The 71,841-nt window shown below is 35.9% G+C and overlaps 1 protein-coding gene and 2 pseudogenes across 1 annotated transcript; 2 read left to right on the top strand and 1 right to left on the bottom strand.

The window, feature by feature from the left end:
* Positions 1 to 17,351: 17,351 nt before the first annotated feature.
* On the bottom strand, positions 17,352 to 65,956 carry LOC146164294 (epidermal growth factor receptor kinase substrate 8-like). Its single transcript, XM_083381063.1, has 15 exons — positions 65,740 to 65,956; positions 53,201 to 53,362; positions 47,363 to 47,512; positions 43,038 to 43,227; positions 42,375 to 42,469; positions 41,554 to 41,775; positions 39,197 to 39,417; positions 38,887 to 39,064; positions 38,642 to 38,766; positions 38,357 to 38,553; positions 38,147 to 38,265; positions 30,269 to 30,350; positions 25,643 to 25,795; positions 21,377 to 21,531; positions 17,352 to 18,496 (listed from the first exon to the last, which is right to left on the bottom strand). The coding sequence occupies exons 1-15, from the start codon at positions 65,899 to 65,901 to the stop codon at positions 18,359 to 18,361; spliced, it is 2,349 nt and encodes a 782-aa protein (XP_083237189.1). The 5' UTR covers positions 65,902 to 65,956; the 3' UTR covers positions 17,352 to 18,358.
* LOC146164296 (uncharacterized) lies at positions 57,643 to 58,159 on the top strand (annotated as a pseudogene).
* On the top strand, positions 59,945 to 60,461 carry LOC146164295 (uncharacterized; annotated as a pseudogene).
* Positions 65,957 to 71,841: the final 5,885 nt, after the last annotated feature.

Below are 71,841 nucleotides of genomic sequence, written 5' to 3'. Positions count from 1 at the left end.
CATTATATATCTCATAACTTGCTCTGTTTTTGTTTGACAAGTGTCGAATTTAGTACTTTGTGTTTCAACAAATCGATTGTAAGATGGGTCACTGTTCAGTTGTTCATAAATGTTAAAAAAATTAATATCTTTCACTTTATTAGCTATTTCTCGATTGTGCAAGTAGTAGACTCTCAAAAGTAGTCCTAACATTCTGGTAGAAGGGTAGAGTAACGTACATCCAGGTTTTTGCATTGACATGGAAAACTCTCCCTGAGGTGCATCTTGGCAAAATCCATTCAGAAGATCAGAAACTGTTTTTCCATATTTAACCAAAGCTTTTCGCATTAAGTATCCACCAACATACTCCAAAATTTCTGGAATAAATTTGTACAATTTTAGCATCTACAGATAATAACACATGTGCAAAAAAACATACAACTTTACCTGTTTCACGTGTAGTAACACCTGCCACCGCGTGCTTTGCCTTTTCTTCTTGATTTACAATAATGGCATCAAAGATTTTGATTAAAACCTGAGCTGCAACAACTTGTTGCATTCCTAAAAAGCTATATTTTTTGTACAGCAATTCTGGTTTATGGTTAAGTATAAATTCCTCTATAGTTGATAGGATATACAGTCTGCAGACATCAGTACATACGTCTGATACATCTATCTTTACATTTTTAGCCATTTCTGCAGCTATAGAATAATTTTTTTCCACTTCTTGGGGTGATACATCGGTTGTGGTAGCACTAGGGTGACCTGAACATTTTGCACTGGTAGCCCCAGTCTCTTGATCAATTCAACGACATATAAAGAGTTGATCAAATTTCTATGTCGTTGATCAATTTCGATGACAATCAGGTCAATTTCCTTCTCTAGGCATGTTACTTCTTCTGTATTCATCTTAAGGTATGTTTTGTATCAAAAAAAATAATTACCGGGGTTTTTCTTTTTATTTATTAGAGCAAACTTTAAAAAAAGTTTAAAACATCCTATGCAATTACCAGTTCGTTGGTAGGATTCTAATCTAGCCCAAAATGCTGTAATATACCCTAACCCTGCTGGAAAAAAACGAACTGTCACGAATACAATACTGTGCTCGCTATTTGGGAATATACTTCGACGCTTTTTAGCCGATACCTAGAAGTGTTAACTATCAGTTTCGCTTTTAGATTGGTTTCTCAGTCGACCCAAAACACACGTGCTTACTTTCATTGTACACGTGCTTACTTCAATGTCCCTACTTTAACCACTGATCAGTGGCTTTAACGCAGTAAACATCACACCACTTTTAAGGCATTGTGACGTAATACGAACGGTTAGTCGTAAACAACAAGTTTAACGCCCACCAAAAATAATGTTAAATACAACAGTTAAACACACTAATTTGTGACACGAACACTGCTGATCGAATGGGAAATGTGTGAAACCATTTAGTTAGCGCTAGTGTTAGTGATGTAATATTATGTTAATGATGTGGATGTAACGGTAAGGTGATATAACCTGCGCGTTAAATCATTTGGCGTGCCCTGAAAAAGCATTCGCCCCCCCCCCCCCCAAATACAGCCAATTGTTAAAAAAGCTAAATTTGTTATACAGCCAATTGTCATGGTTTAGTCACAATACAAAACAATCCCAGCAATTACGACAACAAACCATTATTCTGATATTATAACATAACATTGCACTGTTTTTATTTTTTTATTTTGCTAAACTTTGGCACGGGAAGATGTTATCAGATAAAAAATGGCACATCTGCATGTTTGAGTTGGACACCCCTGATTGGCACGCGTGCCAGGGGTTGCCGATCCCTGGTTTAGATCATGTTTTGCAGGAAGGCCAAACAATCATAAATTTAACAAGATCTGTTGTAAGTAAGGTCAATTGATATTTGTTTTCGTTTAATACGAGATGGTATAGCATAAGGGAAATATAAGGCAGTTTATGTACGGCCTATTTATAACCATCATGTAACTTAGGCTATATATTGATGTAATGCTACTTACGCCTAATGCTTTTAACTTTCAGTAAGACCTTCCAACAGGACAGTCGGACTCGGGACACGAGTATTCGGTTTGTTTTGCTGTAGTCGGACGTGGGACTCGGGACTCGAGTAAGACCACGATAAACTATCCGAGTCCCGATTGCGACATGCGCATGCGCAGTACCAAATTTAAAAACTGATTTTGCCGTCAACTGGAAATTGTAAAGGTGGAATATTTTCCAACCAAGTATTGTGAGTGAATGAATTATACGACACCCCTATAAGTGGATTGCTGAATATCCACGTTATTTTAGTTACGTAAATTGGCGGAATACAAGCTGTAGAGTGAGAGCCGGACTCGGGACTCGACGAAATCGTACATTTGACCGGAGTCGGACTCGGGACTCGGAGGCACTTTTCCGCGGTGCATTATACTCGTCGTCAAAAAGTTTTGATATCCATTTAATATTTAGCGACATAATATATGCGTCAACGTCCAACATATTTGCTCCCCCGTGTTCAGTATTTGCGCTTATTTTCGTTCGCTTAACTCTCTCCCATCTAGATCCCCATATGAACTGAAATAATTTCGTTTTAAGTTTACGCACCCATGATTTGGGCAAGTTGACCGAAAGAACACTAATTTTGTAAATTAGTGTGGAAATCGCTAAACTTTTTTGGACACAGATCCGTCCCAGAAGATTAGCCCCCGAGAGGACCAAATATTTAAAACTGCACTAATTTAATTTATAACTTCACCAAAGTTACAGAGTTCCTTTGTTTTTTTCAGTGGAATCTTTATACTTAAGTACTTAAATTAGTGTTCTGGCCACTCGACTCGAGACCTTTGTTCGCGTAAGGTTTTTCTGTCAAGGAACGATTTGATCCTACATGGAATGAGGGTCGTTTGCCTTTTCTCTGGGGGTCGCGAAGACGACAATGAAATACCAATCACTATTACGAGAATGCCAGACTCAATAAATACCGAAATCACAAGCTAAACAATTGTTTACTGTACTGCAAAAAAATGAACCGTTGTGACAAAGAACTAGTTATTTCATCACAATAACGATTATTATCACAAGGAATATTTCGGTATGATGCAGTGCTCTAACTTTTAGGGATTTAGTTCCAAATTGGAACTTTTAGCCCCTTTTAGGGACAAATCTGGGGATTTTGATGAACTAGGGATTTTTCGCCCTTTTTTGCAAATCGTATTGTAGCCTATGATTTGTTAACTAGTAAATGTTAACCGAACTGCAATTAAAAAAAAACAGGTTCAGAATATGCTACTTGTTTCTGTTCATTTGGAAGTTTATTTAAAATTTTAAAGGGTGACTGAAACTGCTTAGCCTATTTAAAACCTGGCTTGAATTTGTTGATTTTTGCGTTATTGTACATCAGTGGTTCTCAACCTTTTTGTTTCCGTGGCCCCTTTTTAATGCCGTCAAATAGTCGCGGACGCCTTACATGTTTTTGTGTAATATGTGCGTTTAGTTTCTTTTTAATAAGTCAGTATATCTGCGTAGGGCACCATATGTTAAGTAAAGTAACAGAAAACACCAAATTGCTTTATTATGACATGTTTATTAATGTGATTTCTGCTGCTGCTTCTACGAAGCAAGTCTTGTAATGCGTGGTTGTGTTTTTGACACTGCTAGACGCATGTCGTCTTTGCGAACGATAGCATAAAGTTAAACCAAAATCCAGTGTATGTGAACTGTTGTAATGCTACCCCTTTCATATGACAATCTACATCACAATCGAAGTGTTACGTCATACTCAATACGATTTACAGCATGTTACAATGTGATTTTATCACTTGCCAAGAATGTGATTAAGCACATATCCAGCTTTAATTAATTTAATATAGTTATATTTTAAGGTTTTTGCGGACCCCCTGAAAACATTTTTCGGACCCCCAGGGGTCCGTGGACCCCCGGTTGAGAACCACTGTTGTACATTATGCATACATTTGTATGTGTTAGACCGGTTTGAGAGAAGCCGCAGTGCGTCTTATATGAAACTTTCTAAAATGACTGTTTTGCGAACTTATAAGTTATAACCGTCAGAAATGGCTGAGAGCTTGGGAGCAGGGCGGATATTCCGAGTGCTGTTATATATAGACAAGATAGTTTTATCATATCATGAGACAAGGGTGAATAAAATCTGGAGATAGATGCTAGGGGTGAACAAAATTAAGTATTAAAGCAAACAAAATTAAGTATTAAAGCCCAGTTTTATAACACGTCGATCCTCTTCTGGTACGCATGTAGTCTACGTTATGTGGCCCGTAAAATATATGCAAGGAATATTGTGGCCCGCGATGCTGTCAACCTTGGACCACCCTGAGCTACACAATGCAGTTACCGGTATTGCACACTTAAATAGATGTTGTGCAGTGTATTGTACGCTCCAGACAGTCTGGTCATAAACCTGGTTATTTATTGTGATACCGGATCATAGGCTCATTGTATTGCGGTATCTTGTACAAATGTACACCCAAGTCCCCCGGCTCACCGTACGTATTACGTCACAATGCCCTAAAATTGGCGTGGTGTTTACTGCGTTAAAGCAGGGCATTCTACATTAGAAGTAAACACGTGTGTTTTTTGTGAAACTGAGAAACCAAGCTAAAAGCGAAACTGATAGTTAAGTTAACACTTCTAGGTATCGGCTGAAAAGCCCTCCTTATGTTGTTATGAAATAACAACATTTTATTATCTTACGCCATACAGAATCATGTTTACCGAGGGCTAACAAATAGAATTTTTTGCTTGGTTTTCATCAAAATTTTTGAAAGAGGGTCGTTAGTTACGTTGGTTTGTTAAAATGGGTCGCGGTTTAAAAAAGGTTGAAAACCACTGGTTTATAGGTTGAATGATTAGCAAGTGTGTATTCGACAATTGACAATGCTAATCAAATCTTCTTTCTTCTTTTCTCGCTAAAAAACGTCGAGTTAGGCGCAGTTAATGTTCCTCGCTATACTATGTCATTTAGTCACTATTATATGACGTCATTTGTCGATAACGTCAGACGGAAAATAGGGGAATTCCCTAAGTTGAAAATTAAGGACCCTTTTTTTATTTTCCGGATACGCCCCTGATTCCCCCCCTAAACAATTTTCTGCGGGCGCCTCTGATTTAGCATATCAATAATAAACGCATGCCAGCAAGGGCACGGCCGCCAAAACATGCTCAATGAAGTACGTATTAACGGCCGCAGGTTGAGCACTGTTGCCTTAATTTAAGGGGTCCGTTTTTCTCCGTCTTCCCCTATATTAGCGTTACCTGTACGTTAAGATAAGTTTTATTACAGTCAACTCAAAAAAAAATTCAAATGTTGCTATGTTGCTCGTTTTTCCTCAAAATATAAGAGGCCGACCACACATTGGACTTCATCTAACATTTTATTTTGATCTTACACAATTATTCGTCTGCAACTTATCCTAATACAGTTTATAATTGTGACATAACAAATAACTTTATTTTGCTAAAGAATAGATGCTGATTTTCATAATTATGGCAAAACTAATGTTTGGCTGAAGAAGGCCACAGCTACCAAACTTATTTTGCATAATTTCACAATTTAACATTTTTTCACCGAGCGATGTATATATTGAAATGTGCAATGTGCTATGAAGATCATTCTACATTGAAAGTTGTATAAGTACATGGACTTTGTGACTCCGAAACATAATATTCGGAAAGGAGGGCGCAAGTTTAGCTCAAGCTTTAAAAATTTAACATCCCCTGTTTTAGTTTGCATTAATTACTTGTATCATTGGTCGACTGATGCGGTTAGTCTATCGAAGGCTTCCAGTGTATGCTACTACGCCCGTAATCCCTTTTTACCAATAATTTGCCACGTTTGCTTTTGAAGCAATTTATTAAAAATCAGGAACCGACCGTGGATTTGAATGCCACTGAAAACCTCTTATTATATTAAAAAAGAAGACGGCAAAGAATAAACTGCTTTTGTTTGGATTTAATTGGCAGTAGCTATGTTTCAGATTTTGAAGGAGACGTCGTCACGCATTGGGTACACAAAAAGATGCCCACATGCTCGATAACGTGCCATATATTAAGTCAATGTTGGCAAAGAAAAAATTTGTGGGCGACCGCAATGGTAAACGTAATATAGTATTTATTAAACTTATTAAAGCGACCAGCACCTAAATACTAAGCGTACAATAACAACGCGTCAATAACAACACAAGCCAATTGTAAAAATTTCTGATCGATATCTTGTTTACTTCCGGAGATATAACGCAAATAATTTCGAGCTGTGTATATCCCTTTGGTGCCCACACATGGGTTGAGAAATACTGGTTTAAAAGTCAATAAGCGCAAATGTTCTATTGACCTAATTTTAGACAAAACAATAGTTTCACACTTCCGCAGCCGCAATTGTAAATATTTGTGAGTCGGTCGGTACAAACCTATATCGTCACTTATCAATTGCGTTTTTTCCTTGCGTGTTCTTTCCCTATTTTAAGTTTAAGTCTAAGCCGAAGTCACGTCGTTGACATAATAAATAACATGATAAATTAAACTATTAAAAACTTGAAGCCAGCATATATTTTAATGTATTATTATTTTAATTATTCTAGATTTTCTGAAAACAATTTGTACAGGAATACTCTAGTCTAAAACATCCGAATGTTGCTAAATAAAAACTAGGCGTTATTGAATGAAACAATTTTAGATATTACGATGTCATGGGACGCATTTCGCCCGAGGTCGAAAGTATCTAAACCACTTTTTTAGAAAATTTGACTAAGTCAAGTTGATAAGGTCCGTTTAAATCACAAAAAAAAACATATCAGCAAAACAATATAAATAAGTTAACGTTTTATGAAATAACAAACATATTAGACTTAGAGTATTAGATACACTTGTAAGTTGTAATTATGTTAGGTAATTTATTTCATAGCATCTTGACAAGAAATCAATCCACCATTTTAAGTGCTATGGGATTATTTAAGATTGAACGCATTGCATTATTTTACCATCAGCTTAATTATTGGCCGTTTGGTCTTTTAAGCAAATATTGTGTTTGAAATAAACCCTTGGGGATATGGCGAAGACCCAATTTTGTAATATCGATCATATGCACGCTTGCAATTTAAATACAAAGAGAAGTGACCAATTTTTTGCGATTGGCGACGGTTTTAATTGGCACAGCGGTTGCATTGCTTGTCGTATCCACGCTCTTCTCATAACCACTTTGACGACTTGGAGAGAGTGTACACATAGAATTTAGTCCCACAGGAAAATATTTCATCAGGATACACTGTCATGGAAAATGAGAAGAAAAAATAGATTCGCTTTCTTCACCGCGTTAAGAAGCACCGCCAGTTCAAAATTTTAGTCAAATTACCAAGAATGAGATAACAGATAGATAAAAATTTAAATCGTAGAACTTTTAAAGAAAGAAAAATCATATTGTTATTGCTTGCTTTATAAATTTTTATGGTAAATCCTAATATTTTATGATTAATTAATTTAATCATGAAAGAAATATCTAAGAAATTTGATAGTGCAGTTGTTTTTTAAATAACAAATCACTGATATTTTTTTTTTCTAAAATGTTTCGAAAGGTTATAGAACAACAACTCGGTAGTTAAAGCATGAACAGTTTTAGAGGTAGTGCAGCCACCTAAATCCCAGTTTTAGTCCAAATATTGTGCCTTATGTATTATCACAGGCCTTTGTTTTCTCGACTATCTACATCCAAACATCGCGTTTCCCCCAGTGATATTCGCATAGTTTCTCGTTGCGATTTCGTGACAAAATCCAGTGATGTAATGTTGTCCTCACCTAACAAAATACAGTCGCCAAAAATCAACATTACTGGAAGTTTAAGTGAACCGGTAATAAAATAGCAAATATATAGTTTACTTTGATATATTCGTAAACTGTTAAAGCATATTTTAAATGTTGTATTTTGTAGAGCATGTCAGCCAGAGTTGTTAAATGTGACTCCAGGTTGACGGAACCCAGTCACATTTGGAAGGCCAACGAGAATTCTTTAACCGCTGCACTGATTGCCATATCACATAATGGAAGCGGTAAGAAACATTTGCTATTTAGGATGATTAGTGAGTAATTTCACCCGATCTGTCAGAAATGTGTGCAGTCGTAGGCAAAAAGGTCTACGACAATTAGTGCATCCAAAGGACCAAAAAGTCAAACTTTGAGAGGTCTTGGACAATACACTAATTTGACTTAACAAATCTGCAAAAGAAGATTAAATTTAATAATACTTGACCCACCCAAACGCTAACCAGCACGCTAACCCAAATAACGTGCGTTCATTTAATAATTACATAAATAAGCGCTTTAGGTCTGAACACCTCAATTTGTGACATGGACAAGAAACTATCTTATGCCCACCCGAGTTTGGGCTATTTTTCCAGCCTTCAAATAATTATTAATTTAACGCACATTATTTTATCTCACATTTGTTGTTATCTTTTGTGAATTTTCAGCGAATATTTTCAATCTATCTACGCCAGGAGTTTACATGAAGGTCCAAATTAGTGCATTGTCACGATCTCAAGGTCTAAAAGTAAGACTTTTGTGCACTTGGATGCCCTAATTGTCGTAGACCTTTTTGCTTGGAAATGCACTAATTTCTAAAGGACCGGTGGCAATTAGGTGATTTTTTTAATTTTTTTGTATACAGATATTTTGCATGAAGGTGTACAAGGTAAGAGAAGAAGGACTCGGACCAACTTTAGTAACTGGCAGTTGGATGAACTGGAAAAAGCATTTAGCGAATCGCATTACCCTGACGTGTATATGAGGGAAACACTTGCAGTTAGACTTAACCTTGTAGAATCAAGAGTACAGGTGATTTAAATAATGTTATACATGTTTTATCAGCCCTAACTTATCTGCGAGATGATGTACCAAATGTTTTTGAGACAACCGGGGTTACCAATGAAGTTTCACATAATTAAACACGAACAACGAAATCTCTCGCGTTGCTAAGGAGTTTATCCGAAGATTTGTTACGCCTTTATCGCTTGGAAGAGCGCTACAATCCCGTACAAGCTAAGATGAATAGGCCCAGGGACTCATTATTTACGCCTGCTCACTCGGGCTGAATATTTGAAACCTGGCACTTTTCAAAACTGCCCATTAAGGTAAATCCAACTTCTATCAAGATACGTAAGAATAGAAAGAAAACTAGGTGTAGATGATTTGTACCGGGCGCGGTTTTTGGCGTCAAAGATTATATTAGACAGCCAAATTGTTAGCTTTGCGAAAATATGCCCTATGGTTTTGTTTCCGTGTGGTAGATATGACAGGTGAACTCTTGTGAACAAATCTCTCAAATTGAGGGCTTCCGCAAACATAAGATTCTTTACATTTAAAAAATAAAATTTCATTTTACGAATTGCAGTTATTTACAGTTTGTGAAAAACTGCAACTGCGTGTACTGTAAAGCAATAGTTCAATATAATTCTCATAGCAGACAATCGTTAATAGATTGTTGCTGTTTGCGTACTGATGCATTTAATTTGCTTGTTTTCTTAAGCCATATCACATATTTCAACGTTTATTTTAGGTTGGCAAAAAGTGTAATTTAAATAAAGTTGTCATCCTCTAGTTCGGTGGTTTCCCAAACTTTTTTGTTCTCAGTGTTCTAACTAGTCAAATGTTTTAAATGCCTTGACTTAAGTCGTTTTGGTAAAATGTCTGGGACTTGGGTTGAAATTAAGTGTTTTTATTTATGTTATTTTTTATAATGACTATACTGGGACTTAACGTGGGCCACAGATGACACTGGGACTTGACTTGGTATGTTGTGAAAAAACTTGACCTGGACGTAAGTTATTTTACAAATGACTTGACTGGGACTAGTCTAATTAAAATGTTTTGTTTGCAACACTGACTATACTGAACCCTTGGACCGACAGCACGGGCGGATCCAGGGGTAGGGGCGCAAAAAATCCAAAAATGTTTTAGTTCATTAGGAATTCATTCCAGCCCAAAGGCGCTGTGCGTCTCATCGCATCTTCGAAAGTTTGAGAAACTAAAACGATATAGGTTAAGGGATGTTTTTTGCTATGCGCCAATCGATAAAAGCTTTGTAGTGTGGCTTTTCTATGGTAAGTAACACCTTTTTTTTTAAGAAAAACACGTGGTATTCTTAAGGTTACTACTTCTTTATGAGGTCGCATTTCGATTTAACTTTGCGACATCATCCCTTAAAAAAATCGTCCACGTGTTACAACACAGGATATTAGAATGGGAGAAATAAGAAAAGTGTTAGGTACGGCGTAAAAAATCGCGTCATAAATTAACGTCACAAAATAGACCCAAGAAAAAAAAAAGAGTTAATCCAGTTAAAAAAAGACAAAACTTTTAACTTGGAAGTAGGGATATCCAAAGTTTGATGTTTTATTCCAATACCGGATATTCTGAACGAAAAGTACCGTGATCCGGTCCAAAAAAATGACGTAATTTTCATTCGTGAATATGGTCCCTACAGATAAGAACACTGTATGCCTTTTTTCCCTCACAACAAGTTTGCCCAAATCAGCTTGATTTAAGCTAATATATATCGAGTATACGTAACAATTTTTTTGTCGTTAATGCGCCACGTCCCCTAAATTAAAGTTTAACCAACTTGAAACAAATAAAAGATTGTTTTCCGCACTTCGCGCGATATAGGTAAACTCTAAAGCACGAACTTAACTCCCCTATTAATGTCATTTAGGTCTTATTCCGATTAATTTAGGCTCTATTCCGATGAATTTAGGCTATATTCCAAAAGATTTCGGTCTTATTCTGATTTTTCTGCTTTAGGTAATGTTGCTTTTTAGGTCATATTGTGTGTTTCCAGATTTACGTCCAACGTTTTATCTTGAACAACAACACTAATATTTTCCGCCTGAAACAGTGTACGGCAAATTATACTTTCTACACATACATTTTACAGTTTGCTGTGTAGTTACATCGTATAACCGCAAGGAGGCTTAATGTTGATGCTCTTCTACCATAACAGGCTTTAATGTTCGACGGTTTTTTTCACAGCGTTTCAATGCCGTGTTCCAAACGGTTGCTATCGCGTTTTGATAGAAGACTTTTGAAACCATATTCTTGACTGGTCTGTAATTGTAAATCGGTGTTGTGTCTTTCCAACCTGACGTTCCTAATTAGTGTTTTGTAATAGGCTACCTTAAATAACGTTTCACGGTATATTCCCGGTGTTGTTTCTGTAAAAATAATTGTCTTTTAATGTATGCTCCGTGACTATCCAGTGTTCCAATGTTGAGGTCAACATCACCTGCGATTTTTTTGCAAAACTATCTAGGCTAGGTTTCCTAAAGGGGTCCGTCGGCCCCTTGGAGTGCCGTTGACTAGTTTTAGGTCCAAATGAAAATCTTGGTGTATACTGGAATTTCACGGAAGCATGGGTTTATCTTAAGGCTAAATCACAAAGCATCCTATGGGGTTACTTATCGCATTGCAAAGCAAACCAATTACATACTATTGGAGATACCATGTGCCCTAGCAATGGTGGAACTAGATCAGGGGGGTACATGTTTTTAACGCAAACCTCTGCAAATTTTTGGTTTACGTGAACCATAATTTGACGTCATAAAAATAAGAATAATCTGCTAATTTTAGTCCATCAAACAAAAAACAGAAAAGAGTCCAAATACATTTAAAGAGAAGGCACTAAAAGTTTTTTTAAATTAAATCCGTTCTTTTAAAAATCCATTTAGTTTTTTGAATTATACATCAAGATTTAAATTAGGCCTTCGTAAATTTAGTCCACAATGAGTCTATACGGGAAGTTTAGAAACCCTGAACTAGATTGTGGTGTAAAAGAAAGTAAGAAACTTGAACCAGGGTCTTTTTTAAATAAATGACATAGTCCACTCTAGGATCAATGACATTTGTGATAAAAATTTGAAATCAGTATTATGGGCCACAAAGAAGTGAACCCTTGATCTAGACGGAATTCTACAATGTGATCAAGTACAATTTTTCTCTAAACCTAAAATTTATTATTACAAACAATCAAATTTTTAGTTACTTCATTGGGTCTATCACAAACAAAGGCCTAAATTTATGGTAAAAATAAATTTCGAGTAAAACGCATTTTATATAACTTTCATATCGACTAACCTCATTTTGTACAGCTTATTATTTCAGACAACATATTTTTCAGGGTGAATAAGTCAGTTCGATAGTATCAATTAATTTGATAACATAACCATGTTTTTTAAGGCGCACGTGTTAAGCTATGCACGTCTAAGTTATTTAAATTAGAAATTAAATGGTAAACTATATTTTCAGGTTTGGTTTCAAAATCGTAGAGCAAAGTGGCGCAAACGGGAAAATACCAAAAAAGCCCCGGGGCGCCCTCCACACAACGCACAGCTTACTCTCTGTTCAGGTGATGCATCTTGTAAGGTTAGGTTGATTGGTCAAACAACGTATTATGGAGCACACAGTTACCAAGCCATACAAAAATTTTGCATGACTCGAATATGCGAATCAAACCCATATACATAAACACACGAATTGCGTGGACATCGATTATTGTGAGTTTGTTCGGGGCAAGTTTTATTTACTCACCGGTACTGTTAAGTAGGTTAAGCGCGAATTACCTACTTGGTACTTGGTTTAGTGGAAAATCACTTACGTAATCTATTCACCGTAATGGGTTAACTAAAAAGTGTGTTTAAATGCAATGTTTTGCTATAAAACAGATAAGCTAAAAAGTAAACACCTATTACGCTTTTGTCACTTTCACAGGTGAACCGATAGACCCTGAGGAAGTTGTAAGGCGAGAGAAACTGAAAGAAGAAAGAAAACAACGCAAGCTTATTCTACAGGCAATCGCGAAAGGTTCAAAAAACATGTCAGTTTTTAAAAACCATAGAGACACATCAATTAGCAATCTAAAGTATCACTTTGGAAATCAAAAGCTTTCACATGGCCGATGCACTACCATGTATTCTAATCTTGGTGACGATAAGAATAAAATAAACACGAAAGAAGCCTCTGCAAAACTTAAGCTTTCAAATTGCTCGTCGCTGAACATTGTAAACGAAGATGTATGTAACCACTTATCAAGTAAAAATTCTCAAGTAGCTTTGCCACAACGCCTTTCGGCAACCAAACCAAGACTAACCGCACGGATACACTTCAACTCAAATTCTCCAGAAACGTGTAACGCCAGTACAATGCAAACGTCATCGAACCTGAGCCATTCTTCTTATAGTATGGAGAATATCCTTAGAAACTCTTCAAAATTTGACAATTCGTCATCTGAAGATACAGATGTAAGTAGGTTACCATGCGGATTAGTTTCCTATGCATCATTCACCAATCTATTCTATCGTTCTTCATTTTTCTCTACATCGCTGACCAGACAAAATGTTCCCTTCTATCTGCCATTTCATAGGGAAAGTACATTAAAAAATTTTGCTACTGTATGTCAACATTATCAATATCGACGTTTTTCGGACTTCCTACAGAAATACGAAGGTAAACGATAAGCTGATTAACAAATAATTAAACACAACATGTACGTTCTATTCTAAAATTTTTGTGGGTTCGCTATAACTCGACATATCCCTGCTGTTTTAGTACGATTTATGTATTTCGTTTTCTTTATGACGTCACACAAGTAAACGTGACTGAGTGCATCTTCTTCTGCGCAATGAGCATATTAAAAACGATACATCGTTAAGGCATGGTATGCGGTTAAAGTGGAGCCGCGTTTGGAAAAACTAGTGGACACTTTGCAGGCGCAACCATCGCACTCGACGCACTGAATGTAATTTATTTTTGAAACAAATTGAAATTTTTGTGTTCTTTCGTCTGTTAAAGTTAAATTCATATGTTGACTAAAACTTCCTAAAGGCAGTGATTTTGGTGCCCATGAGGAGCTACAATTCTCTGAAATTGTGTTTAACATTGGTTCTCAACATTTTAGCCTACGGACCGGTAAAGTTTCAAAACCAAGTTTGCCGTCCGGTGAACCTACAAAAACTAAAATCAACCTAAAATGTAATTACGACAAAACTATGCAACTTAAAAGCAAAGAATGGAAACTTCATTTTATGAGTAATTTACTGCTGTCTTTTTGATAGCATATGTGGTATACCTGGTTCAATTGATCGTTTTTTTAACTCGTCTTATTAAAGTTGTAGACTTACACAGTGGGGCATAACACTTGCAGCCTTGTGATGTAGTATACACCAGTACTTTCTAACCGGGTGTTTTGTACACCCCAGGGTGTACCATAATTTTTAAAGGGTGTACCACTTTGATAGGGTGTACAGGGGTCTACCAGATAACGCATGACAATAGGCCGATGACTAGCTATCTGATAGCAGTTGCGTAACTTATATTATATTTTCGTGCGATAACTTTGACCTGTTGTTTTGACGTGACCTGCATTGTTTGCTGTACACGTTTAAGGTTTGTCAGCACAAAAAAGGATATCTGAATTAAAAGTTTGTGAAACGCTAGTTAGAGCAATATAAGGTTACAACGATGCCCTGAAGCAATTTCAAAAGCCTGCAACTGAATGTTAGTGGTTCGGGTGAAAAACCAAAGCACACTGCTGGCCACATATTTTGGTTCCGCGGGGCGCATTTGGAAGAGTAACTTGGGCAACTTAACCAGTAAACTTATTGAACTACGATCATATTTGGTTCAAAAGGCAGAGTTAAAAGTTTAAACAGTTAAAAACTATACTGAATTTTCATCCAAACCATTAGAAATTAGTGCACCTCTTGCCACTTTAAAAATTTCGATTAGAGGCAAATACTATTAAATTAAATGGGTGACGTCATAAGTTACGTCATAAAACAACTTTACTTATAAATACCTGCTCTTTAAGAGTGAGCTCTTGCGCAAATATCCAAGTAAATATCGGTCTTATCGCGCGTAGCGCGAAAAATTTAGTTAACATGCCGTATCATGTCATGGTAAGACACCTTTGGGCTGATATATTTCCTTAAAAAGGCCGCAAAAACACACATTTAGAAAAACACCAATCTTGCTTGGCAAAAATGGTGCACTAAAGTGTTCGACGGAAGTTGAAATGCGTCATTAGACTCGATTATATTCTTAACAAATATAGGATTAGGCCTACTTTAAACACTGCGAGTTCTACACGTTTTGATGATAGTGAAAACAATTGTTTTCAATAGAGGCTACTGAAAGTGATAATAAGTGGTGGGCCGCACGCAATGCGGCCCGCGGGTTGGACATCCCTGTCCTAAACAATGCACTAATTTGACTTGACAAATCTGCATGAGAAGATTAAGTTTCATAATACTTGACTCACCCGAACCCCAACGCTAACCAGCACCCTAACTCAAATATTGTGCGTTGATTTAATAATTACATAAACGCTTTAGGTCGCAATTAACATCAATGTTTGACGTAACAATCCTATATACACTGGACGAGAAATTATCTTATGTCCACAAGAGTTTGGGCTATTTCCCCCTTAAAATGCCTTCAAAATGTGCGCATATTTTTAAGTTAGAGTTTAGAGTTAGGGTTAAAATTGAGTGAGAGTAAGTGTTTAGGTTTAAGTTCGAGTTGTGCCTAAATTACCTATCTCAAAATGTGCGCACATTCTGAAAAACTCCTAATTCTAACTCTAACTCTTACTCAACTTAACTCTTACTCTAACTGTAAAAACTTTTACTCTAACTTAAAAATGTGCGCACATTTTTTAAGTTAGTTCAAAATGTGCTCACATTGTTACAAAAAGTGCGCACATTTTTGAAGGCAGTTGAAAATGTGCGCACATTGTTAAAAAAAGTGCCCACATTTTTGAAGGCAGTTTAAAATGTGTTCACATTTTTGAAGGCATTTTAAAATGTGCGCACATTTTTTGCACATTTTGGCGTGCACAGTTTTGCGCACATTGTGCAAAAAATTTTCTCATCCCCGTCTGTGGGGAATGTTCTTGTGTGTATATTAATCATACAAGGCGTTCGTTCAATAATAGAAAGAAAGAACACCGACGGGATGTCCGTCAACGAGATGCATCAAATAAGCATAAGCCAGTTATGCGTCGAAGCAAAATCATAACATCAATTTTAAATGTCGTGTATTGTGACTCGAGAGGCCTTGCCATCTCCGTGTTTTTTAGAATCGAAACGCTACTATGTCAACGCATTGCCTATGCACCTATAAGGGTAACAAATAAATAAATGAAATGATTGTGTGATTCAGCACACAGCTACGAGCTCAAACACAAGTGTGGAAATAATAGTGAAAAAAGTAGTAGTGACGTGCATTACGGACCATACGGCCATCGTTACGTCGGCGTTGTTGATGTGTTCCTATTTACTAGGTTTGATGAGAAAAAATAAAACCACTAAATAAAACAAAATGCTAGTTTTTACTGCGGATTCTTTAGTATCATTTTACGATGCATATATGAAAACGAAATATCACGATTTATAATGGCAGTTTGAAGATAGAAACCCGCAGGTGTTTTGTGTTTAAGTGCAAGCATCTATCTACACTAAAATGGGGCAAGTTATAGAGGCAGTTGGAAACAATTAAAATGTGAAACGGCTTTTAAAAGGAAGGATGCTAAAAAACGGATTACCTGATCAAAGTTAACGTCGTGTCTACAAAAATTCGTTTCTCAGTTAGCGATTTTCCTAAATTATTGCTTTCAAACACCTTTTTGTTCTGTTGATTGTTCTTCATTTTGTATTGGACAGTGGCTTTGGACAGCCACGTAATTTTTTTTAGAAAAGGTTGAGGACTACTGCAAATCGGGATGTCCAGCGAGCATCTGTATTTTAGATTTTAACTCGTTTGTTTAGCGTGTCGAGAAGAAATCTGTTTAAAATCAATATCGCTACACTTCCATATTTTCTTTTCTTCCGTATGCGTCCAGCTTGCCGTAATGCATCTAATCCCCAACTCAGACAACTAGTTAACACAACTTTAAAATTTGGTCTTAGATAAACACAAGAGTATATTAGCGGTAAAGGTGCTCGATCTAGGTCAGTGGTTCTCAACCTTCATACGGACCGGTAAAATTTTTAAACAAGTTTTGCGGACCGGTGGATTTTCAAAAATCAAAATAAACCCAAAATTTAATAACGCAGCAGTATGCAACTAAAACACTTCTTAGCTTTCACATACAACTGGTCTTAAAGTTTAACACTTAAACGAGTTGTAGCCTACTTTCAAACAGTTTGCCAAAGCTGGCGAAGTTCTAAATTTGATGGATAAGCCTTCAACATCTTGAATTTTGCATTGAGAAATAAAATTGCAATATATTTGGCGGACCGGCGGTTGAGAACCACTGATCTAGCTGATGGAATTTTATTTTAATGGAGCACACACCGACAAAATGCAGCAATCAACGGGACTATAATTGTTTTCCTACTCACTTGTACTATGTTTAGTACAGGTACAAAACCTACAAACACAACATCCGTGAAACCACTTATCGATCATTGTAAGAATTTTATGTACAAAACAATTACGAAGTCACAGGCATACAAACAAGAATATTGGTTATTGATTAACAAAAGCACCACGTAGCACAGACACGTACGGGGGACTGCAGCTATCACAAAGGCAAAAACATTGGTTGGGTAGCATCGTAGCATAAAAAAATCTTCTTCATTTTGATGGATTCAATTTTATTATCATATATATATATATATATAAACAAACATTACGCAACGCCTGTTTAATAAAAGTTATTTGTTCAAATAAAAGTCCAAAATACTAAAAATACAGTCCTACCCCAAAAAAATTGAGAAAAATTATAAAAGCTAGAATTTTTGGTAGAACCTTATAATTTTTTCTATAAATCGTTTTGCGTACCCGTGCCACCAACACCGAATCAATGTAACCATTATTTTATTTGAAAAAACAAAATTAAAGCAGGACATTTTAGAATAACAGACAGATGGCGCTAGTTTATATATCACGTAATAAAACAGGTCTCTGTTTGATATATGACATACGATATGATAATGTTTCACGATAAAATGAAAATGTACAGTGTTGCGAGATTGAAAATAACAGCACAGTAGAAAAATTGAAGAGATAAAGGAATTACACAAAGCACACAGGGCAATCTGAATTTTAACCGAATATTAAAATAGGACAAGGTATACAATGTACTGAAATAATATATGAGTTGCATTGAAATTATTCAAATACTTGATTTTTTTACTGTGGAAACACAGTGCGTTTATTGTTAAAAACAAGACATAAGAGAGACAATTAGGGCTAAACGACAGTCATTTGCAACATGATTATCAATAAATTGATTTAAAGCGTATTTGAAGGACGGGGCCCAACAGAAAATTATGTTTCTACTGTCGCTAATGTTATCAAAATATATATACTATCACCATTCGTCGTCTAAGTCTTCTTGGCGCCTTTTTTTCATAATCTTATCGAGTTCTGATTCTCTGGTGTTTGAACTTTGCATTCCCTTCTGCACCAATAGTTGGCTATACACCCTTGACGATTCTTCCTCACAAACCTAAACGGAAACGGTAAATATGTCAAGAACAAAATTGCAACAGATGTACAGACATGTGCAATACCAACAACAAGCATCAAAAATGTTATGTCAAACCGTGTGACGACAAAAAATGTTTACCTTTTAGAAACGCAATGTGTAGCAATAATATTTACATAAATATTACATTTTTTGGCTGCAATATTTTCAGTTTAATTATATAGTAATTGGCAATTTATCATTTCATTTCCGATCTTACATATGGCATAGTTAACAAAACACCAATCATGTCACTCTAATAAAATGCAAAATTGTTTAAATTCAGGAAATCTGATTAAGAGAAACGGGTAAGAGTCAAAAATGCATTACTGGCAAAGCTTTACTGATTGGGAATTAAATTGAAAATAAATTCAACCATTAAAAGGCTAGAAGAAGAAATTTCCATGTCAATCTGGTCATGGTTTGTCTTTGGGGCGTTTTAAAAGGAATTGTGCTTACTTTAGGCCAACAAATGGAGTTTTCACAGGCGCAGTTATTTTTAAGTACCATATATATACTTGAAACAGTTTTTAAGCCTATAGAATAATTTATACACCTAAAAGCCTGATCCAGCATTTATAAAACTGTTTGAATCAATAGTAGCTCAATAAGTCTAAATATTTCTTTTAAATAATATGTTTCAAACCCTTACCTATTATTTATAACAACATTCTTGCAAAAGTATATTATTGAAAACAAAACAAAACTTCGGACATCACTTTGCAAATACTGTAATAAAAAACATGAAAAAAAAGCTATGCTTCGTTCAGTTTAAATGTCTGAAATCGGAATTTTTTGTGCTATACAACTGCTTGCAAAAGGCTTGCTCGTTGTAATGGGTTGTCAGTCAGAATGGCAAAATATTCGCAATACAGCTTGACACTTCATCTGCTGCATCAATTTACCACTTAAACCGTTTTCACAAATTCTGCGCCTTTATAGAAATGAGTTGCAGTTTAGCCACAGCTGTGGAGGGTACTGAGCCAAATGTGGTCTAATTCCAGGGCATTAATCAACCAAACTGCTGACCCAACCATTTCTACCAGTTTGTTTCGACATCCAACAGATCATTGACATACAAAGGGCATAACTAAACCAGTTTTCTAATTCAAATTACATTCATGCCTTATAATATTGTTAAATGCTGCAGAACTAGCTACAACCCCCATTCTCAAGCAAAAAAATAGGCAAGTTGAGAATATAACCTAGCACCAGGGGTGGATCCATGGCACGTGACCATGGCACTCCCAAACTAAATTATTTTCCTATTTAGCTCAAATCGTTGTCGTATGTCATTGCAGCCTCAATTTTTTTTTGGGGGGAGGGGGTGGCATCGATAACATCTATGTAATGTAGCTTTTGTATTGAAAGTAACACCTCTACAACCTTGAACTTAAACAAAATAAACGTACTGTGTTGTGTTCTTAAGGTTGATTATTTGACGTCACATTTTAAGAAAGATCTGGGCAACATATGGCCCGCTGCCCGGATCCGGCTCGCTGCTTGTTTTCCTTTAAAATACATGAGCTAAACGAAAACAAGGGCGAGTTTCTACATGTTAGGTTGTATTTTCGGCACTCTTTTTTTTTAGAGACGGATCTAGTCATGACCACACCAATTCTATTTTAGCCTGGTTTAAATATTAAAATGAAATTTATTTTGCGCTTCGCGAGGATCTCTTCTATTTTTCTTGTTTTGTCAACCTAATTTAGTTAATGTGTTTCTCCCCATTTATGCAGTCTTTGCAATATGGCCATTCTACCGCAAGTAACACATCGGTAACGTAAACCCCCAAAAGCCAAAAAAACTTTTTTTGTGCGAAATTTTTACGTATTTTAACCTTTACTTTTGGGTTAACGCGCTCCATAACTTAAACGCCAATATATCAGGCAATGTACATGTTTTTATCTATGCTCAATGCGTCACCGCCCCTTTTAATTTCAATTCAAGTTTTAATTCTAAAACAAATATCGCAATTTTACTTTCCTTTAAATTAAACTTAAAATGCACATTTTGGCACAACGCCAAACGTAATAACAAGTTCGTTAGCTTATTTGTTAACTATCCAAATTATTTTAATTTAAGCTACGTATGAACAAAAAGTGCCTTTTAAATTTTAACTTTGTTTTTGTGATCCCCTCATTGTAGTTTTCAAAATGATATAGTTGTCTGTCTGTGTTTTCAGAGTATTTTTTGGGAGAAATTAAAAATAAAATCATTCAAAATAGCTATATTTTTTACGTCTGGCAACTTTTACATAGTTTAAAAAAATCCATATGTTAACGAAAGATAGATGTCGTGTTCAAACGATAGATGTCGTGTGTGGCTGAAAAGCAGTGGTGCCACTAGGTCTGCCGAGGAGTTTAATATTTGAATAAGTAAAAAACTTTACTAAGCTAATCAAGTAAAAGCGATTGGCAAAGGTTGGCCTTGGTGTAAACAGGGTTATTAGAACTGATTCCAGCCTGCATTGTGTATATTCACATAAAAAGATAACTTTGCAAAACGGTGTCATTAGTCAATATGCAACGGTTGTTTCCCTTAGTTAAACAACAACATTTCAGCGTTTAAGTTTGTTAAAAGCTAATTTTCTTCACTTGTTGTCTTTAAGTTATATCATAATTGGTCAAGTTGATAATCCTCTTTAATAAATTTATGTTCCAACATGATGCATCAGAAAAAGTGGCTGTGGTTGTTTCTAAACATCCCCGTCATAGCTCAGTCGGTAATTTTTATACACATAAAAGTGACATTTATTTTTTACTAGCCCTATTCAAATATAAGCCCGACAATTTATAGGCTTTAACGGGACACTTGCTTCCATCAGGTGGAGTACATTTTTTTAACCAACGCTCTAATAACCTGTTTAAGGTCGTCTTTGGTAAGAGTAAATAGTTGTTCTCCATTCAATACTCCCAAACTCTCGTATGTAACTTGGTTAAAACCGTGTGCTTTGAGAAAGTGTCGGACGTCCTCCTTGGTTGATGCTCGTGTTATCACCAACTCTGAAGACGAACCTTGAATATAAATAGTGTGCAATTCGAAATATGTTTAAAACCACAAAATGCTAAAGTGAGTGGCTCCATAGCAGTATGTTATTCCTATCAAAACTGTGTTATGCCTCAATTGTGCTACAATTATAATGCAGTACTAACACAAATAAAAATAGCAACAAAATGGAAGAATATTGCGACCTTCTAATAACAAGCATTGTTTAAAGAAATTCTTTAATCGCAAAAGAGTCACACCTTAAACATGGGCAGCGTTTTTTACTTACTGACGCACATACTTTTGCTTGGCTAGATTTATTATAGATGTTTCCCACTAACAATATTGTTTAGGCCAGTGCTTCTTAAACTTTTTTAGTTTTGTTCACCCCTAGCATCTATCTCCAGATTTCATTCACCCCTGTCTCATGATATGACAAAACTCTCTCGTTTATATATAACAGTACAAAATGACTTAGATTGTTTCGATTTTTTTACATTTTTTTGCCTGCAAGTAAAACGAAAATAGAATTGTTACGTTTGACAAATACATGCCATATCCACACCTTTTTTCAGCAGCGACCCCTTTGGTAATTTTCCTATGCCTTGCACACCCCCTACGAAAAGCAATACGGCATTTTTAATTAAATATCACTGAGACAACTTGAAAATAGTGAATTGTGCTGTCGGTCGCACGATGCGCCACAAAAAATGGATTCAATTGGTTGAATTGGCGCTAAACTGTAAAATCAGGAGGCTTTTCGCAAAACATTGCGTCCGCCTGTTGCTAGCCTGGTATCCAATTATATAAAATATGGATAAAAAATAGTTCAAACAGTGGATGGCTTTTATCGTTTATCCCAGTGGTTCTCAACCTTTTTGTTCTCGCGACCCCCTTTAAGTTTTCGATAACTTGCGCGACCCCCCAATTATAGTGTATGATAAATAAACCTAAGTAAATAAAAAACACATTTTAAAACTGGCAAAATTCAAAAAGGAAAAAATGTAGTTTAGGATTGTATCAAAATTTGGCTAAAATGTGCTGTGCACAACAAGCTAAAGTTACGGTTTGAGCCAGGGTTGTCAGAGATTTACATTTTAGGTCAAATAATATTTAGAATGAACCTAGTGTGAGACTAAAGGTAATCAATGGAGGTAATGGAAAACAATGGAAAAACGGTTAGTCGTTAACAGCAGTGCAATAATAAAGCTGTCTGTAAATTCTATTTCTCTTTGCCAAAACGGCAAGACCAAAATTTCATTACAGGTATTCTGTGGATGTTTTGGAAAAGGCTATTTAAAATGTTATGATACCGCTGAAAAGTAGAAATACTTTGCCTGTAACCTATTGTAAACCTAGCACAAATTTTATTGTTACTTGGCCTAAATTTAAATTTGGAACTAAAGCGCCCTATACTACACCTGACGCTTTAGTACTGCAGAAAATTATTGCAGAAATACGCAAAGAATCGCGCGAAGAGCGAACAATTTTTCAATTAACTTTGTTAAAGTTGGTATAAACAAAGTTTGTAGGCCTCGTGAGCCCGTGGTTTTACTTCATCCCCCAATGTTTCAAATAAATTCGGCCAAATTAGGACAGAAAGCTTACTGTCCTAATGATTTACAAACCGTCGGACACAGCAGTTAAATTAGGACAATTTGTTGTTTTTGGTTCAAATTTTAGGCCTTCTGGCAATCCTGGTTTCATTTTTATTAGACATCGTTTGACTGAAGCTAGGCTTGATTCATTAATTGAAAAGTGTAATGGTGACGTCATAAACGCGACAGGTTCACTGCAGCAAAAGCCGCACAAAGACAAATGTTAGACTGGCGGTTCTTTTGCTCCTTCTATACTGCTAAACTGTTAGTTCATATTGCTTAATTCTTATGATTATTTCCCTAATGAAATTGTACATGGCGACCCCCCCAAAAAGCCCTTTGCGACCACCAGGTTGAGAACCACTGGTTTATCCATAGGTTAGCAAAAATATAATTAAATAGGAAAAGAGGACAAATCCTCCTAAAAGAGGGCACTGTAGGCCTAACTCATACACTCGGTGCAAACCAACTTAACTATTACAATAAGCAAAATAACACCAAAAAACAACATTTACTGCAGAAAATTGTTTACTAGTGACTATAGCAGGGGTGGGCAATTATTTTCAGCCGCGGGCCGCATGAGAAACCTAAAATATTGTACCGGGCCGGGTCAAATATGGGATCTAAGATACATACAATATGACGGTGTAAAACACATATTCAACCAATTTGTTATTACGTTTAGAGTTGTGCGAAAATGTGCAATTCAAGTCGGACTTGAAGAAGGTGACGAAACGTCGCGCGAAGCGCGAAAAATTTGCGACTATGTTTGTGTGAAAATGCAAACTTTAATTTAGATTTAGATGGTACGTGAAGCATTGAGCACCGTTAAAAATGTATATTGCTTGATACATTAACGTTTATTAAGTTGTGGGGCGCGTTGACCAAAAACTTAAGAGTAAATTACGTGAAAATTTCGTACGAAAAACTTACCTATATGTTTTTTCTTCTTTTTTAAAACTTTGTTACAAAGTTCGCGTGAAACATACGAGAAAGACATAATAGATTCGCGCGAAGCGCGAAAAGAATTTCCGTTTTAGCATTTAGAACAGGCTAAAAATCGAATTTAGCGGGGTCTTGACAAGATCTATCAACTTGCCCTGGTTTTCGCTTAGTCTATGTATTTTATTGAAAATAAGCCGCGGGCAGGATTAAACTGCTTGGCGGGCCGGATCCGGCCCGCGGGCCGTATGTTGCCCAAGTCTGGACTATAGGATGCTTCTGAACTTTCTTTCACCCTTATTCTGCCCCTTTTGGTTGGTTCACCCCTGCAAAAACTTTATTCACCCTGGGGTGAACCACTCACCAGTTTAAGAAACACTGGTTTGGGCTATATTTAAGCGATCATTTACACTGCACGACTTTTTAAGTAAATGCCATCACACTGTTAGAAAAAAATGCCATCACAATATAGTAAAAAAATTAAGCACTTGAAGTTTACACAGAGCATTCAAAATACTGACCCTAAAGCTATATCGGGTGCTTTTGAAAAGGCTATACTACCGGAATGAGTTGTCCCGTAGTGCAAGCAAGACAATGATTAGGACATACTCTTAAGTAGGGATGTTTTAAGTAGCATAGAGGTATTAAAACGCAATTCTGCCTCTTCTACAGGGTAATTAGAACCACTAAAATTCCTTAGTTTTGCTAAAGGTTGCACCTAGTGCCAAGTTTGGATTGAGTCTTGTCGCTGTGGCAAAACATTTACGCTGCTCACTTTAAGTATACCTATCAATGTTTTTCTAGCAACCAATTACTTGCCGATAAAAGTCACCTAATTATTGGTAATCAAATGTTGTTGAGCTAGTTGTTAAGCTTGTAATAACAGGTGCAGAGATTCACAATTTTCTTAAATGTGTTAGATTGCGCAAAACGTGATGGCCGTGACTCAAGGCACTATTAGATTACTGAAGGTCAAATTTAGTCCACTATTCAGTGAGGTTACACACAGCGTATTTGTTAAGTAATAGAGATGCATTACGGGCAGTAGTAACTTGGTATTCTTTGCATACCATCATCAAAAACAATACAGGCTATATTACAATGATTCTAAACCAGTGGTTCCCAACCTTTTTTCTCTGGTGGCCCAATTTACGTTGCAAAAAATTATGTGGCCCAATAAATTTTAATAAAAGAAAAAACTGAAAAATAGGTTTAGAACAAAACACAGCAGAGCATATTTCAAAACAGATTATTTATTCAACCGTGCATTAGTGAGTAACTTGGGCTGAACAATAAATTTACATTCCTTTTTAATTCCTCCCCAAGCCATTATTTCTGTAAAATTAAATATAGTGACACGAATGAAACTAAATCTAGCTTTTTAAAATTGGTCTGTGGCCCACCTCAAATGTTCTTATGGCCCACTGGTTGAGAACCACTGATCTAAACAAACTGATTTTCGGTTTACTAAGTTCTGTACTTAATTCTTTATCATTGATGTGCAACCAGAATCGTTTGTTTTCACCATTAGGATTCAGGCAGATTCTGTTATTCGAAAGAAAATTCTGATTATACAATACATTAAAGAATTAAATCTCACCGCTTTTTTTTGGTATGACAAAGTGGCGTTGCTTTTGACTTGTTACTCTCATTTTTAGCTCTTCCTGTAGACTGTCAGAACTCGATGTGTTATTTGCAATGCTAATTGCTTCTTTTGGGGTGGTTTTTCTTAACTGGACGCTTGTAATCGGTACTAAGAAACAAAAACAGATTTAGAAGGCTGAAGGTCACCTGTCTGAGGGTAATAAGTGACACTTTAGGACAGTGTTTTTTTACCGTTGCATATACAATATACATCTATAAATGTATTTGGGTTACTTTGTCTGCTGGAGGCATTCAGTTCAACCTGCACGGGATAAATATATGGGCGACAGCAGGCTCCAAAAAGCGACCTGGCATTTGACAATACCCAAATCAGACAAGGGCAAGTTAAAGCAGACGGTGAAAAGAATACAATTTTTGACAAAGCATTTTTTTATTCCAAACGCTCACAGCTTCTTTGCTTTAAGAGGTTGTTGTAAGTTGTAACACAACTTTTAGTTTACTTACTCTAGAACAGGGTTTCCCAAACTGTGGTCCGCGACGACTTGACAGGTGGTCTGTGGCGATATGACAAGCATATACGTTGTACAGCAGGGGTCAATAACCTAGGATCCGGCCTGCGAATGTAATTTATCCGACCCGCAGTCTCTTTGACAAACTAGACACGAGTGCATTTCTCATACTTTTTGACTATTTTAACTAAGTAAGTGTGAAAAATCTTCGCGCTTTGCGTTAACGATCTTCATACGTCAGGTTTGTAAACGTTATGATGCTGTTATTTGAACTAGATTAGCGCTTCTTGCGCTGTGGAAGTCTGACTAACTGCCAAGTGCCAAAGTGCGTCGCGTACAAACGGAAAACGTATTAAAACATATATAAACTGTTGCTACCAGGTATGGTAATATAAATAAAAAAACAGCTCCTCTGGTAAGTGTAATTGTTAACCAACGTTTCGGCAACCTATACAAGCCGCCTTCGTCAGGGTGATTGACACTGAACGCTCGTACAAGGCCTAGAGGCAGTCGCTAATTATTTTCTTATCGTTTTGTTGCTCGCGTTTATTTCTGCTTTTTTTCCGTTTTTTCCTTTCCATTTATTGTACGAGCGTTCAGTGTCAATCACCCTGACGAAGGCGGCTTGTATAGGTTGCCGAAACGTTGGTTAACAATTACACTTACCAGAGGAGCTGTTTTTTGATTTATAGTATTAAAACATATTGGACATGCATTTTTAATTTTTATTTGTGAAATGTAATACAAACTTGCAAGAAATTTGAAAGAAATGCAGGAATACCCCCCCCCCACAGATTTACAAATAGTGGTCAGTGGTCCAAAAAAGTTGGGAAACCCTGCTCTAGAATGGTACATTATAATAGAAAAAAGCGATTGAGGCCAAAACTTATGGGTCTTACAACACTTTAACTACCCCAAATTTAGTTCGAAAACATTGCATCTATTGCAGCGGTTTTAACAGTAAGATCAGTGTTCCCTCACATTTTTACCATGGCGCAAATGCCAAAAATCAATGCGCAAAGTGCCTAAACTAAGACCTTTTTTTTAGATTGAAAAAAAAAAATTGCCAGACGCAAAAAAATATAATTTGTGCGTACGTCTTTTTTATGTTTTAGTAAGAGGTCATTTTCGTAACTTCTTGAACAAGTGTAAGCAAGAAACTTAATGATGAGATTAAAAATCAATCTGTGAATGTCAAACCAAATTTAAACTGACCTATTTTCTTCTTGAGAACAACTTTTTGTCTTGATTCTAAGCATAAGTAAGCCCAATTGAAAAATAATTTTACATCATGTTTAGGTGAACAACCACGTAATGACAAAAAATATTGTGTAATCACAGCATGCTTACTTAATTTTTGGTCCTGACATATGTTTACGCTGTTTATAATAAATATATATACCAGTTATTTTTATACTGGGGGACAAACTTTGCAAGAGAACATTAAAGTTTAGCAAAACAGACATGAAGGGTAGCAAAGATGGCAAAGGACTGACTGAGACGACCTTAACGGTTAATCCATGTAATTAGTTTGCCCACAACTTTTATTTGGTGTTTGACAGCCCTCTTTACAAGTGTTTATTTCAGTGATCATAACACTATACTGCATAACCACCACCTAAAGTCCTAAACCATTCTCGCCCGTGAAAAAATCCTAGTAAAGGTCCAGTTCACTGCAATTTTACTTTGTTGTCTTTATTGTTGTAGGGTGCCTAGGACTATGAAAAACAGAGGCTAGTCACAGCAATAAGATCCTGATCCGTTCTAGGGTCGCATTATGAACAGCTCCATGCTCGCATTTGGTAATACGAACAGTTGTTCAAGCCAAAAAGACAAGAAAAAGGACGACTGAATCAGCAAAATTGCGCAAAAACATTGTTTAACGCTTTGTTTTGAGGAATCATTGCCTTTGGTTTTAAATGTTAAATTTATTATAAAACAATCTTCAAGGTCAATTGCATGTATTTAATTCCCAATTAATCCTATAGAAAAAGGTTTTTGGAAACAACGTATATATCTATCCAACGATGTAAAAACAATTATTGAAATTTTCATCTTTATCGATATTTACTACTGCATACATTTTGGCAATAAGTTTTCTGGTGCAACAGTTACAGCACTAACAGTGGCATTTAAAAACTTGTAAAACCTTGTAAAACTGTACAGACCAAATTCTATTAAATTATACTATAAATGCCGTTATTTCGAACAATATTGGAATCCTTTTATGTGCCATACGCAGTGCTCCGCAACCGGTGTGCCGCGAGATCATGTCAGGTGTGCCGCGACGTTTTCTGGGGTGTCAGGAGTATAAATATACAACAATTATTTTAAAGCTCTGCACCAAAGTGGAAAAGGAGACTATATGTATTATTAGCATTTGTGTTTGTTAAAATTAGTTTTGGCGGCTGCTCATAGAAAACCTCAACCAAAAAAAAGATTTTCTACAATAAAATTAACAAAGCACATTGGCTTTGCAGCAATCGAAAATAATATTTGAAGATGGGGGTTAAGAGCTTTGATATATGATGTCTAGAGGGCTTAACCCCAAAAGGTATTCCAAGACAAACAAACTTGTCATGTTGACATAGGTTTTCATATATGAATATTTTTATTTTGTGGCTATAATTTTCATTTTGTGTGTTTGGTAAAATTAATTTTGGCGGCTGCTCCAAAGAAAATTAGGCAAAACTGTACACAGCACAAAAAGGAGTCATTTTTTCGAATACGCTAATAAAAGTCAGGTAATTTTTCGAATACGCTAGCAAACGCCCTCAATGTTCCTTGTCCGGTATTACAAGGGGTGCAATTTACAGAACTTTGGCCGGGAACACACACAATATAAGACCTATAAAGCAAAAATATCTAAAGCAGAATAATCTACAGTGCCATAGTAACAAGACCAACGACACAATAAAGCCGAATACGCAGTAATATCTGCGACAGATTAAGATCTAAAATCGTCTCAAAAAGACATATACCCGCCGGTATTAAATTCACCGAAATAGGTTTAAATAGGGAAAATAACGCCCGAAACTGTAGGGAGATGGTATGGGACGATCGGGGGTCATCGGTCTGGCATCGGATGTTTTAGTGTCGACGTTTTGGTGCTCTACTTTGGACGCCGTTAGGGCGCCGATGTTTTGGCATTGGAGTTGTTTGCCTCTGTTTGGAATTAATGTTGGGTAATGTGTGGGGTTGGAGATAAGGTGGGGTCGGAATATTAGAAGAGTTAGTGATAAACTTGGGGTGGCGTTTGACTTTGGGGTTAGGTCTTATTGAGGGTTTAGGACTTATTCCGATTTAGACGTTATTACGAATATTAGGTGTTAATCCTAGTTTGTTCTTATTTCGAACTTTGTTTTATTCCGACGTTAATGTTGTTCTAATTCGGTCTTATGGCTGAAGTCGTCGTCCTAATATATTTTAGCAAGAGCGTAAAATTGCAAAATCAGAATACAAAATAATCTAAAACGTCAAATTTCCAGCGCCTTCGGCGCGTTTAATCATAATTAGCTACTCTTTCTCGGGGTAGTCTAGGATCGTTGCTTTTTTGTCTATTGTCGATCGACATACAGTTCGTAGGTGTGCTTTTTTTTAGCTCTGTTGGTGTGCCGCAAGTGAAAAAAAGTTGCGGAGCACTGTGCCATAGGACCCATAGGTGTCACGTATCCACTGTTTTCTTAGTGGTTTTATGTAGTGGGCCTTTAACAGCTCTGAAAAGCGTAATTTGGGCCGCGACAACAAAATTTTGCTTAATCTTGTTTTACAGCCTCTTTTTACTGTCTGTGCCTTGTTTATATAAACATAAAAACCTTAACCAAAAAAAAGATCATTCTACAATAAAACTAAGAAAGCACATTGGCTTTGCAGCAATCGAAAATAATATTTGAAGATGGGGGTTAAGAGCTTTGATATATGATGTCTAGAGGGCCTAACCCCAAAAGGTATTCCAAGACAAACAAACTTGTCATGTTGATATAGGTTTTCATATATGAATATTTTATTTTGTGGCTATAATTTTAATTTTGTCGCAGTGAATTTAATTGGATAGAATTTTTAACCTAACTTACACAATACACCATTTCAGTTACCCAATTTATGTTAATTACCAGGAGTTATCTTTTGTATTGCAGAACCAACAGGGGGAGGTGGAGGGATAGAAATTGATGGAGGAGCAGGAATCGAGGAAGACTAAAGAAAACAAAAAATTGTACAAAAATTAATGTTACTCAAAAGATCTAAAAAGGACCACAAATAGAGTGCTCCACCAGGCAACATATGAATAGATATAAACCGCTCTTCTGGTGTAAACGAAGTATAAATTGACGTTTCGGCAGCAGATACCAGCTGACCTCATCAGGGTTAATAATTAAAACGAGAGTGCGTTAGCCATCTTATATACTGAGAAGTAAAAAATTGAAAAAACTTAGATTAAAATAATAACCCTGGATTTGTAAAACTGATTTGAGAAAAGGTGGTTCAAAAAATCTAAATTTAATTTGTTATAAAAATCTGTTTTGAACTTAACAAAATAATAATCACAACATTTCTTGAAACCCTATAATAAAAAAACAAAACAGAACTTTACACACTTATTGAGATAATGAATGCAACAATTCATGCAACACTGTACTAATAAAAAAATGAATATTAATTCTAGACTTTGTTCAGTGTGGAATTTTTACAATCTTGAAATTCTTTTCTATGCTGTTCAACAGCCTGCAAAAGGTTTGCACGCTGTAATAGGTTGTCAATCAGAATAGTGGTTGTCAATCAGACTATTCAGAACACAACTTGACACCCGTCCCGGCTGCATCATTCACCACTTTACCTGTTTAAAAAAATTCTGAACCTTTTCGAAAAGAGTTACATTCTGACCATAGAAATGGAGGCTGACTAAAAAGAAACCACGATACAGGCCAAATCATGTCTGCCAGGTTGGTCTTGATAAAGGTTCCTTAATCTACAAATAGGAAAAAAAATTGGGAACTCCCTTATTGCAAAAACTTTGCTAAATTTGTTAAGAAACGATGACAAACAGTATCATAAAATATTATTGCTAATACATTAACAATAAATACCCATATACAATACATAGAAGCATTACAAATCACCAAAAAAAATTGTTTTTTGCGAAATCTGATTTTTTTAAGGCCTGAAAACAATCGCCGGTATTCTTCTACGACTTGCAGGAGGCTAGAGCAGTGCTGTGCATCATCAGTAATTTATGCTGAGTAATCAGTTGTTAATTTGGCAATCCTCTCAGCAGCATGATTAACAACATAAAAGTATTTACAAGTTTGCTGCAATTTGGTAGTTTCTATATTGCGGCAAATCACAAACTGGAAGCACCAGCCAGTTGCGCTGACAGACGTGGCCAAAATAAATTAAATTTTGGCGCTTTCTGTTACTTGTGAACGCATTACCAGCAACCCCAGGCGAAATTTACTTGGCTTGGGTGTATCCAATTATTTTTCTTGTTTAACCTGCATTCCTTACTTCGTCCAGATTATGGTGTGAACTGAGGAGAAAACACTACAGCAGGTGTGTTTAAATGATTTCTGCCATGATCCACCACAGTCAAATCTGACAACATGATGATCCACCAAATGCGAATAGTAAACATATTGGACACGCTTTAAGTTTTATAGTGCTTCATATATGTAAATGTACCTATAACTTTGATAAAGTCAAAAGTGAAGTGTGCTACAACACCAAGATTGTTTCAGTGAGAAAAATGATGAGTTGGTTTGGACCAGGGATCGGCAACCTTTTTCTAATCGCGGGCCAACATCAAACTTTGAAAGGTCTTTGTGGGCCGCACAAAATGTTAACTGAGGATTGTGTTAATAAAATGTCAGAACAACTTTTAATCAGGCGGACCTCCGATCTTTTTTTCACTTAAAAGCGTGTTTAATTACATTTCAGGAGGCAGTAAAGTGTTGGCGCAAAGTGCGAAAAAGGGCGTTTGTTTGGTTTAAAATTGGAACCCAAACGTCGTCATCCATACTACTAATAAAAAGTGCAATAAAACTACCGCCAAAAAAGTGCCCAAATTTATTTTATTTGAGCTATGTACGGCGAAAAAAGTGCCCAAATTAGTTTTATTCGAGCTATGTACGACCAAAAAAGTGCCCAAATTATATTTTATTCGAGCTACGTACGACCAAAAACGTGCCCAAATTAGTTTTATTCGAGCTACGTACGGACAAAAAATTGCCCAAATTAGTTTTATTTGAGCTACGTACGGACAAAAAAGTGCCCAAATTAGTTTTATTCGAGCTACGTACGACCAAGAAAGTGCCCAAATTAGTTTTATTCCAGCTACGTACGGACAAAAAAGTGCCCAAATTAGTTTTATTCGAGCTACGTACGACCAAGAAAGTGCCCAAATTAGTTTTATTCGAGCTACGTACGACCAAAAAAGTGCCCAAATTAGTTTTATTTGAGCTATGTACGGCGAAAAAAGTGCCCAAATTAGTTTTATTTAAGCTACGTACGGACAAAAAAGTGCCCAAATTAGTTTTTTTCGAGCTACGTACGACCAAAAAAGTGCCCAAATTAGTTTTATTTGAGCTATGTACGACCAAAAAAGTGCCCAAATTAGTTTTATTTGAGCTACGCACGACCAAAAAGTGCCCAAATTAGTTTTATTTAAGCTATGTACGGCGAAAAAAGTGCCCAAATTAGTTTTATTCGAGCTACGTACGACCAAAAAAGTGCCCAAATTAGTTTTATTCGAGCTACGTACGACAAAAAAGTGCCCAAATTAGTTTTATTCAAGCTACGTACGGACAAAAAAGTGCCCAAACTAGTTTTATTCGAGCTACGAATACGACCAAAAAGTGCCCAAATTAGTTTTATTTAAGCTACGTACGACGAAAAAAGTGCCCAAATTAGTTTTATTCGAGCTACGTACGGACAAAAAAGTGCCCAAATTAGTTTTATTCGAGCTACGTACGACCAAAAAAGTGACCAAACTAGTTTTATTCGAGCTACGTACGGACAAAAAAGTGCCCAAATTAGTTTTATTCGAGCTACGTACGGACAAAAAAGTGCCCAAATTAGTTTTATTCGAGCTACGTACGACCAAAAAAGTGACCAAATTAGTTTTATTTAAGCTACGTACGGACAAAAAAGTGCCCAAATTAGTTTTATTCGAGCTACGTACGACCAAAAAAGTGACCAAACTAGCTTTATTTAAGCTACGTACAGACAAAAAAGTGCCGAAATTAGTTTTATTCGAGCTACGTACGACAAAAAAAGTGACCAAATTAGTTTTATTTAAGCTACGTACGACCAAAAAGTGACCAAATTAGTTTTATTTAAGCTACGTACGACCAAAAAGTGACCAAATTAGTTTTATCTGAGCTACGTGCAGAACAAAAAGTGTTCTAATTAGTTTGCTGTAAGATATATGTGGTGAAAAGTTGTTCTTAACTAGGGGAGGCGCTCCCCCCTAAATAGAGCGCCGGCAAATTCTCAGGGCGCCGCAATTGCTGCTATAAATATTTTCTATTATGTGCAGTAATTTCTATGGTTACATGTTAGGTCTGGTGTGATTTCTGCCTATATTCAGTGTGTTATGCTTAACTTTGAAATTACACGCATGTGTAGTTTTACCTGATCCGTCAGGAACTATTGTAGTTCTAACCTGTTTTTAACGCACCGGGGTCGGCAACCTACGGCAAACCCGGGGTCGGCAACCTACGGCTCGCGGGCCAGATCCGCCAATATAATTTATCCGGCCCGCCGCTTCTTTGACAAACTATACACGAGTCCATTTCAAATACTTTTTGACTATTTTAACTACGTGAATGCAAAAAATTGAATGATCTTTGTACGTCCGATTCGTTACGTTTTGATGCTGCCTTTTGATCAGCGCCTCGTTTCCGTTGCGCCGTGGAAGGCTGCTAAGTGCCTCGCGGACAAACGGAAAACGTATTAAAAAATATTGGACATATAATTTTTAAATTTTTTTTTTTTTCGGCAGTAATAAAAACTTTAAAAGAAATACCAGTATACCAAAAAATAGCGCTCGCTTCGCTCGCCTTCTACTTCAAGGTCTACTTCCTCTACTTCAAGGTTAATAAACACTCAACTAGATAAACTATTAAGGTTATGGCGTTTCTTTAAAGTAGTTTTATTACACTTTTCATTAGTAGTATTGGTTATATGACGACATGTGGACTGGAATGAAAACCAAACAAGCGCTATTTTTTCGCGCTTTGCGCCAACACTTTACTGCCTCCTTGAATGTAATTAAACACTTTTTAAGTGTCAAAAAAGATCAAGGCCCGTCTGATTTGCAGTGTTGCTCTAACATTTAAATAACACATTTTCTCATTCCGTGCGGCCCGCATAGGGTCCGCGACTAGAAAAAGTTTGCCGACCCCTGGCTTAAAAGGTTAGGACTTCCCGAAGATAAAACTTTTACGCTAATTCTTTGGTAAAACAGTGTACAATGCAAATTATAATATACCCCAAATAAGCAAAGTTGCGTGTTGTGCCAACTAAAGGAGTAGGTTAAATTTATGTCAATATAAACAGGAAAGACGCAAAGGCGAATTTTTATTTTAATTAAAGTTATCAACTTAAGAAAAATGAACCCGTTTAAAAGTTAAAAATGCTTAGTGATAAAACCTCTGTACTAGGCGCGATAATTAACTTGACCATTAGGCGGTTACACCGCGCTACGTTTGACTAAGACCAAGAGAAATCACGTCTCAAGCGAGCGCAGTTCTCCAAATAAAGAGAGATGTCTGGGATAAATTAATTAAGATTATTGCGACGCCTCTCGTGCTCTCCCGCGCATATTGCTCCTCTCCATTTCAACAAAAACATCCGTCCGATGGACAAAGCAAGCAAAAAATAATTAATTTAAGAGGATATTAACAGACTAAAAATAGTGAATAACAAAAAAAAAGGTCTACCGCGTATCCAATTTTGGGCATTTTGAGCACTTTGCGCACTTATTTTCGGCTTGTGCGCACAATTTTGGGCACCTGGCGCACATGGTAAAAAGTTAGAGGGAACACTGCTTATGTCTATTCCCACACTTCATATACCGGTGTGACTACTAGGCTCAGCTGGCAATTTTGCCATTTCGCAAGTAACAGCTTTTTTAATTTTTTTGTTAAAACTTATTTATGTTGTATTTTGCAAATCCAAAGTGGACGAGTGTTGCCATGACATTGTGTGTTGATGCAGTTGTCCTATCCCTTTACCTTAGCGTTAAACAACGCCTGGAAAAGGAGGCTTTACTGTTTACTTTAGCAAAACATACAATTTACCTAGAATCGCCTAGAAAAAAAATAGGGCCGAAATGAAAATCTACTGCCTTAACAACATAGTGACGCAGCATGGTAAATGTTTCTAAAATCACAAGAGGGCATAATGATCGATGATCCTATCTGTATCCATAGCAATATCATTACGCGCTATATAACTATTAAGTTATTATAAGCCCGTTTTTTTAGAGAGCACAATGGTTTAAACGTTTTGTCACGGATATAGTTTGGCTTTTTTTTGGCCATGAAATCACTAATGAAATACGATTACGCTTGGAGCAAAACAACATGAAGCTTACTTTTAGAACAATCGAGACTGCTATGATGGTAATCAACTTGAGTTTTTAGATGTTTTCAGGATTCTAAAATGTCATCTCCGTGTGGTTTATTTCCAAAGACTACACCGAACCAACAGCCTTTGGTAGCTGTTTTATCAACGTCATGTCACATAACCCACCCTCTGTTTTTAAGGAAGTGTTTTTTTGGAAAACTACCCGCCTAAGGAGACTAACCAAACTTGAAGATGATTTTTAGCAAAGTTTGTGTTACCTTTTAACAAAATGCATTAGTTTTTTTAACATAATGCATTATTTTCCTAAGTGAATGGTTTGCAAGATTATAGGTCTGACAACGCTATAAAAGGAATGTTTCATTTGGTCAATAAAAAATAAAAGTTGAAAGAAAATTACTGGAGGAGCTGGATTTGCGAATCTCTGCCAACTATCAAAGAAAGAAAGGTCTTACCAACAGAGAGCCATGGTAACATACAAAGGGCCTAAAACTCTCGCCGACAAGTTTACAAAGTTCAGCATGCTGGCGTAAGCGTCCTCTCAAAACATCATACAAGACAAAGAGGTCACTGTGGTCTTTGTGGTCATCATGGCAAACTCAAATTAATGCTTTTTTTAGAAATACACAGCATACCTAGAAAAGTCATATAACTACATCAGAGTTTAACACTATTTCTTATCATGCTCACATTTTTTTTTTTTTGGGGGGGGGAGCGGTACTGAAATTTCAACTTAGTGAATTTCTCAATTTTTTGGTCTTTTCCTCGATTGTAATTACGTCATAAAAAAAATAATCAGACACAGCCAATTACCGTCAAGCAAAAGCGAACCTTTAAGACACAAAGTTACCACGTGCGTCAAAACCGCTTAGTATGTAATCGTTAACTTCAGTCGAAAAACTAAACCGAGACAGTGAAATATGTGCGATAAATTCAGGTAGAATCATAATTAGACTTTTATCAGCACAGTTTCCTACAGATTCCTAAATGTGCGGGACTACGCTAAATTACGAGCATGCCTTTCGCCACATACAATACTAAATGAAGAATGCTTTTCCTGTGTGTTATTATGCCCAGATTAGCGCAACATTTGCGCAGTGTGCCAAGTCAGCTAACATACAAGCTGCGGTTGAGAAAAAGCAGGTTGTGTCAATTGCACACTAAACATGTGGTCGTAGGATATGCTTATAAAGAATAGTTTTGCGGTAACTATCATTACACAAAAAAGGCGACTTTGAACATTCACAGTAAGGCCACCTTTCATGAGAATCTGCTACAGTTAACAAATTTCAGTTGTTACACCAACATCGGATCCTAGAAAACATTCGCCTGACTCGACATTTTTAGCGAGTAAAAAAGGAACAATGCTAGACTTAGCGTTGTTATCAGCCAACCTGACAAATAACGAAACGCGAAAGAGAAAAACTTCGTTCGACCAAATAAGAGACGAAAAACAGCGTTTTACATTTGATTTTGGTTTCGCATTAGCTTATGAGGCGCGACCCAATTACATCAAAACATTACCGCTTCGGCGGTGAGGTAAACCCTGACAAAAATAAACAAAAAACTATAATATCACCAACAGTTTTCTTATGATAAACTGTTCTGTATAAATTCGCATTGGAAAGGGGGTCGGAGTCCAAAGCACCCTGGAAGGGGGCAAGCGAATGCAGACAACTAAAGGAAGTCGATCGGTGCCAAGGCGGGAGCCAATAAATAATGCGTCACGACTCACGACTCTAGTTAAGCACTTCTAGACCACTGCGTCTCTTGTTAGAAGAAACAAGGCGGTGGTGTGGGCGGTAGAGAGGATTGCCAGGCGATCCGAGGAATCCGAGGCTTATTGAAAAAAGATACACACGCCGAAAAAAAATCGGGTACAAAAATCGTCGATTATGATATTGGCAAAGCTATTTTTCGGTTTTTGCCAGGGTTAATATTAATTTAGCCTAACCACGTACGGTAAATTTTAACACTGCGCAGTATATAGCTAAACTACCGAACAAACAAGCATATATTTACATTTCATATATTTACACTTTTATGCAAGAAGCACAAAACAAACTGTAGTTATTATTTTATTAACTTGAAGGCAAAAAGTCACATTGTGTGTAAAATAAATAATTCACAATAGCAGGGTTGATACTGCTTTAAAATTCGAACTCGCCAGTCGGGCGTTGGGTGTCCGGACCCTCCCTTTTCGTTAGTGATATTATTGTTTTTTGTTCGTTTTTGTCGGGGTTTTACTCACCTTCTTAAGTGGCAATGTTTTTAATGTAATTAGGTCACGTCTTAAGCTAATGCAAAACCCTTTTCGGGACCCCCCTTTTTGATTTTCTGGATACACCCGAATTTTCTGCCCATAAAATAAAAAATGTTCTGATCTCTAATGTTTCACAGAAAATTACCATAGAAATGCTTTCCGATGTGGATGATGGAGGAATTTTAGGTGGTGGAGGAATAGTATGGGGCTTTGTAGCAGAAGAAAGAAGAAGCATAAAATTGCCAGGAACGTAACCAGTCTCATCTGTACAATTGATTAAAAAGATTAACTGGGGGAACTAAGAAATTATACAAATTTTACCAAAACATGACTAAAAGGAAAAAGTAATACATACTATTGTTGTTTCGGACAAGCCACCATCCTTTTTCGTCATTGAGCACCTCAAGAAGATCGTCCATATTAAATGTCAGTTCTCGATCATTGCGGGCTGAGAAATCCTGCGTAGCACGACATATCTTCCGAGTCAAAGATCCAGTTGAGGATTGTGGTGTTGACGAGGATTGTGGTGTTGTGTTTTGAAGTGCCTGATTTCTGATGGATCGATTGTGCAGTCATAAACAACAGCTTATAAATTAAAGTATAAAAGTAACTCTTTTGCTTAAAAATATTAAAAAAATACCTTGCAACATGACTTTGTACGTGTTGCATGAATGCCGATGTAGCTTCAGGAATGCTAGATTTTCTAGCTGTAGGATCTATGGAAGTAGTCAGAGGAGGGGATTGTGACTTAAGCACATCTTCAAGCTAAAACAAAATGTAAAAGTTAGAAATACACAAAAATGTTTGTATGTTTTTATTGTTTTGTCAAATACACTATATGCACTATATTTAAAGGCAGTGCAATAAATTTGATTGAAGACTAACCAGGCCACCACCAGCCTTCCATGCTTTCTCGGCCAGTTGAACTTGATCAGCCTGGCCAGCAATAGCCGCAGCAAGTTCTGACACTTCTGCCTCCATAAATGGAAGAGGGGGAGGCTCCCAGCCCGAACAGAACTGTGGAATGTATGGGGCAAAGTAGACATCTCGAGGAAAGTCAGTCCTGTTAGAAATAAGTTCCTGGTCAAATTTGAAGAAATAATTTTGCTTTTTCTGCTTTTTAGATAAATTCATTTTAGTTATTTTTATCAAGCACATAGGTAGAATCCAATAGAACAAAATTATGTTTTGTAACCTGCAATTATTCCAATATTCTCCAAGTTGTTGACACAGATGAAGCTCCATACTAGTACAGCAATTTTGTAGAAAAGGAAGTGTTTCTTTGTTAAGAAGTGGACATTGAACACTTCGTGGCAAGTCCACACCACAGCTATTGATGATCATACTTAGAGGCTGGAAGAGAAAATGGACCAACTCAACCGCATTTGGGTTTTCGATGTGAAGTTTTAGCTTTGCCTGTCAAAACATTCAGTGCTATTGATATTACTGGTATAACAATATTTCTGTTATTCTGTGAATGTTATTTTGCCTACACTGTTCTGATGTATGTAAAAAAACTCAAAACCTTCAACAAAATGCACACAAGCCGGTAGAATTAACCATGCCAGGCCTGTTTTATTGCATTAGGTTAAGCTTGAACGTTGTTTTTGCTTCAGATAATTGTGTACCTCTGATTTTTGTATATTAACCAAACTGTTTGCTCAACAATTTTCTAAAGTAACCAATGTATTTCTCTGTCCCTTATGATAGTTAAATGTCTTTTTGATATGCCAAAAATATCAACTAAGTATTTGAATAAGTTTTTCTTGGCATATTCCCGAAAAAAAATAACCGATTTGTGTTGCACCGGTCGTCAGAAGAACATCAAATACAAATGACGGACGATGCCAAGATACTAATACAGTACTTCATACAGCAATGCATTGTTTAAATCAATATATTCCTACTAGGTTAATATTTTGTCAATAAATTTATTTTAAGGTGAAAGTTAGTCAAAACGTCAAAATTTCTTATTTTTAAGGCAAAAAAAAAATCACCCTAGTCATCGGCAATTTGTTTGGTTTAGAGTATTTTAAATAGATTGAAGTAACACAGAAAACAATTCAGGATAATATCCAAAAACAAGGTAAATATTATACCAGCGACAGTTTTCTATTTTAAGATACACCCTAATATAATTTTTTAAAATCATAAGTGGTTTCCAAAAGTATTTCAAACTACCAAATAACATGCCTAACAATTAAAAAAATCACCTCTATTGCATGTGCTTAAGAAAAGTCATAGCCTAAAATCAAAATGTATGCACATAAAGAGTTCATTTGTGTAAATAAAGGGTCTAAAAGGGATTTCTTATGCCCTGTCAATGCAAAATAAGAATAAAGTATATACAGGGGCGTATCCAGAAATTTAAAAAGGGGGGAAAAAATAAAACAATTTTTCAACTTGGGGAATTCCCCGCTTTTTCGTCTGACGTTAATGACGTCATAAAATAATGACGGATATGACGTCATAAAATAGCGATTGTTATAGCGTCATAAATAATACCGCTTAGTGTGCAATCGTTAACTTCAGGAGTAAATCGAAAACAAGACCGTGATATATATGTGATTGATTTTGGTAAATCCATTTACGGGACTACGCTAAATTACAAGCACGTCTTTCGCCACCTGTAATACTAAACGAAGATCGTTTTCCCGGGTGTTATTCCACTAGCACAACATAAAAACGCCACTTCAATAGTTATAAAATCAGTGTTGTTAACCTTTTTAAGAGAGGCACACCTGGCGAGCGAGCGTGATTTTTTTTGGTATAACGGCGGCATTTCTTTTAAATTTATTGCAAGTTTTATTACATTGCCGAAACTAAAAAAAATGTCCAATATTTTTAATACGTTTTTCATTTGTCCGCGACGCACTTGGCAATCCTCCACGGCGCAACGGTAAAGCAGCGCTGTTCAAAAGACAGCATTAAAATGTAAACAAAACAGGCGTATAAAAGTGATTCGCGCGAAGCGCGAACATTTATCGCACTTACGTAGTTAAAATAGTCGAAAAGTATATGAAATGGCAAACTGAGAAACATCAGCACCGCCTAACTCGACATTATAATCGAGAAAACGGCGGAGACCGCTTGACTTATTGTTGTTAATTGTCGAACACACACTCGCTAATCAGCCAACCCGAACGAATAAGGAAATGCGAGAGAAAAAATATCCTGCGTTTACGGTCGACGAAACAAGAAACGGAAACGGCGTTTTGCGTTTGATTTTGGTTTCGCATTAGCTTAAGACACGTGACCCAATTACATTAAAAACACGCAGCTTCGGATGATGAGTTTAAACGCTGACAAAAACGAACAAAAAACGATATTGTCACTTACGAAAAGGGGGGGGGGGTCCGAACCCCCAACCCCCCCCTGGATACGCCACTGAGTATATATATATATATATATATTCACAGTAGGTTATTCGGTTTTAAAAACAAAGTGGTGTATCAGTTTGTTGTACTGCCTAAGAAAATTGCGTGAGAAAAAAAGCATTCAAAAAAGCAAAGCTGCCTCATAAAAGTAACTTAATTCTGCAGGAAATATTACCAAAAGATTAAAGCAGAACTTGAACTTTTGGAAACAATCGATGTACATTTCTTCTGATGGGGCTTTTGCACGAAGTTCTAACATTCCTATTCCAGGCTCACGCAATTTACGCTTGCTGCGCTTCTTTAACTTGCGACTAGCCAATTCTTTTACTGCTTCCGCAGACTTTTGCAGATGAGTTACAAAGATTTCGATGTCATCCAACCCATGGTTTAACATTTGCTGCAACAAAATATAATTACTAACTAAGTACAGAAAAATATTTTGAAAAATTAGGAAATATTGAGCATAAAAGTTAACAATATTTATTCAAATGTACGTGTTTCGTGAGATCTGTATAGCACAAAGTCACATACATGTAAAAAAAACTTTGGATAAAACTAGATATACATACTTGAATACTCAAGGTAATTATTAGATTAATATCCAGCATGGCTACATATAATGCAATTTCAAGCTATATGTATTATGCATATAAATATAGATATAAAATTCTATTCTCAAATAGCTATCTCTTTAGTTGCATTAAACAGAAAACTTGCAGGGGGTATATGTTAATAACACAATCAACCAATTTATAAGCGGCCATTACTATTTAGCAATGCTTGAAAAGTTAGATATATTAAAAAAAACTTCCTTTAATGTTATTATTTTTACAAATAGAACTTAACAATGTGCCTTCATAACCAAAACTGAATGCCTTGCCACAAAAATGTATTATTGCTGTTAAATCTAATTAAAGTAGGAATATATCACATGCTTTGCCTAAAATACAACTATTTTGATAAATAACGAAGGGTATCTAACTAACATTAACTTACCACATCTCTTTGGACTTTAAAAGCAATCATTTCAGGTGAGTTTTCATGTTGGTTGTCCACTGTTGATCTTGGTGATGTTGGTGGGATTACATCTGCTGTTGAACAAAACACAACAAATATGATAAAATAGTTTGGCGCTTTATATAGTTTAGTGAAGAATTGTGTGTAAACAGCTGGACTTTGTTAGAAAATAGTTACTGTAACAAAGGTGGGTATCAAACCAGAAGCAAATAACTAAACTACAAATGTTTGTTTTTTCTTACAACTAATTATGTTATAAAAGTTTGGGGCACAAAAGCTGCATACAACATGTATTTTAAAAACATACTTATATTACTTAAATATTTACATATCCCTTATACAATCATTATTAATCTATAGAGCAGCGGTTCCCAACACGCCGCGGCACTCTGATGCTCAAGGTATTTCTCTTCAAAATCTGATTTTTGCTTAATGATAAGCGTCCTGATAACAACTCTTTGTGTGCGATTAGACTAAATAAATGAAACTATGTTTTCCTGATATGTGTAGTTCATTGTGTTGTTTCAGATCAGTTTATAGTGGCCAGTAAACCAGTAAACAAAAATCCTAGTAGGGGTGCCAAAATCTATTTATATTTCAGTAGGTGCTGTGTTGGGAACCACTGCTGTAGAAAATGGCTACCTTGGGCTGCAATGGTTGTTGTCCAAGCTGCTACTCTTTCCTTAACACCTATTAAACTATCTGGTGGTTCATTTAATTTTGATCGTACAGATTCACGCTGTTTGCGCAATGTTTCCTGTCTATTTCTTTTGCCTTTTTTTTGTTTAATGTCTTGCCAAGCAGAATTGATGTCAATACACACTGTTTCAGCCTAAAAATAAAATAACATTATTAACCAGGAAGGTAATTACAGTTTTTTTAGGTTAATTCAATTGACAAATATGTAAAAAGAATACCCAACAAACGAAATATACCTAAAAAAAGAAAAAAGACACTCATTAGTTTAGAAAAATGTTGTGTAAACAGTTAAATACAACAAAAAATAATTGGGTTATTTGATATGTGATACATGAGCCGCATAAAAGAGATTCTGATATTGCCCTTTAAATAACGACATTTACAGCCTAATTTAACAGAATTTAAACTTGCTTTTGAGTAGCAATGAAAGTATTATAATTTTTTCCCATAATGATAAAAATTTCTTTACTGGAATGCAACAAAACTTAGCGTCATAACAGGACATCTAAAATAGGGTGGAGTGAAAAAAATAAAAATGAGTAATTTAAAAAAAGTCCCCTCTCAATAGTTGCCTTTGGTCCTAAAACTAAGTTTAAAAATGTTTTTTGGAAGTTGCTTTGAATACTCGGGTGACAACCCTGACGCAAAGGTCATGTAGGGGTCAAATCCCATAAAAATGCCATAACTCTTTAACCTGTGGTGTTAGAGAGTTAGTTTTGATGCCAAAAGAAGCAGAATGTGCACTTTCCTATCTGTCCTAAAAGAACTATTTGTCCTAATTTCATTAGATACATGGTTATTTTCATAAAATGTCATTTTTGGTTCAAATATGAATAAGACATAGGATTATGCACAGTTTTACATCACAATAACAATCACAACACAATAAATCAGCATAATGAGTATAAAATATCTCTAACCAATGAAACACACATTTGAGAGGTTTTAGATGAAGCACCAGCACAGGATGGTAACAGCAAACAAGTACAAAATTGGGTTTTATAATATTAAATTATGGTAGACGTTCTGCCAGTTTTATGCAAGGAGAAAATGGCATCAGCATGAGGACCTAAGATTGGAATTGATTTTTGGCATTGTATCCAGGGCTGGGGAGCCACCGTAAAATAGCATTAGCTCCCGCTCCAGCTCCGGAGCCATCAGGCACTTATTAAATGGCTCCGGCTCCGGAGTAGTAAAACTCATATCCTTTGGCTCCAGCTCCGGCTCCATATCCGGTGCCACCAGTCACTTATTCAATAACAAGTTTTAAAAATTGCTTTTGGCTAACTAACGTTGGAGATGGAACAAAATATAATTTCTTAGCTTTAGCATTGAAAAATGGCTCCAGCTCCACAAAAATAATAAAAAGGGCTCTGGGTCCAGCTCCAGCTCCACAAAAATAATAAAAATGGCTCCGGCTCCAGTTCCACAAAAGTAATAATAAAAATGGCTCTGGCTCCAGAGAAAATGCTTAGCTCCGGGCTCCAGCTCCGGCTCCCCAGCCCTGATTGTATCGCTTCATCAGTTTTCGTGACCGAATCTTTAGCCTGGTCAGGCCGTCACGTCTTTCGAAGCCAGCTATTGCTGATTAAGATTCGGTTACAAGCTTCAAAACTTTTTCATGCTAAATCTTACTACAAACTTGTGGACTTAAATTCTGACCAAACCAATGAACCACCAGCAATTCGACACCTGACCAACCTTGACGTTGAAAAAATCAGAGAAGAAAGGCTCATTATGTGCCACCCATGCCACAATCAAGCTGTGGAGCGCCACAAAAAGCTTGTTACCGAAGCTTCATCAGCAGTAGCTGGCTTCGACAGACGTGACGGCCTGACCAGTCTAAAGATTCGTTCCCCAAAACTGATGAAACGATAAAATACCAAAAATCAATTCCAATCTTAGGTCCTCATGCTGATGCCATTTTCTCCCTGCATAAAACTGGCAGAACGTCTACGCCGGTCATTTTCAAATGGCGGATCGTGATCCGGTTCCGGATCTTTTCAGCGTTTTGTGCGGATCTTCTAATGTAGTCTTAAAAAACAAACTTTCCACAGTGTTTTTATGTGAACCAATTGTCAGTGTTAATGAATTTTGCAAAAAATTAGCATAGAAAGAAACTCCCAAATGCTAATCTTTTTAAGCGTTTGAGGATATCAGTCAGCAACAGAAAATCCAAATTCGATGCTATTGTAAGACATAAAATGTCTGAAACAGGGGTTGGCAACCTACGACCAGCGGACCGAATGCGCCCCGCCAATTGAATTCATTCGACCCTCCGCCTCTTTGACAAACTAGATACGAGTCCATTTCAAATACTTTTTGACTATTTTAACTACGTAAGTGCGAAAAAATTTCCAGCTTCGCGCGAATCATCTCTCTACGAGTCTACGCCCGGCTTGTTTTCGTTTTGATGCGGTCTTTTGAACTAGATCAGCGCTTCGTTACCGTTAATGGAAAACTTATTCAAAAATATTGGACATATGTATTTTTTAACATTTTGTATTTCTGGCAATGCAATAAAAACTTGAAAGAAATGCAGGTATACCTAAAAAAAAATCGCGCTCGCTTCGCTCGCCCTGACTTAGAAAGGTTAACAAACACTAAACGAGATTAAGTATTAAACTTATCGCGTTTACATAAATAAAGCACCATAAAAATTAAAGCGTGTCCAATATGTTTACTATTCCTATTTGGTGGATCATCATGTTGTCAGGTTTGGCTGTGTTGGATCATGGCAGAAATCATTTGAACACCCCTGGTCTACGCCATTTTAATATTATGAAACCCAATTTTATATTTGTTTGCTGTTACCATCCTGTGCTGGTGCTTCATCTAAAACCTCTCAAATGTGTGTTTCATTGGTTAGAGATATTTTATACTCATTATGCTGATTTATTGTGTTGTGATTATGTTATTGTGATGTAAAACGGTGCATAATCCTATGTCTTATTCATATTTGAACCAAAAATGACATTTTATGAAAATAACCATATATCTAATGAAATTAGGACAAATAGTTCCTTTAGGACAGATAGGAAAGTGCACATTCTGCTTCTTTTGGCATCAAAACTAACTCTCTAGCACAACAGGTTAAAGAGTTATGGCATTTTTCTGGTATTTGACCCCTGCATGACCTTTGCGTCAAGGTTGTCACCCGAGTATTCAAAGCAACTTCTAAAAAACATTTTTAAACTTAGTTTTAGGACCAAAGGCAATTATTGAGAGGGGACTTTTTTTGAATTGGTGATTTTTATTTTTTTCACTCCACCCTAATCTAAAACAAGTAACATCAGGAAATCTGAGGTTATTTCTCAACATGGTGCACGAATATGCAACTGAAATCCTGGTTTAAATACATTTAAGGAGATGGCAGGATTGGCTTGTAAAAAAATTAATCTTGTTTCACTGGTATGACATACCTTAGAAGAAAAAAAAATGTTCTGGCCAGTCATTCTTTTACCGGAAAACTGTTCTGGGCCAGTTACTTTCACCACTGTTTACGAGGCACTACTTTTCATAGTATGCATAGTGCCTAAAGTACTGGTGCTAAAAATATCACCACTAGCCAAGATGCTAACTGTGGAAAGGCAGTTTCAAATAACTAGGAAGAAATTAGTCGTGTTTACTTCAATTGAAGTTAAATGTGCACTTATTAATTGTGATAAATGGTCCTATCCTAATGTGCAGTTGTTAGTTTGCCTCTTTATCAGGGTAAAAAAACATGATTTAGTGAGACATTTTTTTTAGTTCGTATTAAATTAAAAATCCTTCATGTGATTGGAAAGGTAGGTACCATCAGCTCAATTACACAGAAAAGCTGCACTATCATTGCTAAATACACAAATTTTGCTAAAATAATTTTTACCACTTGTCTACTTTGCCTTGTAAACTTTAATTATGATTTAATAATAGTTTGTTATGTTGAGGTTAAATGTCGCGTATTGGGGAGTCATATAGGGAAGAAGCCAATCTAAATTAATTTGGGTTAAGGCAGTGCTTCATAACTAGTGGGTCGCGACCCAGAAGCTATTTCAGGTGGGTTGCTAAGCATTTCTAACTGTTACAGTTTTCTATTAGATCGGGAAATTATTGCGTTATCATTACGCAATATCACAAAATACTTAACAATTAGATGTGTTGTGTCGCATCAACTATTTCAGTTTACTTTTCCTAACTTTTTTATCTTTTTCCTAACTTTTTGTTCTATAAATTCTTTAAATTGCAAACAAACTTTTGAATTATTTTTAACAAAATAATCAACTCACATGATCACTAATGCACTGAAATAGATGGATGTCAGGGGTCTTTTGATCAGGTTCTTTAAGCACCAGTCCACATATGTTATCATATACACATGCATTCAACACAGATTGAACATGCTGAACAGTAATCAAGGGAAAATGCTCCAGCTCCTCCTAAAACAATTTAAATTTTGTAAATGCATATAGATAAATGTTTTGAAAATGTTAGTCTGTTTGGCATTATAATCCTAAAAGGCAATTTGATAAAGTGTTTTTCAGGCTACATTTATAACATCAAGTACTGAAATTTAGGCGACTCTTAACATGATTTGGCCAGCTCAGATTATTATTTCAAAAAATGCCCAAACAATTGTTTAATTTAAAATCAGATAAGCACTACAAAACTTTCGTGCAAAATATCAAGCACACATGTGCCCTCTTTTTATTTAGGGAAGTGTTTACAGGAAGCTCATTTTAAGCAAAATATGGGTACAGTTTGTAAAAAATTATATTTCATCATGAGGAGAGTGCCAGCAGTCCAAGTTGCACTTTTTCATATTAGGTTTAAGACAGCATAGTTCTAAAAACAGGTAATTACTCTCTTCAATCTGAACAACTCTGGGTGTTTTGTTAAGTTACTTATTTGAAAAAAAAATGTAAAAATCTGACAGAAGGGTCACATTAGGAAGCCAACAACTGTTATTTTTGTGCTGCGGAGGTTTGATTAGTTTAGCACGTTTTTCTCAGAAAGATGCATCATGTTGCAAATGCTTTCTAAAAACTTTATTTTTCATAAAAACTAGGCCTGCCAATGGTTTGCAACAGTTTATTTTAGTTGTTTGAGACAATCAAATGTTTGTGGAACATTGGGGTTAAATTTCAACATCTTACACAATAAGCAGTACCATCTGCTTAAACAAAAAAGAAAGCTTTTCTGTGAAGATGTAGTAGTTTATTACCCAAAATTATTATGTAAATATTTTAGCAATTTTTTGGGGGTTAAAATTATGAAATGTCATAAAATAGGCTTATTCATGGTAAATATCACTACAAGTAGTTGCTCTGAATAAAAAGCTAACTCAACGAATAGTAATAGGTAGGTTCAAATTATTGATTTAACATGTGCAAATTCATATTTATACTCATCACAAAAAAACTTGCTTGCAGTACTCATCATACTCAAATTATAAATTATTTGCTGTCTACAATAACAATCATCAGGCCTGACATTAACATACTTGAATAACACTTATAAAGCTACAATAATTATGACAAATTTATCTATAAAAACATAGTAACCAAACAACATAATATACCCAAATATGCAGTATTATTTTGAATATAAGATCTAGATGGTCGAAATCAGGGTGGTCCAATGTTGACAGCATCGCGGGCCACTATATTTCTTGCATATGTTTTGCAGGCCACATAAAGTGGTACATGCGTGCCAGCGGCGGATCAATGATTTTTGTTTGGTCAGGGCATAAAATGTTTAAAGATGACGCAATCGTCAAAAAGTAACGTCGAAAAGCATATAAGCTTTATAAACTTGCTGCTCTTGTCAAAGTTGTGCGCAAATTAAATAAAGTAATAATGAGACTGGGCAAAAAGATGCGAGCGCGAAAAAATTGCGTATTTGAGTCAAACCATATCAAATCAACACACCCATATGACATGACCTCTTTCAAATTTATTGAAAGTTAGCATAAATTAAGTACTTGTCATTAAGGTGGAATTTGCCAAATTTCAGCCTAATCGGTTGAGAAATGTAAGAGTAATGTCAAAAAAAAGTTTTTGCATAATTTCCACACGATGGCGCAGTTTTAACATTGTTTTATAAATAACTGAATGGTAAATGGCAAAAACTTCTATAATATATCAAAAGAAAGATGAGAATGTGTAGCATGCTACTGTCTTGGTTGTACATATTGCTTTAAACCAGAAAAAAATAATATAGGTGATTTTGTACTTAAAAGTTTCAGGGGGTAATCGGATGACTCCGGACATAAAATAATATATTTTTTTTTTTGGAAAAATAGTTGAATTACTTCTTTTTAACAAAACATCAAAATTTTTGGTGTTTTGCTCATATATTTATAAAAATATGTTATGTTTCTGTAGTAGGGATGTTCAAAGTAGAATCCCAAGGTATTCTAGAATAATAGGTTTCGAATCTAGAATAACGAATCCAGAATAGCGAATCCTAGTATATTTTTATTAAATTATCTAACCTTGGTTTTGTTGGGGAAGGGATTAATCTTAATCTACCCCACAGGACAGGGCCTACAATCACAGCAATAAATCGCCCAAACAATTTGCTAACATGTGTACATTATAATAAAAAAATCTCCCAGATGCTTAACATTCTTAACAACTGTCATTTGAAGCAGTTCTGTAAACTGTATTATGTCAACTGTCCAGGTTGTTGCCAAAACTTATATTTTTGCCAATAGTGAGTACAATGAAACACTGCACACAGAAGTCTAAAGCAATTCGGTCCTGTTTTTAAAGCATTGTTGGGTTTTAGTGCTTCTTTTTTGACTAACATGATCTGTTATGCAGTCAAATAATGTACTGCAAAGAATACGAAGTTACTATTGACATAACGAATTCTTGACAATTACGCTGTGCATAACGGCATAACTTCGCTGAATATTGGCCTAAAGTTGACCTTAAGTAACCCTATAGCGCATTTTGTAGACGGCCAGCACGTTTTACAACGTAATATTACTTTTGCAACTTAACGCATTTAGGCGAACTCCACACCAGACATTACACGTTAGTCGCTCGCCCAATAATGCTTGATTGACACTTAATTATTAGACGAACGTTATCGCGAGACGCGAAGTAATTGGTCGCCCGAAAAAACGCTGACACTGCACTACTCACTACCAGGTTACATTTAAAGCAAGCAATATAAATGTTTCGCCACAGCGACAGGCCAACTTACCACACGCGTTTGTACAATTAGGCGCAACAATCGGCGGTAAAACATAAAATTATATCGGTTCCAATTACCCGAAATAAACGGCAGAATTGGATTCGAATCCCATCTGGATTCTAATCCAAGGATTCGATATTCTACTTTGAACATCCCTAATCTGTAGTAATAAAAAACTGAAAGTTGCATTACAAAGAAAAAAAAGAGTTATAAAGAATAGGGAAAATGGGAAAAAGGCAAATTACAGTGGACTCTTTGTTAAGTAATGAACAAAGAAAGTATCAATAGGCTGTGCTAACAGGCAGTTCAACAGCAAAATAGTTACTTATAATGGCTTGCAGAGAGCTTAAAATATTGTATTTATTTTTCAGTAATCTGTAAAATGAACTGTGATATTGGATTATTGATAAATGAAGATTGTGATTTTGCAACTTCTAGTAAAGAGCTAATTTCTGACTTAACAGCTGAAGAGCTTGGAATTATAAGAATAAGGTGTGGACTCACGGGCAATCTTACAAACCTGTGTGCGGGCCATAAAAGAAAGTATTTAAAAGAATATGCATATCATAACAAAGCTTGCTGTGACCCATTTAGCAAGCACACAAAAAATATTGAAAAATGTTAGGGAAATTTCTCTGAGTTTTTGTTTGAAACATTCATCTTTAAATCTGGTGCCAGGAAAAAAACTCTGTCATCATTGTCGCATTCATGTTTTACAAAATGCATCAGCCTCTGAAAGTTTTGTTACAGCAGAAAAAGATTCACCAAGTTCTTCAACCAGTAATGTTTCAATAACTGATCCAAGTTTATCATCTGAATCTGACGAAATTTTTCAAGATACAGCAGTAGATGTTGTAAATTTGAGCAAATCTTTGCACAGTAGGCGAGTCTCCTTTAAGCTTAAGAAAGCTGCATAGGAATAAAAAATATGGGTCTGAAAAAGTTAAACAGATGACTGGTACACTTCGAAAAAGATTAAGAATGGATATAAGTGATGATGCTCAGCAAGAAAATGTTGTTAAAGAGCAAAAACAAAGCAAATACTTTCAAGAAATTATGAATCAGCTGGAAGAAAAATTTGAGAAAAGCAAAAGATATGAAAAACTCCAAGTTTTGACTGTGGTACCGCAATCATAGAGCACTAGGCAAACTCAACAGGAATTTGATGCACCAAATTATATGGTGCGCAAAGTCAAAGAGTTGTTCAACAAAAAGGTAATTTTATCGACCCTAAACCTGGTAAGCCACTAATACAATCTACAGTTGATCTTGTAAAGGAATTTTATTTGAGTGATGAAATTAGCAGACAAATGCCTGGGATAAAAGATGTTGTTTCAGTGGTAGTGGATGGAGAAAGAAAATCACTTGGAAAACGACTAATTTTATGCACAATAAACAAGGCACATCTTAAATTTAAAACTGACAATCCTAGTATTAAAGTTGGAATTTCAAAGTTTACAGAATTAAGGCCAAAGCAAGTGGTACTACCCGGATCTAGTGGAACACATAATGTTTGTGTATGCACCATTCATGAAAATGTTAAGCTGATGATCGAAGGCGGACGTTTATGGAAAATACTTGGAAGTGATAAACAAAAAACCTGCATATACAAAGATTTTTTGTGTAAAATTACTTGTAATCCTTCATCAACAAACTGCCACCTCAATAAATGTCAACATTTTAAAACAAATATTGTGAAACTGGAAGAAACTCTTAAGAAATATTTTGAAGATGAAGGAATAGATCAAATAACTTACAAATTGTGGTTGACAGTGGACCGAACAACATTAGAAACAGTAATAAAACAGTAAAAAATCAGATGACTTTGTTACAACATATTTGGAAAAACTAGAAAAGCTTTTACAACATGACTTCATCGCCAAACAACAATCACTTTTAAGTATTGTTAGGCGTGCCCAGAGAACACTAAGCACCTCAAAATCGGCGCCCATGGTTCCTAGATTTGCAAAATTTAAAAAAAAATATGACCTACAATTTTTTTTTGTGAGATGGATCTTTCAAAAAAGAGAATAAATAAATTAAATTAAAGATTTTTTGCACCAATTTCATTGGGTATCTGGATCAGTTTGGCATACCAAAGTAGCCAGCATTCTGCCATACTGCTTATTGTCTTTAAAGCTTGTATGACATACAAATAAAAAATATCAGCAGAGGGCCGACGACTTTCCAGACTAGAAAATTTTACTTAGTTACTACAAGGCACAAGGTAGCACACTGTAGGCTTCAAAGTACTTCTTGCAACTATCGATCCATTGCTATTACATGATATACATATAGTTTTCATAATACGGCTAAACAACTCGATAAGATAATTAAAAATTAATCGAGTATTATATGAAGTTATTTACTCCTTGATTAAAGGGTGAAAGCAATATTAAGCACATAAATAACAAATATTCATGTTTCTTTGAAAAAAGCCCTGAATGGTAAACTTTTAAACCAATTGTTTTGATTCTTAAACTAGGGTCCAGGGACCCCCTTTAAGGTTATGTGGATTTGGTTTTAGGGGGTTTAATGAAAAGCTGAACCCAAATTTTCAGAACCATTCTTACACATTAGTTGACCTGAAAACAGCAAGTTTTGTATGTTTGTTTTGTTGACGTCATCTATGCAAAAAAAATTAATACCTACCCTGGTCTAAGTAAAGCAACATTTTTTAAGGACCTGCATTAAAAATGTTCAAGAGATTCTGCTCTACACACAACATAATATATAAACACATTCCTAAATAACAAGACTGCTTAATTCACAGTGACTAGATTAAAATATAGCTTTCTGTGGTGATATTTTTTATATTGCTTAAAAAAATTGGTGGTTGTTGTTTCTAGAATAAAATGGTCTTCACAAAAACTTGAGATTGTTTAGGACTTGAATAATTTTACAAAAAGGGTTTAGTTTACATGTGTTTTGAGGTCCAATAGCTTGATACACTTGTCATCAACATAAAGAGAGACTTCTTGTGTCCATACTTTTCCTCTTGCATCCAGCAACTTCAACTTTCGGATGCTGTCTTCTATTGTTAGAATAGCACCTTTCCTTTCCATTGTAAAAGTTGCCAAATGCTAAAATTTGTAGGTTCCATTAGAATAACTTTATATATAAATAAACTTTTTTTTTTCTACCACATAATTCCGATTTTCAATCTCCCCTATTAAAACATACTATAAGATTTACATGAATCACGATTTTTTCCTTTTTGTTCAAGTACATTTTTTAGGGAAGCATGGCCTCATGCTCAAAAAAACCCTCCTACACATCTAGAGTTAAGAGTGACAATCTGTGAAAGCTACAAATGTATTCATCCATACTATTTTAGCAACAACAAGGTTAACAAGAAAATTTAGAATCAATGCAAATCGAAATCACAAGCGTGGCATAACAACTAGGGATGTTCAAAGTACAATACCAAGGTGTTCTTAGGGTTGCAAAATTCCCGGGAATTTTTGGAGCCGAAACTTTCCATGGAAATTTTGGGAATTAACAGGAATTTTCGGGAATTTTAGGAAACTTTTAAAACAATCTTAGTTTGATATTGAAATAGGAAAATAATGCCCTTAAACTATTTGGATTAAAAGTACTATGTATAACTAAAATACTCAAGAATATACAAACACATGGTTTAGTTTATTAACTGCAAAAATAAATCAAAACCAATCTGTTTTTTTACAAACAACTGACAGGTCTGGGCCAAAATAACCCCAGCTTACGGTAGCTAAATGTTTAACATTTGTTGTTTTGTGAGTTACAAAGTCGTTGTACTAGTTCAGGGGTAGGCAACCAACGGCCCATTAAAGTAATTCATCCAGCCCGCCACCTATTTGACAAAATAGACACGAGTCCATTTCACATACTTTTTGACTATTTTAACTACGTGAGTGCAAAAACTTTTCCCGCTACACGCGAATGATCTTCATACATCCGGTTGATTACGTTTTGTAATGTATTTTCAAGAGATTAGTGCTTCTTTACTGCCATAGGCCATGTATAATTTGCCAGCAACAAGTCTAAGAATTGCTATTTAAAAACATTGGCCTGCAAGATAAAAAAAAATTGTTTTTGGCCCGCTATGAAAAGAAAATTGGACCGCTGAATTAGATTAACCAATAAAGTTATCGCGTTTCTTCAAAGTAGTTTCTCTACACTTTTTATTAGTAATATGGATGACGACGTGTGGACTCAAATTTTACACCAATCAACTGCTTTTTTCGAGGTTTGCGCCAACACTTTACTGCCTCATTAAATGTAATTAAACACGTTTTTAAGTGCGAAAAAAACGATACCCGCCTGATTTACAGCTGTTCTAACATTTTAATACCACAATTCTTAGTTAACTTATTGTGCGGCCTCAGAGACCTTTCTTCGTTTGGTTTAGGCCCGCTACTAGAAAACGGTTGCCGAGCCTGAACTAGTTGCTTCCGGTTAGCATCTCCTCCTGCTCGTCGAGAAATGCTCAAGATAGGTTTTAGGTTTTTAATATTTTCTCTGGTTGATGAAATATTTAACAAATGTTTTACACATAATAAATGCCAAATTTGAAAATTCCCAATATTCCCGGGTCCTTCAAAATTCCCGGAAATTTTCCACCCCTTTACAAACCTAGGTGTTCTAGAATAATAGGTTTTGAATCTAGAATAACGAATCCAGAATAGCGAATCCTAGTATATTTTCATTAATTTATTTAACCTCGATTTTGTTTGGGGAATGGATTAATCTTTTTCTACCCTACAGGGCCCACATTCACAGCAATAAATCGCCCAAACAATTTGCTAACATGTGTACATTATAATAAAAAATGTTTTACATGCTTAACAACTATCATTTGAAGCAGTTGTGTAAACTGTAATACATGTCCACTGTCCAGGTTGTTGCCAAAACTTATATTTTTGCCAATAGTGAGTATAATGCAACACTGAACACAGAACTCTTTGTCAATTCGATACAGTTTTTAAAAGCATCGTTGGGTCTTAGTGCTTCTTTTTTGACTAATTGATCTGTTATGTAGTCAAATAATGTACTGCAAAGAATACAAAGTTACTATTGACATAACGAATACTTCACAATTTACGCTGTGCATAACTGCATAACCTCGCTGAATATCGGCCTAAAGTTGACCTTAAGTAACCCTATAGCGCATTTTCTCGATGGCCAAACATGTTACTTTTGCAACTTAACGCATTTAGGGAAATTGCGAACTCCGCTCCTGACATTACACGTTCGTCGCTCGCCCAATAACGCTTGATTAACACCTAATTATTAGACGAACGTTATCGCCAGACGGGAAGTAATTGGTGGCCTGAAAAAACGCTGACACTGAACTACCAGGTTACATTTAAAGCAAGCACTATAAATTGGTCGCCGCAGCGACATGCCAACTTACCGCATGCGTTTGTACAATTAGGCGCAACAATCGGCGATAAAACATTAAATTATATCGGTTCCAATTACCCTAAATAAACGACAGAATTGGATTCGAATCCAGATGGGATATCCAAGGATTTGATATTTTACTTTGAGCATCCCTAATGAGCTTGATTTGGGGCTTGACAAAACGCACAGTTAGCCGGAGTCAGACCCTAGACTCGGATTCAGGTTTATTTTTGTTGGCCGAAGTCGGACTCGGGAGTTGGGACTCTTGGATTCGAATCCAGATGGGATATCCAAGGATTCAATATTTTACTTTGAGCATCCCTAATGAGCTTGATTTGGGGCTTGACAAAACTCACAGTTAGCCGGAGTCAGACCCTAGACTCGGATTCAGGTTTATTTTTGTTGGCCGAAGTCGGAGTTGGGACTCAGGTTATTTTTAACAGACTCCGCAGCCCTGGTTTTAAGTCGTTAAACCGTTCTGGCAGTTGAATGCTGGTATCTGCGCTGTATTCATTTTCCAGATTAGAAGACTGAATTATTAAGTTTTTTTTTTAAAGTTTTTTAATTAGTGAGGATATAGTGTAAGCTGCTTAAGTACTTTCTATGTTGATACTAAACGTACTATGCAGTTTCTACCAGGTTGAATTTTTATTTACAAATCCTTATATATGGAACTGAATACACTGAAGCTGTAATACAAGTCAAGCAAATACTACTTTCCAAGTGAAAACAGGAAAAAAAGTTTATTAGTTGCTTGCTTACCAAATAATTTAAATTAGGCGTGTTAAACTACTATCTTACTTTTGCATTACTTTTTTGTTGTCGGAAGCTTTGTCAGTTTTAATTCAGTTGAAATATACATAACACTGGTCGACATGATTTTTATTTTCTGGCTAAAATGGTGACTTCTAAGATAATTTGCTTACGCTGATTACGAATATGAAGTCGCTTTTTTTCTATCACGTCAAGATTTTTTATAATTTGTGATTTAAAATTTTGCATTTCACTACTAATAGCAGCCTGTTCTATGAAGTATTTCTTGCTGTTGGGTCATAGTTGTTATTGTCATAGCCAGCAGAATATAACACATTTTGTCAAAAATGTCTATTATGCCTATTTCGGTGTAAAATTAGGGGACCAAGACAAGCCATGGGCCCCGCACAAAGTGTGTCGTACTTTTGTGTCATCATTAAGGCAGTGGAGCATTGGAAAACAAAAATCTTTAGCATTTGGTGTGCCAATGGTTTAGAGAGAACCGAATGGACATGGAAAAGAATGTTACTTTTGCTCATGTGTTGTTTTTGGATTCAATGTAAAAAATAAGCATAAAATTCAATACCCTAATTTGCCTTGCGCAATGCGACCGATTCCTCATGGGTCAGATGTCCCAATACCATTGCCTCCAAAAGTTTTAGGCCTACAAACAGCTGAAGAATATTCTCTCAGCGAAGAGACTTTGTCTGAAGAATGTTCCGAGTATGAGTGTGATGATGATCAGCAGCCAAAGTTCAATCAAGCGGAACTAAATGCTTTGTCAGAGATTAAAATTTGCCAAAAAAGTTTGCTCTTATTGTGGGTTCCAGATTAAAAGCCAAACGTATGCTTACCACAGATGCCAATTTTGCTTGGTATAAGCATCGTGAGAGTGAATACACACGCTTCTTTGCCTCCGAACCCTCTTTAGTCTATTGTGTGTATGTTCAAGGTCTTACAGAGAAATTGGGAACAGTGTATATTCCCAGTGACTGGCGCCTCTTTATTGATGCATCAAAGTCAAGCTTAAAAGCTGTATTGTTGCACAATACAAATCAATTTGCTTCTATCCCTGTAGCTCATTCAACTAGCATGAAGGAGTCTTACAAAAATATGAAACTTTTGCTTTCAAAGTTGCAATATAGCACTTATACACGGAAAGTATACGTTGATTTTAAGTCCTAATGTTATACTTCCACCATTACATACTAAACTGGGTTTCATGAAACAGTTTGTAAAAGCTCTCAACAAAGAAGGTGCATGTTTTAAATACATTTGGGAAAGTTTTCCTCACTTAAGTGTCAAGAAAGTTGAACAAGGTGTATTTGTTGGACCTGAAATCAGAACTCTCACCAAAAACCCCCAATTTCTTACTAGCATGAAGGATGTGGAAAAAAAAGCATGGCTCTCTTTCACAGAAGTTGTATCTAAATTTCTTGGAAATACTAAAGACCTGAATTGCCAAAATATTGTAGAAAACATGTTGGTTTCTTATCAAGCACTTGGGTGTAATGAGTTTAAAGGTTCATTTTCTACACGCACATTTGGACAATTTTCCTAAAAACTTGGGTGACATGAGTGAGAAGCAAGGTGAACGTTTTCATCAGGATATCAAAACCATGGAAACGCGGTATCAAGGGCGATGGGATGTAACGATGATGGCGGACTACTGTTGGTGCCTGAAACGTGACTGCGAAGCTAAAAGAAGAAAACTCAAGCCAAAGACCAATAAGAAATAATAAAGAAAAGTTGTTTGAATGAAAAGTTTATTGAGTAAATAAATATGATCATGTGCTATTGGGGTCTAAGGTTTAACCTAACACAATCCCAAACTGAAGTGAGTAAGTTAAGCACCTCGTAGGCTTTACGTACGGAGCTCTTGACCTGTAATAGGGGGCACAAACGCCCTTAATACAACCGTTTTTGAGTAAAATTTTCAATTTTTGCACAAAAGTGTGACGTGATGGGTAAATTCTGACTGCAAATTCGGAATCAGCATAGTTAAATTAGGTAAACTCAATCAATTATTTGAAAAAAATTAAAAAAAAGTTGAAAAATGTCGCCTAGTGTAATCTATTTAAATGTGAAAAAAATGATTAGATTACACTTGGTCAGTTGCGCTATAGAGTCTTTTACCTTTGGGGAGTGCAGTTAATTAGATCAATCTGCACTAAAACAAGTTGAGTTATTGATTGATTGATGCAAAAAGAATTCAGTATAGAAGATGTGTAACAATCTGAATTGTGATGTCACATAAAGGTAAAATAGAAATTGATACATAATTAACGGCTGAGCAGGCATGTGTTATGTGAGTTGTGAGTGGAATTATGTAAAAACTATGGGACAGGTTTGAGCGGCAGTATAAGCCTTGTTTAACCGAATAGAATTGTGTAAGTGATTCTTAAACTGTTATTGAGCAAATGGAGAGAGAATACATTCAGAGGATTAAAAAGCCAGACACAAACAAATTCTGTATTTTGTTAATAACAAACATCAAAAAAGATTAAATCATAAACTACAGACAGGAGGCCCAGGGTCCAAGGTTAACAAACTAGGTGCCACCTTGGAACTGCATGTTCTGACGATCAGCCAGTCAGCTGCTGTCACTAGGGATGTTCAAAGTAGAATCCCAAGGTATTCTAGAATAATAGGTTTCGAATCTAGAATAACGAATCCAGAATAGCGAATCCTAGCATATTTTTATTAAATTATTTAACCTCGATTTTGTTTGGGGAAGGGGTTGATCTTAATCTACCCTACAGGGCCCACAATCACAGCAATAAATCGCCCAAACAATTTTCTAACATGTGTACATTATAATAAAAAAACTCTCTCATATGTTTAACATTCTTAACAACTGTCATCTGAAGCCGTTCTGTAAACTGTAATATGTCAACTGTCCAGGTTGTGTCCAAAACTTATATATTTGCCAATAGTGAGAAAATGCAACACTGCACACAGAAGTCTTAAGTAATTCGGTCCTGATTTTGAAAGCATTGTTAAGTCTTATTGCTTCTTTTTGACTAACATGATCTGTTATGCAGACAAATGATGTACTGCAAAGAATACGAATTACAACATCTGCCTAAATTTGAATGGTGAAAAACGAAAGACTCTTATTGTGGGTTCCAGATTAAAAGCCAAACGTATGCTTACCACAGATGCCAATTTTGCTTGGTATAAGCATCGTGAGAGTGAATACACACGCTTCTTTGCCTCCGAACCCTCTTTAGTCTATTGTGTGTATGTTCAAGGTCTTACAGAGAAATTGGGAACAGTGTATATTCCCAGTGACTGGCGCCTCTTTATTGATGCATCAAAGTCAAGCTTAAAAGCTGTATTGTTGCACAATACAAATCAATTTGCTTCTATCCCTGTAGCTCATTCAACTAGCATGAAGGAGTCTTACAAAAATATGAAACTTTTGCTTTCAAAGTTGCAATATAGCACTTATACACGGAAAGTATACGTTGATTTTAAGTCCTAATGTTATACTTCCACCATTACATACTAAACTGGGTTTCATGAAACAGTTTGTAAAAGCTCTCAACAAAGAAGGTGCATGTTTTAAATACATTTGGGAAAGTTTTCCTCACTTAAGTGTCAAGAAAGTTGAACAAGGTGTATTTGTTGGACCTGAAATCAGAACTCTCACCAAAAACCCCCAATTTCTTACTAGCATGAAGGATGTGGAAAAAAAAGCATGGCTCTCTTTCACAGAAGTTGTATCTAAATTTCTTGGAAATACTAAAGACCTGGATTGCCAAAATATTGTAGAAAACATGTTGGTTTCTTATCAAGCACTTGGGTGTAATGAGTTTAAAGGTTCATTTTCTACACGCACATTTGGACAATTTTCCTAAAAACTTGGGTGACATGAGTGAGAAGCAAGGTGAACGTTTTTATCAGGATATCAAAACCATGGAAACGCGGTATCAAGGACGATGGGATGTAACGATGATGGCGGACTACTGTTGGTGCCTGAAACGTGACTGCGAAGCTAAAAGAAGAAAACTCAAGCCAAAGACCAATAAGAAATAATAAAGAAAAGTTGTTTGAATGAAAAGTTTATTGAGTAAATAAATATGATCATGTGCTATTGGGGTCTAAGGTTTAAGCTAACACAATCCCAAACTGAAGTGAGTAAGTTAAGCACCTCGTAGGCTTTACGTACGGAGCTCTTGACCTGTAATAGGGGGCACAAACGCCCTTAATACAACCGTTTTTGAGTAAAATTTTCAATTTTTGCACAAAAGTGTGACGTGATGGGTAAATTCTGACTGCAAATTCGGAATCAGCATAGTTAAATTAGGTAAACTCAATCAATTATTTGAAAAAAATTAAAAAAAAGTTGAAAAATGTCGCCTAGTGTAATCTATTTAAATGTGAAAAAAATGATTAGATTACACTTGGTCAGTTGCGCTATAGAGTCTTTTACCTTTGGGGAGTGCAGTTAATTAGATCAATCTGCACTAAAACAAGTTGAGTTATTGATTGATTGATGCAAAAAGAATTCAGTATAGAAGATGTGTAACAATCTGAATTGTGATGTCACATAAAGGTAAAATAGAAATTGATACATAATTAACGGCTGAGCAGGCATGTGTTATGTGAGTTGTGAGTGGAATTATGTAAAAACTATGGGACAGGTTTGAGCGGCAGTATAAGCCTTGTTTAACCGAATAGAATTGTGTAAGTGATTCTTAAACTGTTATTGAGCAAATGGAGAGAGAATACATTCAGAGGATTAAAAAGCCAGACACAAACAAATTCTGTATTTTGTTAATAACAAACATCAAAAAAGATTAAATCATAAACTACAGACAGGAGGCCCAGGGTCCAAGGTTAACAAACTAGGTGCCACCTTGGAACTTCATGTTCTGACGATCAGCCAGTCAGCTGCTGTCACTAGGGATGTTCAAAGTAGAATCCCAAGGTATTCTAGAATAATAGGTTTCGAATCTAGAATAACGAATCCAGAATAGCGAATCCTAGCATATTTTTATTAAATTATTTAACCTCGATTTTGTTTGGGGAAGGGGTTGATCTTAATCTACCCTACAGGGCCCACAATCACAGCAATAAATCGCCCAAACAATTTTCTAACATGTGTACATTATAATAAAAAAACTCTCTCATATGTTTAACATTCTTAACAACTGTCATCTGAAGCCGTTCTGTAAACTGTAATATGTCAACTGTCCAGGTTGTGTCCAAAACTTATATATTTGCCAATAGTGAGAAAATGCAACACTGCACACAGAAGTCTTAAGTAATTCGGTCCTGATTTTGAAAGCATTGTTAAGTCTTATTGCTTCTTTTTGACTAACATGATCTGTTATGCAGACAAATGATGTACTGCAAAGAATACAAAGTTATTATTGACATAACAAATTCTTGACTATTACGTTGTGCATAACTGCATAACTTCCCTAAATATTGGCCTAAAGTTGACCTTAAATAACCCCATAGCGCATTTTGTGGACGGCCAGCACGTTTTGCAACGCTATGTTACCTTTGCAACTAACGCATTTAGGGAAATTGCGAACTCCACACCAGACATTACACGTTAGCCGCTCGCCCAATAACGCTTGATTGACACTTAATTATTAGACGAACGTTATCGCGAGACGCGGTAATTGGTCGCCCGAAAAAACGCTGACACTGCACTACGAGGTTACATTTAAAGCAAGCACTATAAATTGGTCGCCGCGGCGACAGGCCAACTTACCACACGCGTTTGTGCAATTAGGAGCAACAATCGACGGTAAAACATTAAATTATATCGGTTCCAATTACCCGAAATAAATGGCAGAATTGGATTCGAATCCCATCTGGATTCGAATCCAAGGATTCGATATTCTACTTTGAGCATCCCTAGCTGTCACATTGAAAAACCCAATAAGCAAACCCAATAAACGATCTTTTTATAATTGGACTGTATTTCTGTTCTATATTTTTGCATGAGATTGTTAGACAACAACAAATATGTTTAAGAATAATTGTTCTGTGATGTCACTCATATGAAGTTACCTCTAAAAAAATTGTACTGGCGGCTGTGAGATAAATAAAGACTGTCAATGTGGCCGTCAACAGGTAAAAGGTTGGGTACCCTTGCTCTATACCAGGGGCGGGCCACATACTACCTGCGGGATTTTGAGTGGCCCGCAGACAGTTTCCGGTCTTACATAATAATGTGGCCCGCGGCCACGTTCTGCCACAATCCCCCACTACTTGCTTACTATGTCAATTTATAGTGATTGTTAGTTATTGTTATATTTAGAATATACAAGCAATATTTTCCTATGGATTTGCCAAGAAACGTAAGTTTGACAAGGAGTGTCGCGAATTTAAGGATTGGATGCCGAGTACTTTTCACTCAAGTCGGCAAGAATCAGAATTTTCCTTCGAATTACAACATCTGCCTAAATTTGAATGGTGAAAAACGAAAGATTCTGGTTGCACGTCAATGATACAGAATGTTTGGATGTATAATACTGATGATGCTTTTAGTAGCGAAATATGTTTATCTTATAACATCCAAACAAACTGATTTTCAGTTTACTAAGTTTTGTACTTGAAGAAAGCAGTATGTTTGACGTGCAATGAAAGTGTTGCCGTGTTTAAAATGTACAACATTAGCCGCCATTATGCGACAAAACATGCAGGCTATGGCAGTACTTATTCCGGCCCGCCAAGTACTTAATTTTCCCATATCTGGCCCGCCGAATTCACATAAATCATTTACAAAATGAAAAAACTATGGTCAGCTATTTGAAATTGTCATTCAGTTTAAAACTTAAGTTATATTTAAAAACGTTATAACTGTATTATATCTTCATTAGAGCAATATATGGTAACATGAGCTTGTATAATTAACCACTCAGGCCCAGTTTATTGCATTAGGTTTAGCTCAACTTCGTTTTTGCATTATATATTTGTTTATCTCTGATTTAGACAAATGAATTGAACAATATTTTGCTTTTATTTTTCACTTGTGATTTTCACATATGCTATTTCATATTTCGACAACTAGGTTTTAGTTAATGTTCTGCAATTATGTTTATTTTGTAATTTACAGTTTACACAATGTTTTTGTAAAATAACCAGCATCTTTTTTTTTGAGAATTTTTAAAGTTGTTTGTCTTTTCAAAATAACAGAAATATCAACTAAGCATTTTCATGAGTTTTGCAGAAACTTAAAAAAAACATTTGTATTCATGACCAGTAGTCAGTAAAACATTAAAACCGTGTGGCAACGACAAGACACTGTTGCAGTACTACAAACAACAATATTGTTTAAATGAATGTATTTCGTAGGTGAAAATTTTGTCAAAAAATATATTTTTAGGTCAAAATTACATTTTGTAGATTAAAAAAATATTCGCCCTAATAATAACACATGATAACTCATTTATACCTTGTTTATAGGTTTAAAATCAAAACAGAAAAATCTGGAAATTCTACAAATGAAGGGGAACACACAATAAGACCTAAAAAGCAACAATGCCTAAAGCAAAAAAATCTATAAAACCATAGTGTAAGTCCTAAATTTATCGGAATAGGCCTAAATTCATCGGAATAAGGCCTAAATTTATCGGAAGAAGGCCTAAATAACGCCCGAACCTGTGGGTAGAGGGTATGAGACAATCGGGGGCCAGCGGTCTGGCATCGGACATTATGGTGACTACGTTTGGACGCCCTAGTCTGACCGGCGCTGTGGTGTAAGCCAGGCTAAAAATCAACTAGCTGGTGGTGAGGTTTAAACTGATAACCTACGGTCATACAGGGACAGTCGCTCTACCAACTAAGCTAGACAGGCTCGGAAGGGACCACGTCAAGAAACAACCATAGCACCATTATCGGCACCCATTATATGCCTTTAAAACGTCTCATCAAAATCGGTTAGCCTGATCAGGACTATAATTGCAAGCAAGGCCAGGCTAGAAAAACAACTAGCTTGCAGTGAAATTTGAACTCTGAAACGTACATACTGCATACATACATCAATTAAAATTATTAAAGCCACATGGGCAAAAAAGTGTGCAGTTGAGTTTTTTATTGAACTACATGCGGCAAAAAAGTGGCCAAATCAGTTATATTAGAGCTACTTTAGGACAGAAAATTGCCCTAATTTGTTTTAATAGAGCTGCACACGTTTTTAGTGCGGCGCACTAAAATGGCTGACCATTGGACTACTATTGCTTAAATACGACATACCTAACAAAGTATTTTGTTAAGGATAAATTCCCAATTTTTACAAAGTCAGCAATGTAATTTGGGATCTATGTGGAACCTCTAAATACGGTCAAATTTTACAGAATTCATACCACTATTTTTTCAACAGATTTGTGAATTAAAGCATAAACTTTGACTTGCAACAGTAAGCCCGTTTATATGCACCTTTCGCGGGCAGATTAGATTAAGGTTCAATCCGGATTGAAAAGTAATCCGTTCCAGCGTCGTAATTACATGGCGGCCAGCTTGAGTGTACAAACTGCACTAATATGCATTATTATGTAATATTCCAGTAAACCTCTGACACACAACCGATTTTTCGGCTTAGGCTACTCCTTGCGCTAGCAATTTATTGCTGCTTGTTCGTTTTGATAAACCTTAAATTGAAAAAAAAACAAGAATTACTTGAGTTTGGTTTGCCGAAGTATGTTTTTGACTGTATAGTGCTTCAGTTTACCTGGCACACAGAATATCAGTGCAGGAAAGTTACAAAAGAAGGTGATGAGATGTACCAAACATGACTGATGAAAACTGTATTTGGCGCTGGCCTAAAATCCTACCACAGCGTTTAACAATTAAAAAGCAATGTTCAATATTTGGGTGAGGGTGGGCCAAGTATTACTATTTAAACCTACCCAAACCAGCATTCTAACCCAAATAATGTTCCACTTTGAAGATTCTAGACCAGCCCCTCTGTCACAAATTAGTATCTAACGTCTATGTAATATTATTTCCTTATGCGCTAAACTTGTTGTTTTGTTTACGACTAGCCGTTTGTGTTACGTCATAATGCCCCAAAAGTGGCATGATGTTTACTGCGTTAAAGCAGGTCATTCTACATTTAACGATTTCGGCCGTCCGCGAAACGAACAGATTAAGCGGCGAACGGATTGAAAACCACTCCTTTTGACCGATTAAGAAAGGAGAGAACTTAAATGTGCATATAACGGGCTTACTATTTTAACATATTACACAGGCATAATTTTAGGGAGCATGTTGTACCTTACCATTATTAGGTATTCATTTTCTAAGTAGTTATTTACATACCTAATAAGATAAAACATGTTTAAGTTTTGTTTACCTCAACTTTATACTCTGATATTTCTCCAATAGTTGCAGCAGTTTTTGCATAATTTTTTCTTTGTTCATAAATTGCTTTAGCTGATGGTTGAGCCCCACCCGCACCTACACTCTTATTTACAAACTCTGCTGCAGCCTCTGATCCAGCCATAGGAGGCTTCATTGTTTTCCAAACTGAAGTAAGGCAGCTTGTTATTTTTAGATTTTATTTAATAACCAATCCCTGTCGAGAGAAAATATATGTCTTAAACTATAACATTATGTGAATTAAATTTTAAATTTAATGTGCATAAATAGCATTGTTTGGTGGTGAGCATTAAAAACAGTGGCACTTTATCCTTGGATAGATATGCTGTTTGCATTAACAGAACAGCCTACCGAGTCTCTCTACGTTATTATCGTCAGTAAAAACTGTTTAAGTGCATATTAGTCAGCTTTAAGGATGAGATGGTAAAACAGAGTAACACAAGCTGTATTCACAAAACAAAGCCAAATAATAAAACCGAACTGAAGTTTAGTAAAACAGACCTGATCAGACAGCTGAATTTATTGACATGCATTAAAGGTTGCAGATAAGGTGATGAAGTTTACTGAAAAGAGAGTTTTAACCTTATATTTTGTAACCTTATTGGATGGTAATACTAACTTGAATTGCTAAACAAAAGCCAGGCTAGCACATTTTGCTTAGCTGTTTTTCAAAGAATATAATATTGCACAAAACACGAAAAAAATTGCGTCTACATAGTTAAATTTGGCAAAAAAAATAGTTTGACAGGCACTCTCGGGGCCACATTTTGCATGTGGGCCCGAACCACGCTAAGATCATATAAAAATTCCAAATTTTAAAAATCAGCACAAAGTTGCCATTTAAGGTTAAATGTTACTATATTACAACAGGGGTTGTCAACCCCTGGCATGCGTGCCACTTGTGGCACGCAAGATGATTTTGCATGGCACATCATATCACCTTAAGAAAGTGAAAGCATTACATCACTACCACATCATCAACATTACTATTACATCACTAATACTAGCGCTAACTAAATGGTTCTTAACTGTAAACTAAATGGTTCTTAACTCTTAACTGTGTTGTACTTAATAATATTTTTCGTGGGCGTTATACTTGTTGTTTACCAATAACCGATCGTATTATGTCACAATGCCCCAAATTTGGCGGAACGTTTACTACGTTAGTAGGGCATTCTACAATGGGTTCTCAACCGCCGGTCCACCAAATTTAGTACAAATTCATATCTCAATTGCAAAAAGCAAGATGTCTTATATATAGTTCCGTAATTTGCAGCATTGTGACGTAACATAGAGTTGTTATCGTACGTCACAATGCTACAAGTGTTGTGCCCAACTGTTTAAAAGTAAGCTACAACTTGTTTAAGTCTTAAACTTTAAGACCAGTTGTATGTGAAAAACTTCAATAGAACCATGTATAACACATGTGATATCAATAAGACAGCAGCAAATTTCTCATTACATTGAAGTTTTCGTTATTTGCTTTTAAGTTGTATAATTTTGTGACAATTACATTTTGGGTTGATTTTAATTTTTGAAGGTCCATCGGTCCGCAAAAATTGTTTTAATATTTTACCAGTCGGTAAGCAAAAAAGGTTGAGAATCACTGTTCTACATTAAAAGTAAGGATGTGTGTTTTTGTGCGACTGAGAAACCAACAAAAAGCAAAACTGATAGTTAACACTTCTAGGTATCGGCTTAAAAAGCATCGAAGTATATTTAAAAAAAGATACGTAAATTAGATGTCAGATCACAGCAGGGCTGCTGAGTCGAACTCGGGACTAGAGTAAGACCAGATAAAACCACCAGAGTCCGATGTGTGCGGCATGTGCAGTATCAAAATGTGCAGTATGAAACTGATTTAGGCAACAAACTGTAAATTGCTAAGGTGGAATAGCATATGCTCGTGGCATATTTTCCATGACCCTATGAGTGGATTGCGGAATATCCACCTTATTTTAGTTACGTAAATTGGTGAAATAGAGAGGCGACTCGGGACGCGATGAAATCTCATATTCGGCCAGAGTCGGACACGGATTGTTTTTAACCAACTCCGCAGCCCTGATTGCCAGTGCGAAACCAAACATGTTGGGCATGCGAGTTGTTAACATTTTGACATTATTCATAATCTGGCACACTGCGTACGAAAGGTTGACGACCCCTGTATTACAATGTCGTTTGTTACTATTTTTGTGTGAACTCTTTATGAAATTTTGACGTGAGTCTAAAAAAAAGTTAACCTAATGAGACCCCACAGCCTGTGTGAAAGGGAATTGTTAAATTATGTCACTTGTCTGTGTGTCTCTAAAGATCTAATTCTTGGTTTCCGTAAATTCTCATTAATTTTTTCATTTGGTTAAAACAGTGTAAAAATAAAAAAATAATGTATAATCTAAAAAACAGTTGTGTCTGAAATAGGTCACTAAAGGAAAGGCACGAACACACTGTGACCATTTAATCACTAATCACATGTTATCAGCGTTGTACAACCTTTCTTGATATTTTATGTCGCGAATTCAAGCAAATACGTAATCCCGGTAGGTACCATACTGCATCCAACGAAAGAAAATCCTGTTTGAAAATGAATAAACATAACAATAAAATTTTATTTTTACCAAGGCAATGTACTGCACTTGATTTTTACAGTCACGCAGGTTATTGCCCTATAAATGTTTGGAAACCTTTTACATATATATACGACAATACGTTTGCAAGAAGTGTCAAGCGCGCCCTTTGGATTTAACATGCAAACTACAATACTTTGTGATGACTAAATAATCGACTATATCACACGTCACTTCGGTAAGCATGTCACACATCTTTTAAGTAACGAAACTCCGTAACATTTGTCAATTGAGAATAACTCTTAGAGGTAAAACTTTAGAGGTTGTAGCAGCAATTGTTTAGACCTGCTTGGTAGCGTGATATTTAAGCAAATACATAATCCCGGTGCTAAACTGTGTCAAACATGAGAAAAATCCCCATTGAAACTAAAAAATGCTTAGTGTTAAACTGCTGCAAAAATGCAATATTTTGCAAACTCTGCATAGTATTGTGAGAACAACTCTCAGACGTAAAACTTAGGTTATAGCAGCAATTGTTTAGACCTGCTTGATAGCCCGATATACGTAATCCCGGTGCTAACCTGCTTCAAACTAGAGAAAAAATCCTCATTGAAAAAACAAATGCTTACTGTTATACCTCTGCAATAAACGCAATATTTTGCAAACTCTGCCAACTATTGCGTGGTTAAACATGGTTTGTTGTACGATGTCCGTGTAGGTTTCCTGGTGTTTATTCAAAGTATGTTTAAAACAGTGAAAATTGCTAAACCTTTGCACTAAACGCCAAATTAAGCTGCGCCCAATGTCAGACAAACCCGTCACCCATTGAAAATATCAATTGCTTATTGTTCGCGAGATTTTTTGCTCTCTGCTTAAATTTAGGCTTTGGCATCAATCACTGTCACATTATTGTTGGAAAGGTTTGTTTTACGATATCCGTGTAGGTTTCCTGATGTTTATTCAAAGTAAGTTTAAAAAAAGTGAAAATTGTTAAACTTTTTCACTAAATACCGAGCTGTGTCTAACGTCAGACACACCCGTAACCCGTTGAAAAAGATAAATTGCTTAAAGTTCAAACTGCGACAACAAACGCGATATTTTGCAAAATCTGCCTAATTTTGGTTAAAGTGGAGTCTTTACTTGGAATGTTGCACACAATCGTTAACGTGAATTATACCATGTGATGTGCTTTTTACGTAATCCCCGTACCATAGTTCTTGGAACGTAAGTAAATTCTCGCTTAAAACTGAAAATTGGTTACTATTAAAACCGCTGGAAGGACTAAATACCCAAAGGCTAAGCACGTCAAACATCTTTAAAGTTAAAAACATTAAAATTTAATTTTGATTAGGGCAATATACCTAATTTGATTTTTTATGTCAACGCAGGTAATTGCCCTTAAAAAAAGGTTTTGCGTTACGTTAACGGTTACGTTAAGAGGTTTATGATATGTTGAGCGCGAGCCCGTGGAGAATCGAACACACAACGGGGAGTCGCAGGTCCTTTTGTTAGTCAACGACGACGTTGCTCTACCAGCGACTGACCGGGCCAACATGATATGAAATATGATAAAAACCAAGGTTGTTGCCCCAACTAAAATTTTTGCACATATATTAAGTAAAATGCAACACAAAAAACTCTGTTTTATAAGACATTGTTGTGTTTTACGATTACTTTACTACAAACATGATCCATCAACAAGCCTGTCATGTAATATGCTGCAACAAATACAAAGCCGACTAGTACCAGTAATGCGCTACTATTACTTAACAATCACTCTGTGCGTAACCTCACTGAATACAGGCCGAAAGTTGACATTGAGCAGCCCAGTAGAGTATTTTGTTTAAGGTCAGTACATTTTTAATGGATCTTCACTTTTACAATGTGACGCCTTTAAAGAAATTGCATAATCTCTCCACTTGCCCAATAACATTTGATTGACAATATATACAGAATTTAAAGCTGGTGAGACATAAAAATAAATTATTTCAGTAGGCCAGATGGCTAATATACAGAAACTGAGTAAATGAAATGTTTTAATGGGGCGCAAATATTCCAGTTTGTTTGGAAAGATTTGTTTTTATTCGCTTTTGGTTTTCAAGTGAGGCAAAAAAGTATGTATCTTAAATATTTTATTCTAATATTTATTTAGACTTTTAGAATAGTATTAGCCAAGTGTATTCAAAATTTCAAAGCGAAAGTATAATCCTGAATATATAAATTAAGGCTTTATTTGAATTGAACACCGTTCACATATCCGTTACCAGTTAATCCAGTGGTTCGTAAAGTAAGCCACTTGGCTCACTTAGGGAGGAATTTTAAAATTTTGGGAAGAAATTTGTTCCAGGAAGGAATTGGGGGGAAAAATAGATAAAAAAAAGTTATTTAATCGGTTAAATGCAATAAATAGCTTATTTAACTATAATGATTGGTCTTGTGAAAAGTCTATTAGGCCAATAATCTAAGCCCATTGTTTGTTCACAGTTACATATTAGTCTATTGTTTCTTCACAGTTACAGCCAATAAAGAAATATAAACCAAAGTAGGCATTGTATTTTACATAGGTATTAAATCTATACCTACGTTATATGTTCAAACAAACTGAACTTTCAGACAATTAGCACATCCAAATTACATCAAAAAATTACGCAACTGTTAGTTTTTCCCAGTGCATGGGAATGTGAGTGGGGTTTCTCTTCCTTGATGTGCATCAAAACCAAGAGTCAAAATCGCCTTGAAACTCCCGGATACGATTTCCGATGCACTTTGAGCTGAGTTGGACCCCACCTAGATCAGCTTGTGGAGAAGAAACAATTGTAACCATGACATTAAAATTTGTCAAATGTTAGTGTGTGTTATTAATAAAAATCACTGGACGATTTTTTTGTCATCAACTTAACTTCTTCGAGAGGAGTGGGCCGCATTTGTTTCAAAATTTCAGGGCTGACTAACTAGCTATTCCGCCTCTGTTAATAATACTAAATAGATTTTGAGTTAAGTTCAGCTTTTCGATAATTCGTTGGTATACAACAAGATCATACAACCTCGAGGTGGTACACCTTAAAAAAGGTTGAGAACCAATGCGTTAGAAGAAATGAATAAAACAAAATTTAAATCAGAAGTGACAAGGAAGCACCCTGTTTGCTACATTATGTAAAAGCAGGCGTATTTAACATTTTTGAAACCTTACCTGACAATAGTCACAGTAAAGATCCACAAGCTTTAACAAGTAAGTAATATAAGCGCTGCTCGAAAGAGACAGACAGAACAACGTAGCTCATACTGCTCCCTCTTAAGGGAGTCGTGGCGAGTGGGTAAAATAGAAAGAAAGTTGTGTGCTCCCAGACAAAAAAAAAGTTTCTTTCTATGAGAGAAAGTCATGCATCTCAAGTGAGCGCCATCGCAAACCACGGGGTAAAGGTCACGGGTATGCAGTTTTTATGGGGGTTTGTTAGTAATTCTGGATCGATAAACATCGCTACATATTTTGTTGTAGTGTATAAAAAACGTGC

Source organism: Ascidiella aspersa, chromosome 2 (assembly GCF_963924565.1).
Source record: "Ascidiella aspersa chromosome 2, kaAscAspe10.2, whole genome shotgun sequence".
Classification (NCBI taxonomy): Eukaryota; Metazoa; Chordata; class Ascidiacea; order Phlebobranchia; family Ascidiidae; genus Ascidiella; species Ascidiella aspersa.
This window is presented reverse-complemented; position numbering and strand designations above follow the sequence as displayed.

Excerpts from the sequence above, each read along its gene's own strand:
- LOC146164294 (XM_083381063.1), bottom strand. The coding sequence starts at position 65,901 with ATGAAGCCTCCTATGGCTGGATCAGAGGCTGCAGCAGAGTTTGTAAAT. Across the intron at positions 41,776-42,374 it reads TTAAAGTCCAAAGAGATGTG|CAAATGTTAAACCATGGGTT; the intron begins GTAAGTTAATGT and ends ATTTTGTTGCAG. Across the intron at positions 21,532-25,642 it reads TGTCATACCAAAAAAAAGCG|GTTCGTCTTCAGAGTTGGTG; the intron begins GTGAGATTTAAT and ends TTTATATTCAAG.